Source organism: Lynx rufus, unplaced genomic scaffold, assembly GCF_022079265.1.
Source record: "Lynx rufus isolate CCGP_SWC_20201006 ecotype Redwood Valley unplaced genomic scaffold, mLynRuf1.p SCAF_9, whole genome shotgun sequence".
NCBI lineage: Eukaryota > Metazoa > Chordata > Mammalia > Carnivora > Felidae > Lynx > Lynx rufus.
The window spans coordinates 67,415,707-67,472,618 of record NW_025814897.1 but is presented as its reverse complement, the minus strand read 5'-3'; the positions used below and the strand labels follow the sequence as shown (position 1 = coordinate 67,472,618).

The 56,912-nt window shown below is 41.7% G+C and overlaps 1 protein-coding gene across 1 annotated transcript; it reads right to left on the bottom strand.

Moving 5' to 3' along the window:
* Positions 1 to 17,705: 17,705 nt before the first annotated feature.
* Positions 17,706 to 45,214, bottom strand: CTR9 (CTR9 homolog, Paf1/RNA polymerase II complex component). The gene is made up of 25 exons (XM_047070823.1): positions 45,005 to 45,214; positions 43,681 to 43,779; positions 41,431 to 41,670; positions 40,796 to 40,913; positions 39,872 to 39,961; positions 37,412 to 37,560; positions 35,400 to 35,507; positions 31,803 to 31,910; positions 31,423 to 31,659; positions 31,101 to 31,190; positions 30,859 to 30,987; positions 30,568 to 30,751; positions 29,323 to 29,411; positions 28,644 to 28,829; positions 28,448 to 28,535; positions 27,678 to 27,826; positions 25,809 to 25,925; positions 25,506 to 25,651; positions 24,269 to 24,340; positions 23,665 to 23,800; positions 23,368 to 23,514; positions 22,830 to 22,987; positions 21,661 to 21,757; positions 21,320 to 21,432; positions 17,706 to 18,790 (listed from the first exon to the last, which is right to left on the bottom strand). Exons 1-25 carry the CDS (start codon positions 45,047 to 45,049, stop codon positions 18,364 to 18,366), a joined length of 3,522 nt encoding a protein of 1,173 aa, XP_046926779.1. The 5' UTR covers positions 45,050 to 45,214; the 3' UTR covers positions 17,706 to 18,363.
* Between the last annotated feature and the right edge of the window lie 11,698 nt (positions 45,215 to 56,912).

The window sequence follows — 56,912 nt, the reverse complement described above, 5'->3', positions numbered from 1 at the left end:
TTAGGTCTAACTCCCTCCAGGATGTGAGGAGATGGAGTTTTTTGTTCTGTTTGGCTGTATCTATCCCCAGCACCTAGAACAGAGCCTAGCACACAGAATACTTAACCAAGTCACAAATTAATAAAATTACTCTACCTGACAGGATCTGGACCTAAAAGGAAAAAGTGGAAAGGACGGACTTGAGTAACAAGATAGGGTTCATTCCTACCACTTAGTAGCAGTGTGATCTTAGGCAAGGTACTTTGTTCCTCTGAGCTGATTTGAAAATGGGAATAATGCCACGAGAACTAAAAGTAATGTGAATGTCACTAGCAAGAGAGCCTCCTACGGAAGTAGGCCTTTAATGTATGTGAATTCACATTTTACCTTAGCTGCTTCCATCCCGAGCTTCCAGTCAGCACATCAATCCAATGGGCATTTCTCAGTCTTAGTTGACCTATGAAAAGCATTCAGCAATTTTTATCTCTTTGCCTTCAGCTCTTTTCTAGCCTGGCTTATAAACGTTACTGTTAAGCTTTGCTCAACGCTCAACTTCTATTGCTCCGATTACCATCTACATCCTGAAGGCGTCTGTGTCTTGGAAGAGCATCAAATTGCACATCCAACCAGCTCCTGGACACTTTATCTGAATGTGCCCCAAGCACTTCAAACTCAGTGTGTCCATCACTAAACTCCCTCAAACCAACATTTCCTCCTTTTCTGGCTCTAAATGATACTCCCATCTGAGCCCAAAAGGAGTCACCCTTGACCTCGCTTCCTTCCCAACCACATTCTGACCATCTTCCTTCCATGATAGCTACTGAAGCCCTTGCCTTCTTCCCATCTCCACTGCACTGCCCCGCACCAGGCTCCACTGTCTCACGCCTGAATCACTGCAATTGACTTCCGAACAGTCGCCCTTCCTGTTCATCTTGCTCTTCTTCCAGTCCATTCTCTGCATCACAGAGTGTTAAAACTCTGCCCTTTAGTGGCTCCAAGTTTTCTTCAGAAGAAAATCCAAATTCTTTTAACAATGGAGCAATGGAGTTACCTGCTGATTGCCCCTTTAAGTGTTTTGGGGTTTTGTTTTGTTTTGTTTCATCTATCTCTGGGTCTCTCACAGGCTGCTCCCTGTGCCTGGACCATTGTTCTCCTTACTATTCCTACTTTTTCATCTCCCTTCATCTAGCTTATTCTCACTCATCCTTCAGACATGAGCATAAACGTTCCACATTTGGAAGGCTTGCCTTCCTCTGCCAAGACTAGGTGAGGAGTTTGTACCAATCAAGAGCTCTTGGATGCAAAGAAGAGAAACTTACGCTGGACAAACTGAGTAGAAAGGAACTTTATCAGAACTCCCTTCAAGGGAGCCCTGAGACCAGACTTAGAAATGAAGAGGGACTAAGGGAAGCTGGGTAGCCTGAACCACAGAAACCGCCTGACCAATGTTGCCAGCACCCCCATCACACCCCAGAGCCTCCTGTGCCGGTATCTGAATCCCCCAGTGACATCAGGTCCAGGTTCAGAGCCCCAGGCAGAAGCCCACAACTGACTAGGCTTGGATCACATGTTCTCCCCTTGCGGAGCCTGGATCTTCAGGGCCCCTGCTGTGTCAAGCAGGCCCTGGTGCCTGCAAAGACTTACAGTGCGAAGGGAAAGAAGAACTTTGGAAGGGAACTTGGGTAGACAGCCAAAACATAATTGTCTGCTAGGTGGCCTCTCTGTACTCCAACTCCCCTTCTAGCACTCACCACACTGCGCTCTGACCACCTGCTTGCTGCCGGGCTTTCCACTGTGCTGAGAGCTCCCAGATGGCGGGGAGTGTTGCGTGCATTGCTCTATTCCCAGGGCTTGGCACAGGGCTAGACACATATTAAGGACCAATAATGGAATGCATTCTATGGAATGCAACAATGAATCGAGGTTTTGTGGAACACGAATTTTATATAACTGGGGCATGAGGGAAAAGGTGTGTCTCTTCAAGAACACAAACTTGGGGTCAGGGTCCAGATAGAGTCCTGTGTAAGAGTCTGGCCTTGAAACAAGCTCATTGACTTCCTGGCAATCCGAGCGAGTGACTACACTTGATACCCAACGGCATGATCATTCTTGTCCTGATCTGTACCAGATCTGCTTTGAATCCAATTACAAAACGCTCAGCTCCCCACGTTAATTTATTCATTCGTACATTCAAAGGTGAGCGCCTCATCACTCACTGCCAGCCTTGTGCTAGGGCTGTGACACGGCAGCAGTGAGACACCATGTCTTCCCAGGCAAGAGCCCCCTCCTCTACAGCGGGGGAGGTAGATGGGAGCTGACGGTGCAACCACGGCCGGTGATAGGCCACCCGAGCCAAGAGGAGGAAACACCCTGGAGAAGCTGTGACTTCAAGGAAGAATCACTCTCCTGACAAGCGTTTGATGCGGGGGGGGGGGGGGGGGGCTCTCTAGGCAGTGGTAGGGAAGCCGGCTTCACCTTTCTCCTGGCTCCGCAGAGCCCCCATCTACCCGCCCACCCCCTCCACCCCAGAGGCGCTCCACCAACACTTCTGATTGAGGGGACATCTTTCATCAGCCGGAGGTGGCAGTGCAGGGCAGCTTCAGGGACCAGCTCCTCAGCGGGGCCAGGAGGACAGGGACTTACAAAGCTCCTTCCTCGTACCTCACTAGATTTAGAGTCAGCCTTCCAATGGGGGTCCTCCAAGGAAACCCCGGGCTCTGGTCAAGAAGACGCCTGAGCACACAGCAGAGCGGAGCATACACAGGACCCTGGAGCCACATGCCACCCAGACCCACAGACTGTCCTGTCAGCCCACCTCACCTGGAGTCAGTCCCTAAGGATGGGATAGAGCCAAGGTCAGGCTTACTGTCTCCACCGCGCCCTCTGCTGGGCTCCGAGGAGAAGACACCCACCTCTCTCGGGAGGAGGACACCAGGGAACTCGTCTGGTACAGCCCAAGGGAAAGAGGACCAAACCTATTGGGCATGCTCATCAAGGGGGGAGGGGAGAGGGAGAATTTACTTTGGTTTGGTCTGGTCCCCCTGTCAACCGTGGATGTCAACAGTGTGACTGATTATCAGTGAATCCTGAGGGCCACTCAGGTCTGCGTGAGACCCACAGCGTCACAGACTGGAGCCTGAATCCCAGCTTCCCAAGGAATTAGTTCTAAGAGCCTGAATCCCAGTAATTACTAATTCCCAAGTAATTAGTTCCAAGAGCTTAGGCGAATTGCTTCACCTCTCTGGGCTTCATATGCCTTATCAATGGATCATGACCTGAGCCGAAGTCAGATGCTTAACCAACTTGAGCCACCCAGGCGCCCCATCCTTATCTATGGAAATAATCCTTGGTTTGGCCACTTCCTAGGGTCATTGCAAGGAGCAGGATAGACAGGTAATGAGAAACAGTGTTTGACAGGTGTGGGGATTGCTCTACAAGTCCCTTCATCTTAGAAATACTTACTGAGTACCAGCTACATGCTGGGCCCTGTTCCAGTGCTAGGGATGAAACAGTGAATGAGGCAAAGGCTTCTTTTGGAGCGCACATTCTGGCTGACAGGAGAGAGAGAAGAAACAAGTGGCTGGTGTCTGATGGAAAGTGCTATACATAGCAAAATAAAACAGAAGAGCAGGGAGTGATGCAGATGCTAGCTGAAATAGGGCGTTCAGGGATTGCTTTGTGAGGAAGGGGCCCTGGAGCAAAGATCTAAATAAAGTGAGGGAGTGAATGATGCAAATGTCTGGAGGAAGAACTTTCCAGGCACAGGGGAAGCACAGCCAAAGGCCTTGAGATGGGAACACACATGGGGCGTCTGAGGAACAATGAGGGAGCCAGTGTGGCTGAGCAGAGAGCAGGGTCCTGCGGCTGGAGAGCGGCAAGGGGGCATGTGAAAGAGCAGGACATCATGAGGACTGTGGCTTTTGTTCTAAGTGGAACAGACTGCCTTTGGAGGATTACTATTATTATTTATTAATAATATTAATTATTCATTAATATTATCCACCCTTTGCTATGGCATATTAGCGTGCTTATTCTAGCTAACATTGCTTGAGCATTTCGTACATGTGGGGTTGGATTAGGCACATTAATCATCCCATTTAATCTTCCCAACCTCTTGGAGACCAGTACTTTATTATCTTTATCTTATTGATAAGGAAACTGGCACCTTGCCCAGGGTCTTTCATTTATTCAACAAGAAGTCATGGGCACCTTTTGTGTGCGTTTTTGATGTACTAGGACACAACGTTGTCATGGGGTCATCATTCAAACCCTGTCCTGCATTTCAGGAGCCACAACTCATCTCTGCTAGACCTGTTGGGGGAACAGAAGGAAAGGAAAGAAAGAGACTCACCCAGGGGCAGTGAGCTCCTCCTTCCTGGGAGGGTGCAGTCAGAGCTGGGTGAGCACCTGATGGTGCAGGTGCCTCTCAAGGTCCGGCCAAAGGACCGAGGTGAGGAACAATCAGCCTCCACATCCCCCTGTTATGAATTGAGTTGTGTCTCACCCAAAAGATATGTGGAAGTCCTAACTCCAGGGACCTGTGACTGTAACCTTATTTGGAAATTGTCTCTTTGCAGACGTAATCAAGATGAGGTCGTAAGGATGGGTCCTCATCCAATATGGATGGTGTCCGTATGAGAAAAAAGAGACACACAATCACACACAGGGAGAACACCATATGATGAGAGAGGTGGAGACTGGAGTGAGGTTTCTACAAGCCAAGGGATGCCGAGGATTGCCAGCAACACCAGAGGCTGAGAGAACAGCATGGACCACATGCTTCCCTACGGCCTTCAGGTGTCCTGCCAATGTCTCAATTTCAGACTTCCAGCATCCAGGACTAGAGAGAGTCCATTTCTGTTGTTCTGAGGCACTCAATTTCAGCCCTAGGAAACGGAAACTAGCACACCTGCCCCTGCTCTACTAGCATCCCCATTGCCACCATGACGAAGCCTTCCAGGCCACCCCTGCCTGTCCCCTCCCCAGAACCCACCTCACTGCCCAGCTGGGTGCAGAAGGTGAGGGAAGAGCCTGGATGAATGAATGAATGGATGGTAGAGCTCTATTTTGTTCTGAGAAAAATCAACTCTGAAAAAAATTACCACACTAGTAATCCCCATTAGCGCTAAAAACTTAGAAAATAAAAATAAGTGAAAAGATATAAAATTAATCCTATTAAAGAGTTTCATAATTTGGGGCAAGGTGACTTTTCAGAGCATATCATTGGTGACAGCCCCAGATTTGGTGAGGCCCGAAGATGAAATCATTTGAGGAGCCATTTTAGGAAAAATAATACAAAATTACAAATACAAAATTAGGTACAGGGCCCAAGGAGGTGGGGGACCCTGAAGCATAAGCTTCTTCAACTTCACAGAAAACCCACCTCTGCGTGGAAACAAACAAACAAGATCCAGAAACCACAAAGGAACATATTGATGGATTTGTCTATTAACGTGTTTGGCTCAAAATAAACAAAGGACAAACTAAGAAAAATATTTGCCATATTTACAATTAAGAGTTGGCCACAGGGGCACCTGGGTGGCTCAGTTGGTCAAACGTTCAGCTCAGGTCATGATCTCATGGTTTCGTGAGTTGGAGCCCCACGTTGGGCCCCGTGCTGACAGTATGGAACCTGCTTGGGATTCTCCCTCTCTCCCTCCCCCTCCCCCACTCATGCTGTCTCTGTCTCTCTCTAAATAAATAAATAAACTTAAAAAAAAAAAGCCACAAAAAGCTCTTAGAAATCAGTAAGAAAAAGGCTGGCTTCTGGGAGCCCCAACTATGTGCCTGGCCCATGGCATACATTATTGCATTGGAATCTCAGAACAGTACTGGGGTGCAGACATTGTTATCCCAATTGAACCCATAGGAAATCAGGGCTGAGGGACATGAAGCCACCATTCAAATGAAGCCACTGTCCAAAATCACATAGTTTGTTGTTGGAAGAACTAGGATTTACAGTATGAATAACTCTAAAGCTTATATGTTTTCCGTTAGACACAGTCAACATTGGAGCTGGTTTCCAAAGGTGGGGAAACTAAAATATGGCAACCCACACCATAGATACCTGCAGTTTTCCATCCCCAAATGGCCCAACATTTTAGCATTAACAGTTTGTTTCAAGTGACAGGAGACCCTCTCAATTACTTTTTGTGCACAAGGATGTATTATTTGGGGATGACACACTCATGAGGGACCATAAGGCAAGCTGAGGGCCAAGCGTAAGCTAGCACAACCCCCCGCCCCACCTTCCCACCCCCTCCGGCTGGGTGGGATCAGTGTGGTATTCCTCAGGCACCCTTGGCTGCCCAAGAACAAAGGACAGAAAACAAAAGGTTAAAGTGATAGAGTCTCCATCGGTTTACAAATATCTTTAGTAATATTACAAGAAAAGGGCGATCTTATCAATAGCCTAATCTCCAGCAACTCCCTACTATCTTAATGATACTGCTTTGCTAGAGGGAAAAACAAACTTAGTTTGACAACAGCTAGGCCTCCAGTAATTCGTAAGTCCTCTTTAGCATATGGCAATTCCTTTAAGAAACTTCCTCCTGAGAGGCGCCTGGGTGGCTGAGTCAGTTAAGCATCTGACTTCATGATCTCACGGTTTGTGAGTTTGAGCCCCGCATCAGGCTCTGTGCTGACAGCTCAGAACCTGGAGCCTGCTTTGAATTCTATGTCTCCCTCTCTCTCTCCACTCCTCCCCTGCTCACGCTCTGTCTCTGTCTCTCAAAGATGAATAAACATTAAAAAACAAAAAACTTCTTCTTGACTTTACCTCCCCCAACTCCACAGTATATAAGCAGTCACTCTTCACAACCCCAGGGCAGCGGGTCCAGTCCTGATGCTTTAATAAAATCACACTTTTTTGCACCAAAGACGTTTCTAGAATTCTTTCTTGGCTGTTGGCTCTGAACCCCCACCACCACTCCAAAACCCCATCATCATGAACCTGAAAGGGCCCAATCAATGCTAGTTTTCAATGTGTATGGAGATCTCCCCCCGACAGGCTCGGTGTAAAAGACCAAAACAGACCAAAAAAGCACAGAGAAATTTAACACAGATTTAATCGTTATTCCTGGGGATGTAATCACACAATCTAAAGAGTTAGCAAAAATTACAAATAAGCATTTTAAGGATCAACTTAAAAATCAGTATGCTCCATGGAGGTGCACAAGATGCACTTACTATACAAAAGCAAAGGCCCAAAGTCTTACTGTGATGTGAATGAGCACATGTAGCTCAGAATGCGTCTCCAGCCAAACATACACAGACTGTCAGGCCTGGATCACAAACAATGCCCGGGGAGGGAAGGATACCTCCTCTCAAAAGCCACATAGTTTGGAACGTGGCTGGAGACCAAGGCCCTGGTCAAAGATTTTATGATGAATTTGAGTAAAATTATTTTATGAAATGTGGAGAAAAACACTAGTTCTTAACCAATGTTTTGTTTTATATGTGGTTTTAAGTGTATGTTTGTAAATTAATTAATACCTGTGATTAATAGACATTGAACTATTTCGCCTGCATCCCAAAGTCTATAAACTTCAGTTAAATCAAGCACCTTTTGAGCAGCGAAAGACGCTTTACCGCGGGAAAAGGATCACACTGTAATTCAAGGCCACCTTACATTTGGGCATATATGGTACATGGGACGCAAAACACAATTACTGTTTTATCTTTGGAAATGCTGAGCAGGGAGTCCTGTCACCAGAGCAATGTGGATGCCGCACTGCCTAACCACACTGCTTTAACAAAACCCACGTCAGTAACAACGTGCCACGGAAAGACAAGGTCACAACCACATCCCTCCCTACTCCAGTGCCACAACACAACAGGCCCTGGGGAAGAGGTACCCAGCCTTCGGGGCCAGGAGTGACACCGTTCTGTAGTTCTTATGCCCCTGCCCTCCCCTCCGCCCCCTCCCTCAATAGGGACCCCTGCGTTACTGGAGTCGTAGGAGACTGTACCCCCACTCTAAGCACCTTTTTTCCCATCATGCCTCACTCCCTCCCCACCCCACCAGAAGCCCGAGGGCCCCTGGTCCTCCACCCTAGACCCTCACCCCGAATTTTTCTGTATATATGCTACTCTGTCCCAATTCCCCACCCCTGCTCTCTCAAACCCTTTCTTCATGTCCCCTAGGTCCCCCAGTCTGTCACCAGCAAATGTCCCCATATATGCAATCTTGCTCTGAACATTACGGTCATCTTCTTTCTCTGAAGGAAATCTGGCTGTTTCCTGAGCCCGTGACTTCCCCTGCTCTCTTTCCTCTCGTGCCAGTGGCCTTGGATGGGCCCCTGACCACCTTACTTCCCATCAGCACTTTCGAACCACTTCTGTCCTCTTTTCTTCCAAGGACTCAGACCCTTTGAAGTTTACACCATCTGACTTTACTGCCTCTCAGGTATGCCCACTTTCCTGCTCTTCGAAATAACGGTTTCATATCTTCTCCTGTTTGCCTAAGCCTTCTCTGACCCTTTCCTCCCCCTTCCTTGTCTCTCCACACCAAGCCCCTTCTAGCCCCAATGAAAAAAAACTGTGGGTGTTCCCACAGTTCCCAGTTTGTTTTTTCTTAAATGTTTATTTATTTGAGAGAGAGAGAGAGAGAGACAGAGAGCAGGGGAGGAGCAGAGAGAGAGGGGAGAGAGAGAATACCAAGCAGGCCCTGTATTGTCAGCATAGAGCCCAACATGGGGCTTGATCTCATGAACTGAGAGAGCATGACCTGAGCCAAAATCAAGAGTCAAATGCTTAACAGACTGAGCCACCCAGGTGCCCCAGGGGTACACTTGTCATGAGGTACAACCTCACTACTCAAATTGTAGTCTTTGGATTCGTATCATCTGGGAGTTTGTTAGAATTGTAAAATATTTGGACTCACTCCGGACCTACTGGATCAGAATCTTTAGGTGATTTCTGAGCCCATTAAAGTTTGACAACCCTGATGCACAACATAATACAGGCTCCCCTGCTGACCACCAAGGATTATACTACGTCTCCAGGAGTGGGACTCAGCTTCTACTGCATGGAGAAGCAAGTCTGTGCCCCCAGGTCTTCTTACGATCCAAACAACTGATTTTCCAATTTTCCAACTTTTTCTATGGGTGGAGTCCCAGCTCTTTTCAAAGGGGCCAAAGCCTCTCCCCATTCTCGGACCCTGTTCCCTTGGGCCAAATAACTGTAAAGCACTTGCCATCCTCGTGATAGGGCATAGGGGCCAGTGGCCACAGCACAAATGTCACTGGGAGTCAATGCCATCTCATATGACAACTGAGAGCCTTGAATCTGCCTTGAATAGAGGTTTCTGACGAAGCCAACTGTTTGCAGTGTGAGATTCCAGCAGGAAGAGTCCCTGAGTCTTCTTGGAGGATCAGAGGGGTGGAAACCTGAGTTCTGTGATTTCTGTGAACCATGGACAGGAAGGAGGTGTATGATTCTGAGGCCAGAGTGTTCAGGGTGGGTTGATAAGACAGCTGCAGGTGCTGAAGCAAGGTTTGAACGTTCTTTAAACCAACACCAAGGGCGCCTGGGTTGCTCAGTCAGTTAAGTGTCCAGCTTTGGCTCAGGTCATGATCTCATGGCTCATGGGTTTGAGCCCCACGTTGAGCTCTGTGTTTATAGCTTGCAGCCTGGAGCCTGCTTTGGATTCTGTCTGTCTCTGTCGCTCTCTCTCTCTGCTCATCCCTTGCTTGTGCTCACTCTCTCTCTCTCAAAAATAAACATTAAGAAAATAATAAAAAATAAACCCCAGCATTCATCCCTCACTTAATAGGTCAAGGAATATGGTGATGCTCCCTTCTCACCCCTCCTTGGCCCAAGAGGGCTCCTTCACGTCGCTTCTGCTGCCACTTTGAGTTGGAAGTAGCAGGAGGAGAGAGACGGAAGAACGCGTCTACACACAAGCTGGGGCCAGGACAGTCCAGCAGCGGGCCGAGGCAGGAAATGAAGTCTCCACTTCTTTCCCGGCTAAGGAACTTGGAGCACCAGCTCACAAAAGAGAAATCAAAGCAGCATTGTTCCAAAGAACAAAACAGTCCAGGAGAGAACAAAGGATTTGGCATTGATCCCTCTCAGGGAGAAGATGCTATCATAGACACTCCACCCTGCTTAGATGAACTAGCCCGTCTGGGTCTAGAGATCAACTTCCGGGTTTGTTTATTAGGATCAGGCCCAAGAGTAATGATCTTTCAGTAGTTTGCCCAATATGCAGTACCTTCACAATTATAAAAATGAGAACAAAATCTGCTGAGCAATCAGAATGGTTTCTAACAAACAACCACCTAACCCTTTACAGCCACGTGGAGAGTGTGGCAGTGCACTTGCGGGTGGTCACCTTGTCTGTCTGTGATGGGGCACTTGGACTCTGACCAAATGTTTGCCACTCACAGGTCAAATGTAAACACGACTCCGGCGAAATGAATTTGCTAAAACTCTTGTAGGAGAGAAGAATGGAGTTACAGAGACCTCCGAGTCCGATTCTTTCTGCCGGCATCCATTTTTAGATTAGAGATTCAGTTGTGAGAACAAAATATAAATTAGTACCTATGTCTTGCCAAGTCCTATGCTCGGCTCTTAGCAAATAGATGAAAAGGACAGAATCCCTGTCCTCGAGTTCGCTCACTGGTGGGGACATAGGAATAGATTATTTCAATCAAGAGTCTGAGGTCGTTCAGGTCAGAGGTGGGGAGCCTGACATACCTCACTTTCTGTAGGAGCACACAACAATAACCACTGTTTGAATTACGACCCTGGATCATCAAAAGAGGGTTAAATACTTCACTGAGGAGAATCATATGTGGGAATGGAGAGGGGTGCCATTGAGAACAAGTATACAAGCAGTCTCTGGTAGGGGCCGAGGTATTGAATTATGTTCGTACTTACTATATTACACCTTCTTCTGCGTATGCATGATAAACAGAATGACTGAACTGTCCTTTCCTCCCCCGTCACCCCAGATGTCCAGCACAGGACAAAATAATCTTTATTTTTTCTTTAAGTTTATTTATTTATTTGAGGGGGGTGGGGAGGAATGGAGAGAGAGAATCCCAAGCAGGCTCTGTGCTGTCCGTGTGGAGCCCGATGCCGGGCTCAATCTCATGAACCGTGAGATAATGACCTGAGCCAAAATCAAGAGTCGGACACTTAACCGACTGAGCCACCCAAGTGCCCCAATAATTTTATTTTTAAATCAGTTTGAAACAGCATTTTCTGTGGTTTATCACCAAAAGCATCTTACCTGCAAAGGACTCTAGAATTCAGCGTTTTTCTAGCTTATCTGGTTATGGAATTCTTTTTTAAGGAGTATCTTTTGGGACTAGTGTTTCAGGGAAAACGTGCGGCAAACAGACTGGATTAGAGATTTAGGGGACAGAACGGACAAGAAGGTGAATTCACTAATTTACTGACTTCTGGATAAGACACTTCAAAATCTAGCCCCGATGTCTTGCACCAGGTAAGTGTTCTCTTCACTACTGAGCTGTGGACCGCATGACCAAGTACAGATTTGCCCCTGGAGTGCTGCAACAGTGGCAATCTAGAATAGATCAACATGTCAAGGAAAATGCAGAAAAAAGTTGAGGTATTTAAAACACAGTATTTTCAGAATGACAAATGTTACAAAAACATTTTGGCTCTAGTAAACGGAATAAACAAAAAAATCAAGAGCGAATATACATATTTTGTATGCAAAACATATCATTTATCTGAATCTGTGGAAAAATTAAGCTTGAAATAGCAGACATGATTTCCAATTGCTTGGAACGGAAAGACCTCAGGTTACTCAGGCTGTTGAAGTAGACTAGATGGTCTGTTCAAAATTCTCTGTAATGACCCTGGAATGTTTAACTTGAAAGGCTGTCAAACCACCTTATTTGATAGATAGGGATACGGAGGCTGAAAAGTAAAGTGCTTCGTCACATCAATGTGAGTGTCAGAGTCGGGCTAGAAGCCAGGGCCTGATGCCAAGTGAGGCCCTGATGACAGGCTACAGTCTGTTGATTTGAGCCTCCCAAATCAGTGGGCACACTGAGGTCTAGATGAACTTGATTTGCCTGTAGCATATACCCTTTTCTGTGTTCCTGATGCTACATGATAAGCATTATATGCAGTGCTAACACTCCCCAAATACCAAAGCATCAGGAACTATCTTTAGGAAAAAACTGTACTGGCCCATGCTCCAAATTCTGGTTTTGGGAGCTGATACGAGGTCTATCTTTATTTTAATGCTTATTTATTTTTGAGAGAGCGCAGGCAGGGCAGGGGAAGAGAGAGGGGGACAGAGGATCGAAAGTGGGCTCTGTGCTGATGTCAGAGAGCCCAACGTGGGGCTTGAACAGACGAACCCTGTTCGTCTAGATCACGACCTGAGCTGAAGCTGGATGCTCAACTGACTGAACCACCCAGGTGCCCCTTTAAGAGGTCTATCTTGATTCTATTGGCTACTTAATCTCCCAGGGAAGAAATTGTTTGTTAGTAGAATCAAAACAAGGGATACTTAGAAAGCTCCAGGAAGGCCACATTTCCTGGAGATTAAAAATATTTTTCTCCAGAGGAACTAGGCAGAAGCAAGAGTTTTTTTAAAAGGAAAGAGTAATGCCCTGGTCCCCACTCAGTCTAAACAAGGATTGCTGAGTTTGGTCAATAGTGCCAAACATTCAGAGCCGATTCAGTCACAGGAGGACTTTACTGGGAGTTCATCACAGGCTCACCATCGAACCTGCCTTCATAATCTTCACAACAATCCTATGAATTAAGTATAGTCTTCCACTATAATGGAAGAGTCGCCTGCTTAAGAAAACTCATGCTATGAAATAGTAATTTCAGCAGAGGAAGTGATTGAGTTTCAGTCAGATTAACAACGTGGGTTTTCTTGCCTAAATTTAAGCAAAATTTATTTTAAAGTTTAATAGCTCCAATAGTTGTGATACTTGGACTAGTTTGGAATTAACGTGAAAGCCAACGTAAATCACATTCTCTAATTGTGTCAGACCCATGCGAGTCTCTCAAAACTTACAGTGTAGGAGAAATGGCTCCTAGTTAGGAGAGGGGCTTAACTAGGGAAGTAACTTGCTCAAGGTCACATGGCTTGTCAGCATCACAAAGCAAGATTCGATTCCAGGACACCTAGATTCCAGTATCTCTGCTCATAACCAACTATTTCCTGCTGCCTTCTCCTGCTGACGTTGACCTCACTAAGAAAGGGAAGCTGAGGTTTGTGTTCAAGATGGCGACATGGAGGATCCTGAACTCACCTCCTCCCATGGACGCACTGAATCTACAGTTACCCATGGAAAAATTTGCTCTGAAAAAACCCCCAAAACTAGCAGAATGACCCCTTCACATCCAGCAAATGAGAGGGAAAAAATCACAACAAAGCAGGTAGGAAAGGCTGAAAAACAACCTCACCATTAACCCAACTCCCCACCCTCTTACCCCCTACCCATTCACCTCCCTACCCCTCACCCTCTCAACCCTTTACTCCCTCACTTCCTTGCCCCCTACCGCTGCACCCTTAACCCCCCAACCCCCAGCAGCAACCCACAATTGGGAGGGGACTCAAAACCCAGAGCTTCTCCCCTGAGGAGTTGGTACCCATATTAGTCACCCCAGCTTTTGAGACCTGCTCCTGAAAGACAAGCCCCCAAAACAGCTAGCTTTGAAAAACAAGCAGGCCCAAGCCCAAAAGACCCGTGGGGCTGCGGCAAACTGAGAAACAGCTCTGAAAGAACTCACACGTGTACTTACTCACCGTGTAACTCACGGGCTTCTGGCCCGATGCAGAAGCAGCCTTTGAAAAGTGCTCAGACTTTATGTGACAGAAGGTCATTTGCTAATTTTAAAGCGTTGGACTCGAGGGCAGGGGCCTGCTGGGATACTCTCTGGACAAAAACCGATGGACGCCATCTTTCTGCTCCCTCCTGGCGGGTGCCATCTTTGAGGCCCCTCTCGGCCGTGCTTCTCAGCTCCAGTTTCTCCCGGAGAGGAGCTTCTATATGCAGCTGATGCCCTGGTTTTGCCATGACCCAGTTTTTGTGGCTGTAGCCCAGGGGATGCCCCTTGATCACCTGGCTCTGAGCGCCTGGGGGCTTGTATTCCTGGGTCCCATGGGACAGTAATCATCAGAGATGTTCTGGCCTCTGTATAGAGAGCACACTGAAATACAGCCCCAGTCTTTCTGGGAAGGAGGCCTATTTGCTTGTTGAGGAGCTTCGGCCTGCCCACTAATTGGGGCCTACACAGCTGCAATCAAGGAACGGAGGCCTGTAGAAGCAATCTCTGTGCTCTCTGCCTTGCTCCAGCTGTCCCATATATTAAATAGCCACCACCCACAGGGCACAGCAACAGGAACTCAGTCTTCCTGTGAAAGGGACCTATTGGGCCTGAGGGTCTGGTTTCCAGTCAGCCTGGATCTAGGCATTGTCTGAGGTCCTTTATGACACTGACAGGTCCTGGCATACCCTCAACTACTGGGAGCTATGAAAAATAAAATAGGCTGCTTGGACAATCATAAAGGTTTGAGAGACCACCAAGAACTAGGGCAGAGGGTTGAATGATAGGTTTCACTGTACATAGTTACATTTTTTTTCTTGTGATTATAACTTTTAAGATGTACTCTCTTAGGGGTGCCTGGGTGCCTCAGTCCGTTAAGCGTCTTTTTTTTATTTTAATAGTTTTTTCTTTTTTTAACGTTTATCTTTGAGAGAGAGCACAAGCAGGGGAGGGGCAGAAAGAGGGGGACAGAGGATCCAAAGCGGGCTCTGTGCTGACAATGGCAAGCTCAATATGGGGCTTGAACTGCGAGATCATGACCTGAGCTGAAGTCAGATGCTCAACCACTGAGGCACCCAGGTGCCCCATGCATCTGACTCTTGATCTCAGCTCAGGTCTTGATCTCAGGGTCATGAGTTCAAGTCCCACCCTGGGCTCCATGCCCTGCATGGTGTCTACTTAAAAAAAAAAAAAGATGTACTCTTAGCAGCTTTTATTTTTATTTTTATTTTTTTTAATTTTTTTTTCAACGTTTATTTTATTTTTGGGACAGAGAGAGACAGAGCATGAACGGGGGAGGGGCAGAGAGAGAGGGAGACACAGAATCAGAAACAGGCTCCAGGCTCTGAGCCATCAGCCCAGAGCCCGACGCGGGGCTCGAACTCACGGACCGCGAGATCGTGACCTGGCTGAAGTCGGACGCTTAACCGACTGCGCCACCCAGGCGCCCCTCTTAGCAGCTTTTAAATATGCATCACAGTATGATTAACTATAGTTGCCAAGCTGTACATTGCATTCCCTTGATTTCATGATTTATAACTGCAAGTCTGTACCTTTTGACCCCCCCTTAGCCCATTCCCCACAAACCTCTCACCTCTAGCAACCACCAATCTGTTCTCTTTATTTATGAACCTCATTTCATTTTTTAGATTCCACAGATAGGTGAGATCATGCAATATTTATCTTTTTTTCTCTGGCTTATTTCACTTAGCATAATGCACTCAAGGTCCATCCATGTTGTCACCAATGGCAAGATTCCATTCTTTTTTATGGCCAAATAATATTCCATTGTGTGTATGGAATGGAAGATATCTCACATTTTCTTTATCCATTCATCTATCCAGGGACACTTAGATGATCTGTTTCTACATCTTGGCTAGTATAAATAATGCTGCAGTGAACATGGGGGTGCATATACCTTTTCAAGTTAGTGTTTCCATTTTCTTCTGATAAATAAACAGAACTGGGATTGCTGGATCATAAGGTAGTTCCATTTTTCTTTTTTTTTTTCATTATTTTTACATTTATTTATTTTTGAGAGACAGAGTGAGACAGAGCACAAGTGAGGGAGGGGTAGAGAGAGAAGGAGACAAAGAATCTGAAGCAGGCTCCAGGCTCTGAGCAAGCATTCAGCACAGAGCCCGATGCGGGGCTCGAACCCACGAACTGCGAGATCATGACCTGAGTCAAAGTTGGTCACCCAACCGACTGAGCCACCCAGGCGCTCCCATTTTTCATTTTTTGAGGAACTTCCATACTGTTTTCCATTTTTTTTTTTAAATTTTTTTTCAACGTTTTTTATTTATTTTTGGGACAGAGAGAGACAGAGCATGAACGGGGGAGGGGCAGAGAGAGAGGGAGACACAGCAACGGAAACAGGCTCCAGGCTCCGAGCCATCAGCCCAGAGCCCGACGCGGGGCTCGAACTCCCGGACCTCGAGATCGTGACCTGGCTGAAGTCGGACGCTCAACCGACTGCGCCACCCAGGCGCCCCCTGTTTTCCATTTTTGTCACTATGTGTGGTGATGGATGTTAACTAGATTACATTAATGTAATTATTTTGCAATACATACAAATGCCAGACCATTATGTTGTACATCTGAAAGTCATAAAATGTTGTCAATCTTGCCTGGGGAAAAAAAGAAAAAAAAAAAAAAAAAGGAAAGAAATGGAAGGCTGATCCTGACATGCAGGCCCCAGAACAGGCAGCAGCCACAGAGCAAAGGCTTCCTTTGTCAGGAAGACCTTCCCCTTCCTCAGTGGGGCAGTCCCCACTTCTTGGTCATTTCAGTCACCTCCAGGCTCCGAATTATGGCCAGAGGGGAGTTCTGCCAGAAGAAACCTCACAGTGGCTTCTGGTGTGGGCACCATGGTCAGGGGGGCATGTCACTGCCCTAATCTGAGGGCACACCTGGAAGAAATACCCATATTGAGGTGGAATGCGTTCCAAAATTACAAATCAGGGCATATACTAAAAAGCACCTTTGTAGCCAAAACCTCAAACAGCGAGACAGCATTGTGTTAAATCCCTCCAAAAATTGCTCTCCAAAGGACTTTCTACCAACATACGTTTGTTTAGTTACTCCTTGATGTCGAGTTATCAGTTGGGAAATGCTTTTTAACTTAGATGGATTTTTGTCACTTGGGGATTGGCTAGTTCACTGTTTATATATATGACGTATTGGAAAAAGGAGAAAGTGAAGACCTGGATTCTAGTTCGAATCTCACCTTTACCAGCTGCATGAACTTTTGAATCTCAGGCTCCTCACCTTTCAAAGGCAGAAATTCATTGCCTCTCTTACATTCGAATTCCCGGAGCTGCACACGCGCCCCTCACGGCCTAGAACACACTCCAATACTTCACTTGGCTGGTCACTTGAGTCATCATCACAGGTCTCCTGTCCTTCAGGAAACCTTGTCTTGACTTCATCCTCCATTCTGCACCCACAACCTGTGCAAACATTCCCCTTTTCACACCATAGGGACAATGAACTGATCTCCATTAGACTTTTGGCAGGAAAGACAGTTTATCTCTGCATTCTCAATGCCTAATACTTACTAATTACAGCTTTTCTACAAACTATACAGTGCAACATAAAAAATGTTACTCAAACTGTTAATCACTGAATTATTGAAAATACAAATACATATGAGTACCTTAGTTTGCTTGCATCTTAAAAAAAAAAACTCCACAATCTATAAAGAATTATAAAAGTTTCGGGGCACCTGGCTGGCTCAGTCAGTAGAGCATGAGACTCTTGATCTTGTGAGTTCGAGCCCCAAGTTGGGTAGAGAGATTACTTAAAAATAAAATCTTTTAAAAAAAATTTGTGCAGTTTTGAGTAAACAACCTTCAGCCTAGTTCAGGTTCTTCCAAATATTTGCATAGCTTATTTACTGCTAAATTTTCATACACAAACATACTGAGCAAATAAAAATGACACGATGTCCCATAAAAGTTGGTAAGAGAATTTTATTGTGTGACGTATGTAGGTCTTTGCATTCTACTAACAGAAAAGCACTTGTCCACATCTTAGTCGACCTAACAAATTACGTATCTGTGGTTTTTATCTACACGGCTGCAGTGTTACACTATTGGAGAAAACCTTCCTTTCACTTGTACTTTGGTGCGATTATACAGTAGATACTTCCTCCTCCAGAAAATAAAAATATCCTCAATCTAAACTTAAAATGGAACAAAGACATGAACACCAAGTTGCCTGCACCACTTGGTCAAAGACTGCAATAAAAACCGAAACAGTATGCTGCTTAACGTATGAAGATGAGGAGACGTCTCTGCCAGTTTCAGCCAAACCTCTGTAGGAATGATATAGCATCTGGGTTTATTCTTCCTGTGGTTTTCACACATGACAGGTAGAACTGTACCGCAACGAGGAACAGTCACATTCTTCACTTGCTCAAGAGACTCAGATACTGGACTTTAGCGCAGGAAATATCTCTTGGGGCTTAGTAATATACAAATGGGTAGAAAAAAAAACTGCCTTAGGAAAAATTTCACAATTGTTTGACTAAACATCTGAAGCGTTTCTGTCACAGCTTTCATATATTAAAAAAGTTTCCTCCAGAGATGAAGCTTATTTATGAAATAAAACCTAGTCGCTATCGTCTGATCCATGTTCTGAGCCCCGATCTGAGGCCTCATTGTTGGATCCCTCTGGTTCTGATTCATTTCCAGAGCCTTGGCCAGAGCCCTCGTTATCAGATCCTCTCTCGGAATCGTGGTCTGACTCGGCACTTGGAGAAGCCGGGCGAGAGTCCATCTCAGAACCTCCAGAGCGGCTTCTCCCAGACTGCACAGATTCGTTGTCAGACTGTTCAGAACCCGAGGGCCTTCTCTTTCTGGCTGGCTGGTCACTGTCTGAATCCTCATCTGACTGCTGTCTTCGGGGCCTCCGGGGACTGCCGGCCTCGCTGCCAGACTTGTTCTGGTTCTCATCAGAATCGCTGTCCGAAGAGGCACGTTTCTTCCGCCGTTCACCCTCGTCGGAGTCGCTGTTGCTGTTGCTGTTGCGGTGATGTCTGGCAAAGACAAGCACTGGTTAGACACCAGGATTTGGGCTAATGGGAGCCTTGACAAGTGGAGAATGTTTTCTAAACAAATAAGGGCATTTAATATTCTATCTCTTGACGTGGAGAGTGTTAACTCCGGTGTTCACTTTGTGATATTTGTTTTGTGTTCTGTTTTGTAAATTTGATATATTTCACAATCAAAAAGGATTAAAAAGAAAAAATAAGGCACTTTAGTTATGACACAGCATTTAAACAGTAAAGGAGGACTCTCACTGGGTTCTATCAGGCACCTTTCAGCAGAATGAAGCACTTCTCAATTTCATACATAAAATTATGAAAAGGAAGGGCTACATTTATCTTTATAAGCAAATTCATAGCAGAAGTGAAACCTAGGATTTTGCTTGGCTGTAGGGACTCTGAAGAATTAACCATCTCCCAAGGCTGGATGAGTGGGACTCTTCCCCGTCCTATCAGATACCTGAAGAGCAAAGGCACCATTTCTATCCAGGATTTGCTGCTGCACTCGTGCCCTCCACCAGAGTTGAGTCTTACTCAAGATAAGAAGCCAGGGCTAAAAGGCTTCTGTAGCTCACTTACTTTTGCCCTGAGTTCTCCTCTACTTATCAGTTGATGGGTTAAAGTGAATGGGACTTGTACCTATGCTTGATATGGTGGTGGCACCCAGGAAATCTTGGCTTCCTGGAGGCTCTGGAGGAAAGAACATTCCCATAACTGTGGTGACAGCTGCTCACCCCCCAGAGCTCTGGACAGGAGAACATACTTCCCCTGTGGCATATTCCTCAGTTTTGGATTCCATGGGAAGGAATATTAAATGGCACAGGGTTCAGTATAAAAAGGGCGAAGGAGACATAATACATTCTTCTGTTCAGAAATGAAACCATCTCCACATGACTGAAGGAAGGCTCTTGGTGCTTAAATCTGAGAGAAGAAACCTACACATACAATATGTAACTCCGGTCACCCTGAGTAGGTATGAAGAGTGAGTAAGAGGAAGACACTACATTCATTCCCTATATATACTAAAGGCCAGTGGGCCTCCTGGGTCCACTTCCCCCCATTCCACCTGGCCAAATAAGCAAACACTTCGTGACACTCAGGATCAAGTTTAACTGATGCAAGTGGCTCAAATCAACTTGGCCTTGACCTCATAGTTTGACAGCAGCTCAGCCTCTCACATGGACCTTTCTGCCTACACATTTTAACAATGCTCATTCTAAAACCATACATTTCACTGCTCTGCTCATGCTGGCCTTTTACCACTGACCAGGGTAACACGGTGGGCAAGGGTAAAGCAACCCCAATGTGTGTCAGCCAGTGTCTTCAGAGAAAAAAGGAACTGCAAGTCTTTACAGATGCCTCCCTAGAGATCGTTACCTATGAGGCCAGCAACCCCACTGTCACTCTTAGTTCTCTCAACATGCTAACTGCTCACCTCTAACCAACCAGCACTCTTCTTCAAAGATTCAACTCAAACAGCCTTTCTTTTACAAAACAAGTCTCTTACAACCCTCCCCTCAACTCCAGATTAGGTATGGACCCTGGAGAGCAATATACAAAACCATAAGTGACAATACCTATCCCACTATAATGTGGCTTTTTGTTTATGTTACACTTCACTGCTTCTAAAGCACACATTCTCTGAAGCCAGAGTCTAGGACTTTTTCCTCTGCATCCCCAAGCACTCAGCACACTATCTCATGGAATTCTTAATGGACATTCAAATGACTGTTGAACAAATGAATGAAATGACAGCCATCAGGAGAAATACATGGGATGGGATAGCATTATCCCAAGCTGGGGAACCTCCAGCTTGAGGAACAAGTTTAGGACAAGTAAAATCAATACTGCTTCTCCAGGTGTGCCAAAAGCTAAAGGAGAGCAGTGGCCAAGCAGTCTAGGAGAAGTCCCTCATGGAGCAGGCACAGCTGAGTCAGCACTGCCCTACAAGGGAGGAAATGGTCAAGAAAGTCCCATTTCCACATGACCAGGATCAGGCTACTCATAACAGTTTTAGCCAGTTTGGTAAGTGTAGGAAAGTGAGACAATTCATTTAGAAGGATACCATCCAGGAAATTTCACCTAATATCCATGGAGAAATGAGATTTCAAAATAGGTTTTCTTCTCTGAGGGAAAAAACATGTGACAGGACAAAATGACAGGGTTAGATTAAGAGGTGTGCTAAGGTTTCTTCCACCTCAGAGATTCTAAGAAGCTGGAGGGAAGACATTTTGGCACAGTGACCATTCTTATCTTTCATTAAAAGAACACACTAAGGGAGGGGTGCCTGGGTGGTTCAGTCAGCTAAGCGTCCGACTCTTGGTTTTGGCTTGGGTCATGATCTCACGGTTTGGTTCAGGAGTTCAAGCCCTGCGTCTGGCTCTGTGCTGATAGTGCTGAACCTGCTTGGGATTCTCTCTCTCTCACCCTCTCCCGCTTACATCCTCTCCCTCTCTCTCAAAATAAATAAATAAACATTAAAAAAAAAAAAAAAGAATGCGCTAAGGGAAAAATTCATACCCTTCATCAGCAATTTTAAGTTTATCTTCATCTGAAGAATCATCGCTTGATGATATTATGGCTTTGGATTTTATTTTTCCCTTCATTGAAGGAGGCAGACGCTCTGGCTTGGGCTACAGAAAGATCAGACATAGCAGATTAATCACGATTCCTAGGTTGCATTATGTTAGGACATCTTGTTAAACTTAGTTTGCGGTGTGATGATAACAAATAGCAACCAACACACTTCAAAAAGAAGCATTTGTGTTTGAAGAAATTGCAGGGGAAGAATACATGCTTATGTAGGGCAAGCCTTTGTGCCTACAGCAGGACACAAAAACCACACAGTATTATAAACTTACAGCCTTCTTCTTCTCTGCTTTTGGCGGACGTCGCTTTTTCGGTTTGGGGCCATTTTCTGTTTCCTCATCATCAGATCCTTCTTCTCCCTTTGGAGGTCTTCAAGAGTGAACAACAAGAGAAAGTCTGTCAAGGTTCACTCATGCCTAGAAAGTCTAAGACTACTTTGTCATCAAAATATTATTCATTCTGAATGGTATTCTCTATTGGGCTATCCTCAACCATACTGAACACTCGTCAAGGGCAGAGGCCATAATTTACAACTGCTGCACACAGCTCAGGAGTCTGCAAGAACCATGTATTTATGCAATGTCCACCAAATAATTTAGTCTCTGTTGAGTCCTCTTATTCATCTAAGATAAGCCCGAATCTTGTACTTGGTGGAGGGACAGAGGATGGGAGAAAAGACCCAGGCTCCTGATCTCACATCTTTCCTCTCTTCTTCCTTCCTTGCCAGCTACTCATTCCAGGCCTGCTGATGTCCGATCATAGCTTCCATTTAACAGGTCCATGTCGGAACGAATTCATTAGGTTCTTCCCCAAGTAGAGTCAGCCAGGGGTGGGAAGAACAGGCCTTGCTAAGAGAGCCAACTGGAGGTTCCTGGGCAGGGAAGCACCACAAGTGAGGAACGGGACAGCTCAGGGGCACCTCTGGTGAGAGATGGGCGGGGCACCACTTATCTTAATAGCAAATGGCACCAGGAAGATTAGAAGGTCCTTCTCTCAGGGGCGCCTGGGTGGCTTAGTTGGTTGAGTGTCTGACTTCCAATTTTGGCTCAGATCATGATCCTGTGGTTTGTGAGTTCAAGCCCCAAGTTGGGCTCTGTACAGACAGCACAGAGCCTGCTTGGGATTCTTTCCTCTCTCTCAGCACCTTCCCTGCTTGCACATGCATACTCTCTCTCAAAACAAACAAACAAACAAACAAACAAACAAACAAACTTAAAACAAAAATAAAATAAAAAAATAAAAGGCCCTTCTTTCACATTAATTCACATATTACACATCTAGCAAAACTTGAGGTGGGTATCACTATTACATTTTACACAAAGGAAACTGAGGCTTGGTGACTTTTCTAAGATTGCACGTGGATAGCGTGGGCACCGCAGGTTTTCTCATTCTAAACTGCACACATTTTCCAATAAATACATTCACAACACATTGATAATACCTTCTCCTCTTTTTCTTCTTTCTTTCACCCCCTTCCTCATCTTCCCCTTCTTGTTCACTACCACTGCCCTTTCTTCTCTTCTTCTTCTTGGATATAGGCAGGTCATCGTCGGTATCATCGTTGACAAATTCATCAAACTCTCCTCCCTTTTTAGAACGCTGCAATCCAAACAAGACTATAATCAGTTCTCGCCTGGCTGGTGGAATGAGGTCAGATCCTATCAGCCATTTGACAAACGAAGGATCTTTTATCAAGTTGCATGGGAGGGGTGGTGGGTGAGGTCCATATTTTGAAGACTTCTAATTAGGGTGAATGGCTCAAGTGGCTTAGGTCACCACCAGGTCCAAGTACGGAGCTAACACTGGAATGCATTTCCAAATAATACCATATAAAGCACTGTGTTGGAAGACTGCCTCTTAGCAAAGGAGGAGGTCAAAACTAAGGACTAAGCACTGAGTAAACAGAACCAATTATATTCACTTCTGAAAGTCAAATGACAAGGATGGTGCCATCAGTACCAGCAGGAGTCACATCTTACCCGTCCACCACCACCTCCTCTTTTCTTTTCTTTTGTTGCTTCGGTCTCTCCAGTAAACATAAGAATATTTTTGGTCTTCTCAACATACTGGGCCCGCTGTTCTAAAAGTTTCTTTTGCTCTTCTTTTTCTCTGAGACGTTTCTCTTCCTATGAGGAAAAAAAGAGTAGGAAGAAACTGCATCAAAATGTTGAAAAAATATCACGAATACCAGCAGAAGGACTTCTTTAACATGCAAGGTGTATGTGTGTGTGCACACCATTCTTGAATTCTAGTATAACTGAAAACACAATAAATACCTGTTCTTTAAGAAGTTTCTGCCTTAACAGTTCCTTTTCCTGCTCTTGTTTGGCCCGTAACTCCCTTTCTTCTTCATCTTGTTTACGTGCCCGGGCGACATGGTACTGGGCCTGGCTCAGTAAGTCAGAGCACTGCCTACAATATTCCAGATTTAGAGAAACATGAATGTAGCTAGTATCTTTTTTGCTCAAAAACTCAGAGGATCTGTTTTCCTTACACAAGCTAGAGAGCCAGATCATTAGCAGATATTTATGGGATATTTTAATTAGCAAAATTAACTTAGTTTCTCATAAGTCAATACTGTCAACTTTGGTAACTTTCCAAATTATAAGTGTCCTCTCCAATCACAGATATATTTTCAACATTATCTTCACATGTGAATCAAAGAGTGAAAATAGATAGAAAGTATTTTCCCCACACAATGTAAGTACTTGTACTGAATTGATTTTGTCATATTTCCTGAAAGGACCCTTGGAAAAAAGACTTTGTCCAGGCTGGGGAGTCTCACAGACAAGTGGGAAAGACCGACCCCTGGAAGGCCACCCAGCACACATCGACATCACTGCTTCACCCAAAGTCACCTTCCATAAGTAGTAACATTACCTGGCTTCTGTAGCAGCAAGGGCCAAATCGAATCTCATTTTATCTCCCACTTTACTCAAGTAACTGAAGTATCTAAATGGAATGAGAAAATAAAATACTTCACTGAAAAAAAATTATAATGAAACAGTCCCTTTAGATTTTTATTTTGTTACTTTTTAAATGTTTATTTATTTTGAGAGGGGGGAGAGAGAACGCATGAGCAAGGGAGGGACAGAGAGAGAGAGAGGGAGACAGAAAATGCCAAGCAGGCTCTGCACTCTCAGCACAGAGCCTGACGTGGGACTCAGTCCCACAAACCACAAGGATCATGACCTGAGCCGAGATCACTTTGGATGTTCAACCGACTGAGCCACCCAGGTGCCCTGGCTCTTTAGATTTTTAATCTGGTCTACAAAAATAGTCTGAGAAAAGGTTTATGTATTGATTGACTTACATGAACCTATTTGATACATGAAAGGCTATCTCAATAAGAAAATTATATATGAAACCTACTTAAAAAAAACTCTCATCAAAGTAGCACTCAATATGTTTAATAAAAAACAAGTTCATGAATATAAGTAGTCATATTTAATATCATCAGTAAACTCACAAATAACCCAAAATCAGTTCATGCAGCCAATACGTAACTAAACACTGTATTTACTAAATATATCCGCATGTGGGTTAGGAGGTGTATGCCATAAAGGCACTTAGTCTACCAGGTGAGGCAAGAAATGCTTTTATAAGAATTTAAATAAGGTTAGACAAAACCTGAAGAGATATCAAGTTTTGATTTTACCACGCACAGAATTACAAATAAATCCCGTAAAAGTACATAAATTTTGAGCTCAGTGCAGAAACCCATTCAATATTTAAGAGGACAGGCCTTAATCTTAGCTCAATGAAAATTAATATTCCATGAAAAGACACAGCAGTATAAGCAGTAAAACCAACATAAGTGGGGTCTAAAAATTTCAAGTGTGCAAAATTCTGGGTAATATTACTGTCAGATTAATGAAAATTTAGGGCAAGCTTGCAAAACTAGCCAGCCAGTTCTAGGGGACACTACACCATCCAAATCTGGCAGGGTCCTGGTCACAGTTTGGCGCCACCTGGTGGCAGCCACCTGCTTTGGCTTAAAAACCACTAGAATGCTTCTAGTAGAGATCGCTTCAGGGAAGTGATTTTCAGTACTGTATGAGACAAATGAATTTAAAGAAACAAAGCATTTCAAAAGTTGTTTCTACAAAATCTTTACCTATGTGCAAGCTCCAGTTCTTTCACAGCATTAAGTACTTCCTTCAGATTACTCTTTTCATCTTTCAGAACAGAGGTAGCTAGTCTCTGCAGGACCAAGGCCACATTAAACATAAGTACTGTATCACTGGGCGCCACATGTCTAGCCTGTAGGTAAAAAACAAAGCAAATATTTCATATAATCTAATGACAAGAAAAGAAGTTTACTCAAATATAATGTTAGGTATACAAACATGCATAAAATAGAATAAAAGTATGTAACGCAGCATAGAATTAAGTGAGAATAAGGAGTTCTCCTTTTCACCTTTAGCAAAGTCTGTTTGCATTCCTGTAACTTGCCACACTTGAAGAGTGCCCGAGCCAAATACAGTACAACTTCAGTGTTCTGGTGCTTATAGAACTTTCTGAGGCAGTTTTCATACTATAACAAAACAAAAAGTTAATTAAAATACAACAAGGATTAAATGATATTGTCATTGTGTAACAGATTTCAAGCAATTTTAAAGCTGCGTGAAAAGGTGTTTTACCCTTTGAATGGTTAATTTCAAAGAATAATTTGAGAATGAGTTTTGACATTCACCAGGATAGGTTTTCACAACACAAAAAGCTGATAAAAAAACAAACAAACAACAACTAGGTACTCAAAATCGTTTTTCCATTTGAAACTTAGACCAATACTGAAAAGATAGATTGGATGGCTTTTTTCATATCTCTGGCAATAAAATCTATGGACAAGCTTACTGACAACTTATTAAAAATTACATACCTGGTTCCTTTGGGCTATACTCTCTACCACCTTTCTTTAGGATTGATGGAACCTACTGGCAATGAGCATGAGAAGTCTCACAGTTCTGGTTGTTAAAGTTTTCTTATAAAACCAATATATGGCAATACTGGTGTCAATTTTGTCATGAACACTTCACTTTTTGACCATGGATCATATCTTGTCATAACCAAGCTCTTTTTCATGGAAGATAGTTAAAGAGTTTCCCCCTGAATATCCCTAGTAATTAACTTGCATTTTTAAAAGGCAACTTTATCATTCTGCAGAACAGGAAGGCCCACCTCCAAAAACACAACCTCTGAGACTACCATATGCAGTCTGGTCCTATAAATCCTCGTGGCTAGTACCTTTCAAATATTCTGAATTTGATAATAACCACCCTCCTTAGAAAAAAGGTTAACCACTGCAAGGAGCCTGGCCTGCCCTTGTCATCTACCTCTGATAAGAACTTTTTTTTTTCATCATAGTATTTCCCATAGATCCTAAGGATGTTTTTACTTTTTAATATGCTATAGATGCTAAATATTTGTTTTAAGATTTTATTTTTAAGTAACCTCCACATCCAACATAGGGCTTGAACTCATTACCTCGAGATCAAGGGTCATATGCTTTACCGACTGAGCCAGCCAGGCACCGCTAGATGCTAAATATGACTCTTTAAGTTCAAGCACTCCATAAATATGAAAGGCCTAACAAAATTCTATAGTGATAAAAACTAATCCCCATGGAGTTTTTTCTTTTTAAAATGTCATTTAACTTTTCTGAAACTCAGTTTTCCCATCTGAGAAAGAAGAATGTAAAACAAGCAAACAAATATTAAATCCTATTTTTTGGGTATTTACTGATATACTAGTACGTTAGTGCCAAGTATGGTGTACAGTACTTTTCATACTGGATGTTTACACAATTCTGTGAATTTAAGGTACCTGATCTCCACTTCATAAATGGGAAACTGGCTCAGAGCCCAAGGCATGCAATTAGGGGTGGAACCAGGACTCGTATCTCTGTCTAGACACCAAAGACTGGCCTTAACATTATATGATGATAAGCCTGTGAATAGACACAGTATCACAAGAAATAGCATGCAGCTCCATGAGAGGGCCAGAATGGTTAAGAAAACATCTGCTCAATAATGAACACAATAGGGGCGCCTGGGTGGCTCAGTCAGTTGAATGTCTGACTCCAGATTTTAGCTCAGGTCATGACCTCAGGGTTCATGAGTTCGAGCCCCACATTGGGCTCTGCACTGGCAGTGTAGAGACTGCTTGGGATTCTCTCTCTCTCTCTCTCTCTCTCTCTCTGCCCCTCCCCAGCTTGTTCTAAGTAAATAAACTTAAAAAAAAAAACAATGAACACAATACAAAAATATCTTGAACGATAAGACATTACCATCTGAACGGCACTGATATATTGCTTCTGTTCCACATAGATGTGTGCTAGGTTCAACCACACATCACTGATATCTGCTGTTGCTTCTCTTACTTGGGCAAATACATCACGAGCTTCACGAAAATATCCTTTGTGGGCCAAAACAGCTCCTAAAATTATAAAAAGGTTCACATTTAAGAATTTTTTAACTGTAAGGGCGCTTGCATGGCTCAGTTAATCATCCAACTTCGGCTCAGGTCATGAACTCATGGTTCATGGGTTTAAGCCCCATGTCGGGCTCTGTGCCGACAGCTTAGACCTGGAGCCTGTTTTGAGTTCTGTGTCTCCGTCTATCTCTGTCCCTCCCCAACTCACACTCTGTTTCTCTCTCTCCAAAATAAATAAACATTAAAAAAAAATTAAGGGGCGCCTGGGAGGCTCAGTCAGTTAAGCATCCAACTTTGGCTTGGGTCATGATCTCATGGTTCATGGGTTCCAGCCCTGTGTTGGGCTCTGTGCTGACACCTCAGAGCCTGGAGCCTGCTTTGGATTCTGTGTCTCCCTCTCTCTGTTCCTCTCCCATTCATACTCTCTCTCAAAAATAAATAAAAAACAAATTTTTTTTAAATTAAAAAAAAAAGAATTTTCTAATTGTAGCCAGAAAAGCCACTAAAAGCCCTATTTTAATACAACTTCATTTATTACATTTAGGGAGAAATTATGATCTACAAACATTCCTCTGAAAGCATTCATTTCACAAATCACTACAGATGCCCGTGTCTTATAATCACCTATGCCATTAGCAGCATACAGATTCTTCGCGTCATTTCTGAGCACTTGTTTGTAGATGGCCAGGGCACGATCTTGGTGACGCTTTTCCTATAAAAAGAAACATACATTATAAAACAAAATTCAAACAGGAATCAAGTGTCTGTTTTGTTTTAAAGATACAAAAAGAAAAAAAAATAAGGGACAAAAAGAAATTACCTTTTCTCGATCTCGGGTGGGCTGATGCAAAGTCTGGAGCCAGACGTTGCCAAGGGCCAGCATAGAGTAAGTGTCACTCTGTGTAGATGGTTGTTTTAATATTCTCTCAAATTTCTTCTGTCCCGGACCCCATTCTTGTTTTGCTAAATGAAGATTGCCAATCAAAGACCAAGCATCTGGATGGTCCTGAAACACACATATAAAAAGAAACAAAATCTGTAATTTGGATTCAGAGATATTAATCACCTTTCTACAATAGCTGATTACCAAAGAGGTTTACAAGCCACATTTACAATTTGAGAGTGGGGATGGATTAATGAATTGTAAAATCACTTTAGCGTGTAGTTATCAGCATAAGAAATGCAACAGAATGGAATATAGATGGAATGGAATATAGAATAATGCCAGTGTACTGCACATGGCAACGGTACATAAAGATTTGCAAAACCTTCATTTTAGTTGTTGCATACACACGTGTGTATACTCAACTATGATGTAAAATCTATTTCTGTGGCTAACAATCAAAAAGTTTACATAACTTCTACACTACAGTAACTTCAACAAGTAAATAAAATAGGGTGATGTCAAGATATTAGAGAAATGATAGCCATTAAAATGAAAATCTAGGGAGAAAAGGTGAAATAATTGTTTTTCAAACCTAAGAGTTAATACGACTAACCTGATTAATCTGAAGAGCTTCCTTAAACCAATCTGAAGCCTCATAAAAATTTCCTTTATCTCTAGCCATGGCTCCAAGGCGCAGATAGCCTAAAAATATACATTTAAAAGTTTTTACGTTTAAAATATTATCTATAAAAGACCATAATTTTAAAGCCGTACTTTTGAAATGATTGATTTCTGTTAATACATTCACACAATGAACAGAAAAATCCCATAGGTAAAAAAAATTGAGCACCAATAAAACTAATTAATAATCTCACAAGTTAAAGAGCAATTCTGTTCCTATCAAGTCACTGTTTGAAATCTCAGATTTATTTCTTCCACTCTATTCCAGTGTTCACATCCTGGTCCAAGCCCTTATCTCCAGCAAAGTTATTTCAAAACTCAGAGCTGTTCTGTTTCCAGTTTCTCTCTGATGCACAGTACTGTCACTTTGTCTTAAAAAGCTGCTTGTCATAGGCAAAATAGTGAAAGCATGGACTACTAGGGATTACTAGTTAGAAAACCTGGGCTCTAATTGTGGGCTTCCACTTAAAGAACAGTAAAAAGGTGCCGCACAAATGTAAGTTGTTATTTTCTCCAGAAACTAATAATGGTTTACTACTACCCATCAAACCAAATTCAGCCTGGCATTGAACTAAATCTGATTTTTTTAAATCACTTTTGTATCCATAGCAGCATGACAGGGGCCAAGTTAATAGCTCCTGATTTAACCAGAGTCAAAATATCATAGCTTTAAGTACTTTTAAGGGAAATACAGTATTGCAAATCATTTTTAATTAAAAACTGTCTGAATTTTACATCTAGGATGTAAAAACTCAAAGTAGGACATTTTAGTAATAATTATTTTGAGGTAAAACAGTGCTTTTTCTCACTATTGTAAACATTGCAAAAATGCGAATATGAAATTAGAGCAGGAGCATCAGAAAAGTATATCTAGCACCAAACATGCCAAGGAATTGTTCAAAGTCTAATAAAGGTAGCTGGCACACTGAAGATCGCCTACTTTATGAAATATGGTTCAACTCATTTTTAGTTGTTTCTTTTAGTTTCTAGCATAAATTTAAGTGAAGCTGCATCTTTTTTATTTTTTTAAGGCCACAAATTTGCCTTGAAGAAAAGGCGACATGATAACCTTCATATTTTTTTACTATTGGTTCTAAGAAAGATTTTTTTTTTCAGGCTAAATTTTTGCTGCTGTTGTGGGAATTTTAATTCATAAAAAAAAGTTTACAATTCTTACAGTCAACATAATTAGGATGTTCCCGTAAGATGTTTTTATATAGTTTTTCAGCTTCGTGGAATTCACACATTGCCTCATACAGCCTGGCTAAATTGTATGATGTTGTAACAGAAATGGCATTATAATAATGTTCATCATGCTCAGCTTCTGCCTTTGCACGATCCAATGATGCCAAAAAATATTTCTATGAAAAAAAAAGAAAATTACATTGTTAAGACTTAGTTGGTACATCTAAAAAGGTGTGTGTTCCACCTGACAGTATGTAAGAACTGAATATTTCTATTTTCCTACCTTTGCCTCCCCTAGATTTCCAAGTCTAAAATGGAGGGCACCCACATTATTCAGAATCTCTGGTGGGACATCGGCCTGCACTTTCTCCTGAAGGATCCGTGTAGCTGTTCCATAGGCTGAAAGGGCACCCTGTATTTTCATGGTGGAGAGAATTCGGTGTAAGTGAAAATGAAAGGGAGAAACACTATACCACGCTTTCAAAAAACACATTATGTAGGAGACAAAAAGCACTGCTAAAATACCTGTATATCAGTCTGTTCTAAGATTTGTGCCAATTCAATCCAAGCTTCAACGTCATCAGGATACTGTTCTGTGACCTTCTTCAAATGGCCCTGGGATAAAAGAGATCATTAAGCTAAAGCAGGCTTAATTAAGCAACTACAGGCCGTCAAAGTAAAAAGTGGTAGCTACTCTACCTTGTTTAATACGTCAACTGTTCGTTATTTCAACTGGAACAAGCTCGGCTAACAAAACTGCTTCCATCATATCTCTACTAGCAATAACAAGAATGAGGAATGACAGTCTAGTGATAATGGAGAATAGCTAAGATTTTTTAAAATGTACCTTAGCGATATCTCGTTTTTCTTGATCTTCTGAGGCAGCATATAGAGAGCCAAGAATTTTCATAGTTTCATAATTATTAGGATAAGCTTTCAAAACTTTCTCAAAGCACTGAGATGCATTTTCTTTGTCACCTCGATATATATACATTTGTCCCAAGCCAAAAAATGGCAGCACAAAAGAGGATGAGGCAAATTGTGTGGCTTGATAGTAGTACTGGAAAGCTTGGTCATAATCTTCCTAAAAAATGAAAATAAAACAAGACCAACAGTATGTACGAAAGATTCTCTGCCTTCTTTTTAATGTACAAAAGTTTTGAAAAGACTTGAAAAACTATAAAACAAAAGAATTAGCTATTTGGAGAAGGTTGGAAATGACCTTACCTGAACGTGGAATGATCTAGCCAGCTGATAGCAACTTTCTGCTTGCATAGCCTCCACTTCTGTATTATGGAATGCATGGAGAGCCAAGTGCTGGACTTTACTATAATCCTGAACAAGGAGATCCAGAAACCAAATGAGTAAATTCAAACAACTCAAACAGTCTCAATCATAAGGCTTCCTCAAATTTCATTTTTAAAATGTGTTCACTGAATGAACAATAACAGCACAATACCTAGAATTACAAATCATTTTTCTCATTCCCCTTGCTGATAACTTCAGGGAAGATGGGAACTAACATTATTTACCCAGAACTTAATATCTACCCATTATATCTCTTACTTCATTTAATCCTGCAACAATCCTTTGAGGTATCCGCCGTATTTTTGTGATGAGAAACCCTGAGAGGTCAAGTCCCTTATTACTAGTAAAGGGAACAATTACAATTTATTGAGAACTATTATATACCAAGCACTGTGGTAGGTATGATATTTACATTAGTTCTAGGCTCAGTCAAAAATCTTGCAAAGATTGTCATTATTATCATTTTATTGATGGGGAAATGGAGGCTTAAAGAAATAAAGTGTATTGTGGAAAAGCTAGAATCTGAATACAATTTTTTTTTCCTGACACCAAAGAAATGTTCTAACACATGAGGGTAGCAAGCTTAAGTGACCAGATTTGAATTCAGCTCTATTTGAATACATGGGTCATGACTTTCCCATGGGTCATGACTTAATTTGGATTACCAAGCTAATCTCCTGAGAATCTCAAAGTCAGAGTTTATACATCAGGGATAGGAAACAACTTTCTGGTTTTAATAAGGATATGTTTTACCCATTTGGCTATAAGTCTGGTTTTCATAAGGATATGTTTTACCCATTTGGCTATAAGTCTGGTCTGGAGAGCCTCTGTTTGGTCAATGGACAGTTTCAACTTTTTTTTTTTTTTAATATTAGGAATAATAATGTAATTGTAGTTTTAACAGTAACTCTTTCCCATTAGATAAGTATTTAATATGCACATTACATTTAATTCTAAATGCCACTCCTCAAATCCTATAAAGTAGGTATTTATTACTGTTTTACAAGTAAGGAAATTTAAGTTTAGGGAAATTATCTGCCCAAAGCAACATAACTATATAGTGGTGATACCTGAATTTGAACTAAATAATTCAAACTCTACACTCTGAATTATTTTGCACAGCCTTTTAGCTAAATTTATATATTGGTCCCTGGGATGAGGGTAAAGGTCAAATGTTGGGTTTGGAATATACTTTTTCTATTTTTGTTACTCCTGACTCATGACATATCTCTTAGGGAATAAAATGATTCTACTTTGAAATTCAACATAAAAAGTATTGAAGATTACATTCCAATTTAAAGTCCTCATTCACATCTCTTTGATTTCCCCTCACGCCCCAATTTTTGTCCTTAATCCACTCTGCATTCTAGCTGCTTCTCTTTCCAATCAAACAACCAAGCTCAGTTCTCAGTTCTTTCTGGAGGTCTGTGGTAATTGCTCCAGGAGTCACCATGGCTCCTCCCATTTCTAAACCTACTTTACTAGTTAATTACTGAGTGTCTGGGATATTAATTAATAATACCTTTCCCCCCATCTGGTTAAATGATTCCTCTACAGGGGAGGCAATGCAGTGTAGTGGGCAGAGAATTGAAATACTACATCTCAACTGTACTATTTGCTAGATGAGTGAATTTTGGCAAGTGGTCTTACTTAACTTTCTTTTTAAAAAAATTTTTTTAACGTTTATTCATTTTTGAGAGACAGAGAGAGACAGAGTGCGAGTGGGGGAGGGCAGAGAGAGAGAGGGAGACACAGAATCCAAAGCAGGCTCCAGGCTCTGAGCTGTCAGCACAGAGCCCGACAGAGGGAGCTCGAACTCACGAACTGCTAGATCATGACTTGAGCTGAAGTCAGACACTTAACCGAATGAATCACCCAGGTGTCCCCCAAATTTAAAATGGAATCCTTTTCATTTGGTTCAAGAATGCTGTCCTAACAGCTGTGAGCAATGACTATTAAATATATATTCAAATATTTAGGATTATCAGTCCTTTGTTTTTTTCAGTAAAAACCAAACTTACTGTAACTGTTTTATCTGAAACAGTAACACTTTAAGTACTTATAAGATACATTTCCATCTTCTCCCTAAATAATTGCCTTTTCATACTATAAAAGTTACAGCATAAAGCTTAAATAATTAATTCATTATGAACAGCAAGTATGCTTTCTATAGCCAGAGGAAGTACAGCATTATGGTTAATAGCTGTATGACCTTAGGCTATAACCTCTGCCTCAATTATTCATCCACAAAATGGGGATAATATTAACTATCTCATAGGAATGTTGTGACTATTATACAAATTCATGGAATGCATTTTTTGAAAAATCTTATTTAAGTAATCTATACACCCCATGTGGGGCTCACACTCACAACCCTGAGATCAAGAGTCACACGTTCTTCTGACTGAGCCAGCCAGGTACTCCCACAGAATGCATATTTAATAGTACTTGGGGAGTACCTGCATGGCTCAGTTGGCTAAGTGTCTAATTCTTGATTTTGGCTCAGGTCATGATCTCACAGTTCATAACATTGAGCCCCATATTGGGCTCTGTGCTGACAGGGTAGACACTACTTGGGATTCAATCTCTCTCTCAAAATAAATAAACATTTTAAAAGATAACAGTACTTGCATATTAGTGGCAATAATCATGGTGATATAGTATCTATTATTAATAAGGATTAATACAGTTTAGTGAACTTTTACCTAACTTGCTATTTAGTTTAAAGTTCTTAGTACAGTTTAGTACCTGGTTTCCATATGGCAGATAAAACTTTCATACTTACTGTATAATAACTTTGCCAATGAAATACCGAATTTTAACATTCAAAAAAATCTAAAATACCATTGCTTCTACAGAATTAGTGGCAACTTTCAAAAATACATCTTGATCAATATGCAAAAACAAACAAAAACTTCAATGACTCATTGGCTGCCTAGAGAAGTATGTCCAAACACCTTATATCACACCAGTGTCCCACCATCTGGATCCAATGCATTGTCTATCATGAGCCCACCATATGCCATGCTTTTACTAAACTACTAAGAATATTTCATAGATCTGTACCTTTCCCTTTTCAACTACCTAAAGATCTCCTCCTAAAAACCCAGTTCAAGGGCTGTTCCTTCTTGGTGAAAACCTCCTTAACCACTTGATCACTTCCTCTTTCGTTTTTCTACCACAGCAGGGTAGAGACCTTTATTTCTATATTTACATTTGTTTACATGTCTGCATTTTCTATGAAACTGAACTCCTGAGTACAGAAACTCTATCTTATTGGTCTCCACATCCCTATCACAGTGTTAGGTATAGTATAAAGGGTCAATAAATATAAAATGAGTGAATGAATGAACAAACATACCCACCCCCAATTAACTAATACAAACTCTAATTTGAAAAAACCTCCTGAGATTTTTAATTTTTTTTTCCAAGTTAAAAAGTAGAGTATCAACTGCAGAACAGAAAAACAAATCAGGATTTAAAAGCAAACAACTTTAATAAATTGAGTTCTCTTACCTTTTTGAAGAAAAAGTGATTTGCCAAATGGTTCAATACCATGGGGTTGCTAGGATCAATAGTATAGGCTCTGGAAAGAAGCTGGACACCATTTTTGATGGAATCAGCCTAAAAGAAAAATGATGACAACAGGGCCATTATTTAATCAGCATTTTTTTTTTGAAATTTAAATTTTTTTAATGTTTATTTATTTTTGACAGAGAGAGAGATAGAGCATGAGTTGGGGAGAGGCAGATAGAGAGGGAGACACAGAATCTGAAGCAGGCTCCAGGCTCTGAGCTGTCAGCACAGAGCCCAACGCAGTGCTCGAACTCAAGGACCTCGAGATCATGACCTGAGCCAAAGTCAGACGCTCAACTGACTGAGCCACCCAGGCACTCCTAGCATCTCTGAAATTTAAGAGAGCAAGCTGAGGACGAGGCGTTTTGGAGGTGGATTCCTTCATTTAAACCAGAGGGATCAGGGCGCCTGGCTGGCTCAGTTGTTAAGTATCTGACTCTGCCTCAGGTCAGGACCTCATGGTTCGTTTAATCAGCATTTTTTGAAAATTTTCTTTATAGTCTGAAAAATAGGTTATATAAATCTAAGTTCAGACACCAAACATAGCTCTTATTTAGTTAACATTCAGCAGGGATAAAAAAAATTTCAAATACTGAGTTAAATTGTTAGAACCTCCCTCACAAAAAGCCCCCTCCTAGTTTTATAGATTTTAGCTGTCTTCTTGGTGTGGCAGATGTTTGTGGATTACCCAACAGCTTGTACACCCTTCTTACCCTGTTAACAGAGGCCAGACTTTACAGCCTGTGGAGGTTTTTTAATTTCAGGAAGGAAAGTTCCCTTTTCCTCTTTACAAACCTCAGGGGATGAATGATGACTGATCTAAAACAGTTAAGATAATCTATTTCCCTTCTCTGGGGATTGGCCCAGGCACTTCTAAACTGGGGGTAATGTCATTTTTTTCATTATCACAACAGGGCGGATGTGCTGGCATGTAGTGGGCAGAAGTCAGGGATTCTGCTGATCAGCCTACCAACGGGTAGGATAATTTCCCATGACAAAAAACTATCTAGCCCCATATGTCAATAGTGCTGAGAAACCCTGATAACCCTGTCTAGACAATTATACACAAGGGGAAGCATGATGGAGACAGAACTGCTCTAACAGAAAGCCGTTTATCCTTTCCCTTTCCTCCCTCCATATCAGGCTCATGAAATGATGAGATGCCTGGAGATGCAGCAGCTATCTTGCAACTATGAGGTGACAGACATGAGAAGAAAAATCCACATACTAAGGACAGAAAGATGTAAAACTTTGGGTTTAATGATACTGAGGTGCCAAATCCAAGACCTTAGATAGCTGGTTTAGTGGATGATATAACCCCTCATGTTTAAGTCACTGTAGTATGCTTTTTGTTACTTGCAATTGAAAGCATGCCAAACTGATATACAACCTACCAACTCCTCACCTGAAATTCTGAAATCCAAAAACTTCTTAAAACACAAGCTGTTTTGTAATCTTGCAGTAAGCTCACTTGGTGGCAAAACTTTACCTGAATTGTGAGGTTACCCTATTAGTGTGAACAGTCACTCACTCTGACACAGAAATACATGTTTGCATTTGGGGTGGTGTCCTAATATCTGGGTATTATATATTATGCAGTCCAGGCATCATATTATAGTTCTATTACATGAAATCTTCTTATTAAATGTTTATTTACTTAATTTGAGAGAGAAAGGGGGGATGGAAGAACAGAAAGAGGAGACAGAGAATCCCAAGCAGGCTCCACACTGTCAGCACAAAGCCTAATAATGCAGAGCTTGAACTCACAAAATGTGAGATCATGACTTGAGCCAAAACCAAGCATCAGATGCTTAACCAACTGAACCACCCAGGCATCCCAATAACCTATTACCTGCAGTCTTGACCTCTAAAACACTTTGGCCTCAAGAATTTTAGATAAGGAACAGTAAGTCTGACAAATCAGTCAGGAAATTTTTTTTTCACTCACATACCTCTTTATTGTTGAGTTCTAGTACAGCCAGTCCAACCAATGCTCCCACACATTTGGAGTTGAGTTCCAGGGCTCTGCTGAATGCCAGACGAGCTTTTTCCAGTTTGTTAAGTTTCACAAAGCAATGGCCCATTCCTAAACGAACTTCCGCTAAAAAAACAGTCATTCAGTCTGTCAAACTAGGACATTTTTAGGGTTCAAATTAAACAAAATACTTAAACATTGAGCCTCAAAATCCTGAAATTAACCTCAGTATATTTACACTACAAAATCTTCTGGTAGACCACAAACTTGCTTTCAGTGGATAGTATACCATACTGCTCTCCTCCTTTCTCATCATAAACAGAACACCTGCAATACTGGTACTTCTCGTCTTCCAGCACTCCTGGTTACACTCTACCTTCAGTGTCTTAATTTTTGAAGAGAAATTTTTAAACAGAGAGCAAAAAGCTTCAGTAAGGTCTTCAATATCGTGCCTGACTACATGCACATACTGTCATTCTCTTCAGAGCTATGATTACACATGCTCCCCAATTTTAAGGCCATGCCAAAACTCTACCAGGTTCCCATGAAGGGTCAACCTCTCCACTGGTTGGTCATGAGATCTCACCCCTTCTCATTTATTTAAGGACACTGCTTCAGCAACCCTCTCCTCTTTTTCCTGCATTATCAAATTTTCTATATCAGATCATTCTCATCCATATACATTCTCCCATCTTAAAAAGATCTCTTGATTCCATTTTCCTTTCCAATTGTCAACCCACTCCTGTTCTTCCCCTGAGAACAAAACTCCTTGACATATCTATCTACAGGTGTGTGCTGCCTCTAATAACTTTCCTTTTCCATTATCTTCTTAAATGCATTCCAACAAGGATCTCACCCCCACCATTCCAGTAAAACTGCTTTTATCAAGGTCACTAATGCTTAGTATGCTGCTGAATTCAATGATTGATTCTCAGTCCCTACTTTACTTGACCTAACAATAGAATGTGATACTGTCTGATGTCTTGTCCTGGAAACATTTTACACTGGATTTCAAGGACATTGCACTTACTCTCCTTTCCTCCTACATCTGGCTGCTCCTTCTCAGGCTCCTTTGCTGCGTCTTCCTCATTTCCCTAACCTCTACAATGCCAGAATGCCCTAGAACTCCATCTTTGGGCCTCTTTTCTACCTACACTCACTCCCCTAGCAACCTCATAGTTTCATGGCTTTATACACCACCTATATGTTGATGACTTCCAAATTAATTACTTCAGCTCAGACCTCTTTCCTGAACTACAGCCCTCCTGACCTCTCCAGTTGTACATCTAAAAGGTATTTTAAAATTTTCATGTTGAAAAATAATTCTTCTTCAACTATTTTCCAGATATACTAAAATGTAACTCTACTCTTACAGTCGCTTATGCAAAGGAGTTACCTTTGATCCCTCCTTTGGCCCATACATCACACCTACTCTGTCAGTTGCTCATATATCACATCTACTCTGTCAGTTCGTCCTTCAAAGTATACATAGAATCTGATCACTTATACCTCCACTACTGCCACCCTAGTGCAAGCCACAATCATCTCTGACCCACATGACCGCAACAGCTTTCTGCCTGGTCTCCCTACTTCTATCTTTGCCCCCCTGCCCCACTCTAGTCTCAGCCCAGAAGCTCAAAATGATCCTTTCAATATGAGTCAGATCATGTTACTTACTCTTTTGCCCAAAGCCCTCCAATGCCTTCCTATGTCTGTCAGAGTAAAAGCTAAAGTTCTTATACTAATCTATTATGCCTTACATGACTGGTCCTTGGTTATATCTTTGACTCAGTTCTTACTACTTTTCCTCCTCATTTTCCCTCTTGATTCCAGACACACTAGCTTCCTCACTGTTCTTGAAACCTGCTAGGCCCACTCTTTCCTCAGAGCCTTTGTATCTCCTATTCCCCCTCTCTGGGAATAATCTTCTCCCATTTAATCTACATGCTTATTATTTTAAGGTTTTTACTCAAATGTTACTGTTTCACTGACATATTTTCCTGATTTTTTCTAAGCAAACCCCCAGTTCTTCTCATATACCTTTTCTGCTTTACTTTCCTTTTACCACTATCTTGCATAGTTTATATTTTACTCATTTTATCTTCTCCACTGGAAAATGAATTCCATGGGGGCAAGGATTTTTGTCTCTTTGGTTCATTGCTGCATTCCTTGGGTCTAGAACAATGCCTGGCACATAGTTGATTCTCAATAAGATTTGCTAAATCACTGATTTTCAATAGAAAAATACTGTAAGAACAAAAAGATTATAAGATGATCTGCTATTCAGCTTTTGGATCAAACATAAAATTTTTAAAAAATTTCAATTGTTTCAACAACCCTATAGCATCTTTTCACAACTAACTTCATAGGCAACTGTCAAATCCTCAATATTTTCACTTGGATCATACACAGCTTAGACTTACAGTTTTTCTCCTACCTGGACATCCTGGGTTAGTACGCAATGCTTTCTTATAGTAAGCAAGAGCTCCTCTGTAATCCTTCTTGTTGAATGAAATGCAAGCTTTCCCTAAATGATTTTTAAAGATAAACATGAGTTGTTTAAAAAACACAAGTCTCATACGCTCTACATGAACTCACCTAAATCAAATACATCTCTGAATAAGAAATACTTGAATACGGTAAAAATGATTTCATATCAAAACCTGTTTTCCATAAGAATATATTAATGTATGCTTATAAATAAAAGTCATATTAAATATTATAAAACAATAAGTAAAAGAGCTGACCGTTGTCCAAATAGAAATTGCTTATTGACTCTTTAGAAGTGGATTACAGATTATTCTTAACTGGTATAGCTTCTATTTATGTAGCTTAAAAAGAAACAATGATCATAGATCACTGTAGATCTTATTTATTTACGTATTTATTTATTTACGTGACAAGGAGGGCACAAATGAACAAGGTATAGAGGGGGAGAAGGAGAGAGGGAGAGAGGGCAGGAGGGAGGAGGGAGGGAGGGAGAGAGGGAGGGAGGAGAGAGGGAAAGAGGGAGAGAGGGAGACAGGGAGACAGAGAGAGAGAGAGAGAGAGAGAGAGAGAGAAAGTGGGGCTTGCCCAAAGTGGGGACTACTGTTTTTTTTTTTTAACCCGAAGCAGGGCTCGTGTTCACCGGAAGTGGGGCTTGAGCTTACTGGATGCGGGACTCAAACTCAGTAACCCACTAACTGTGAGGTCATGACCTGAGCCGCAGTCAGATGCTTAACCGACTGAGCCACCTAGGTGCCCTGCAGATCGTTTTTATAAGGTAAAGCTCTTCTATGCTGCTGTCTAGGCCAAAGAAATATATTCCAGGCATATGATGAAAAACAGTTTCCTAAAATGGCTGCCAAAAATGACTTACCAAGAAGGGCTGGAATATTATTTGGAGACTGGTTGAGTACAAAATGAAACTGTGCATCAGCCTGATCCATTTTGTCACCTTCCAGTAGGCAGAAGCAGGCTCTTCCTAACAAGTGGTTCTGAAAAAGTAATATATCATCTTAGACTTGACTTTACCAAAGACTAACCATAATTTACCATGAATAGACAACAATAAAATGAAAACTATATAGGAAGGAGGTGGAGTATCACACAAATTCTTCTATTGACTATAATGTGTTTGAACTACCAATAGGTAATTCTTAATTACAAATCAAGAAATTATCCAGAAATGCAGGTCGTCTGTGCCAGGAACAATGACGAAAAGAAAAGTTAGACTCCTTAAAATATGCCTGAAATTCACCTGGAGATGAAAGAATTATTGACTCAACATGTGGGTAAGTTTTATGTATGCTAAATTTGCCCACATTACTTCAACAGTACAACAACCAAAGAAATTTCCATTTTAACAAGGAATTCCTTCTTTTGACTATTTATTATCAACCACGTTATTTTAAGAAAAATTCTTTCAAAAAAAAATCTGTTGCCTATCACACACATTTTATTTCATGTGGTATTTTTTTTCCCTTTCATAAATTCAAAGAAATCTTATTTTACCTGATCATACATAATAATTTTATCGGCCATGGTATACAACAGGGTTGCCTGTGTAATAAGATCTTTCTTATTATCCTTATTCTTTTCCTTCCGAGCCTGTTGTACATAATAGGCTGCCAATGTATCCAAGCAGGTCATCTGGTCTTTCTCATGGTCTCTATAGTCCAAATTGCCATCTATACGTGCTGCTTCCAACAACTTTACAAACTCTTCTGTTTTTCCTTGCTTGTAATATTCCAGCTAAAAGGTAAAGAATCAGATTAGGATTATTAAAGCATATGTCCATACAAAAAGATGCATACAAACATTTACAGCAGCTCTGTCTGTAATAGCCACAAACTGGAAACAACTCGATTGTTGATCAACAGGTGAATGGATAAACAAGCAGTGGTAATCTGCTTGTGGTATAATGGCTGCTGCTCAGTAGAAAAAAGTAAAGAACTACTCATACATACTACAATGTGGATAAATCTCAAGATGATTATGCTGAGAGAAGACAGACCAAAGAGTACATATTGAAATGATTCCACTTGTATAAAACTCTAGAATATGCAATCTTTAGCAACAAAAGCAGATCAGGTGTAGGCTAAGCACCATGGGGGGTGGGAAAGAGTCTGGAAGAAGGTTTTAGGGAGTGATGGATATATTATTCTTGATTGTGGTGGTGATTTCACAGGGGTGAAATATGGTAAAACATCTCAAATGGTACATGTCAAATATGTGCAGTTTATTATAGGTGAATTATGCCTTAATAAAGCTGTTAAAAAAGTGATAATCACTATCAATGTTTTCAAATTACTACTTAGCTAGCAATAGTCGATTTCAAACTAAATCAGAGCCCAAGAGAAAAAGCAATAAGGAGAGGGATAGGGATACAGAATTCTAAACAGAAAAGTTAGGCTCTGGTTCTAGATCTATCGAAATTATCCATGACTTTGGGCCTGCTGAATAACTTCCTTGGGCATTTGTTTCATTTATTAATACTAAAAAGAATATTCATCATTCATTAACTACTATGAGCCACAGACTGCACCAGGAGCTTTACATACTTATCTTTAATCTACACAATCTACTACAATCTAATCTACTACAATCACTCTTAAAGTGAATACTAACATCACATTATAGATGAGAAAACAGGCTCAGAAGGTAGATCATTTGTCTAAGGTCACACAGCTAGTTAGCAGCCAAGTAGAAATTTGAACAAAGGTCTCTCTGATCCCAAAGCCTACACTCTTTTCTTTGTACCATACTACAGCCCACAATGTTTCATCAATTTTACCACAGGTACCATGCTAATACTTCAATCTTCCATTTTTTCTGTAAGTGCTGTTAAAGAAGGCATTACACTACAGAAAATCTAAATTCCCTCTGGCTTTAAAAACTATGTGACAAGCATTAATGGCTTGTTCTCCACAGACTAGGAAAACGACACTTCAGAAAGGCACTATTGTCACTAAACGCATTTCTCTGTAAATCTATATCTAAGAAATTCTTTACAGTTAAGTTTGAGCACTGGATATAAGTTCAATTCTAGATCTACTTCTACCTTTCAAGATAATATAAGGTACCTCCTATGTATCTTTACATGAAAGTGACCTGTGGCACACTTGCTTTGCAAAAATGAATGCAGTATATGTTGTATTATATTACCAGAATAATCTACTAGGATGTTCTCACAAAAAGGAAACATTAGGCAGTCAGTTCTGGGGAGAGTGAAGGATGTTAGAATTTTAGGCTCTCTGAAGTGATTCTCCTGACAATCTCCAGGAGGGTTTATGTTGTGGAAGGGATCAAAGAGGACAAAAAACAAGACTGAGATAAACTTCACCCCAAAGAGCTTTTGTGAGCGAGCCTGGAATGTAATCACTTTCTAAAGTATTTTATGGGAAATGTTTTATTGTTATGGACAACACCACTAAGTAATGTTTACATGGTGGTATCTTGTTTTTTCTCAGATTATCTACAAACCATAAGCCAGTCTTCACTGAGTAATAAATAATCAGCACAGAATACTGTTTAATGTAAATGAATTTTGCCTTTACCAACCCATACTAATTTACCAGTGGACTAGCACATCACTTGGGAAACTGGTCTTCTTGTTCTATAAATGGTAATACAATTAACTTCCACACACATGGTACAATTTACTTATCATGCTCCCAAGCTGGCTATTACTGTATCTGGAAATAGAAATCATAGGTTTTTCCCAGTCAACATATAAAAAATATTTGTTACATGAACACTGACCGCCAAAGCAATCCATATGTGCAGTTGTGTGTGTTCCTGTTTCAGAATACTGATAACTTCGTCTCCCTCCGGTAACTGATCGAAGTCAAGTTCAATGACCTAAAACACAAAATGTAGGTTTTAACTTTTATTTCTTCCTTAAATTCACATTTCTTCTTTGCTGCTTTTCAGAATATACATCAATATGGATACACAGAGGGTTTGTGTTCACTTTCAATAGGGATGAGCAAATATATGTTAAGAAATGTTTAAGGCACACATGTCAAATAGGTCATATGGTAATATTAAGATAAAAGCATAGAGAAGCCAACAAATACCGCTAGTTGTCTTCAAATCACCAAAACTATAAAATGTTCCAAAAGCTTTGCTTGCTCAAAAATAACAAAACCAAACCCTGCTTAACACATAATGCAGGTAGAGTGCAGAAAAGCACCCCGGACACTCTAATGCTATAGGTCTGACAACTTGAGAGGCATAATCCAGAGGCAATGCAAAGTTGAATGCCCCTGTACACATTAATCAGGGAGACAGCATTTGCGTGTCACCGACACTCCTGAAAGTGGGCACAAAAATTAACAGTAGGTGAACGTTCTGGAATTAGATAGTGGTTATGGTTACACAACTTTGCAAATACTACTGAAAACCAGTGGATTTGACGCTAAGTGAATTATATCTCAGTATCTTATCTCAACCCAACAAAAGTACAAGTATGAGATATATATATTGGATATAAACATCACTGCTGAGAGCTTTACTCAGACAAGCCCCAGACTACCCATGATGAGGCGTGGGAAGGGAGAGAGGGTTAAATTCTATCTGTGCACAGTGGAGGCTATATCTCTGAGTCTCTATTTCGCTGATGGAGCCGTGTGTGGAGGACACAGTGCACCATGACAGACGCGAGTTTCTAAGGGATAAAGGGCGACTCCTATGTACTCTCTGGGAAAGATAGTTTGAGCAGCAGAGAGACCACGGTGACATCAGCGCCCACCTCTTTTATCTGAGGTGCCTTACAATTTATCGGCACTCTCACATCCTGCGCCCGTGAATTAGGAAGAGAGCAGAGTACTGTAACAGACGAACAGGTAGGAAAGGAACTTTCAAGTACTCCTCGGGGTGGCTCCGAGGCTGCGGGGACGTGATGTTCCCAGCCTGGGAAGGTGCAGGAGCTGGGGAAGGAGGTGACTGGGATTTCGGCGGGGGATTTCGACCTGGGCTCCTGGGGGAGAAGGTGCTCTCGCTTAGGAGACGAAGTCAAGAGAAGGGGAGAGGAAGAGATCGTCCAAGTTCACGGCCCCCACCCTCCCCCATACGCGACACTTACCTCGTCAGTGTCCCGGAGGGGAATCTCGATGGAGCCCCGCGACATGATGAGATCAGAAGGCGAGCGGGCGTCTCGCCCCTCCGCTCCGCAGCCGGTACTCCTGGCTTCTGGCTCGTCCAGAGGCTAGCGGCCGCCCGGGATCAGGTCGTGACTGCCGCCCCGCGGCGCCGCCGGGGCTTCGGCTTCTCCTTCCCGTCAGCCGCTTAAACAACGAACAGCAGACGGCGTCCGGCCACTTCCGGCAGCCCCGCCCCCTGCCCCGGAAGCATTCCCCGCGGGAGGGCCTGTCGGACGGCAGGCTCTGCCTGTGTCTCTGATGTTTCCTTGACGATGTTTCCCTGACTCTGAAATGACGGCGCCGAGGTTTTCGTTAGCGTGCCAGCTCCTCGGTGGGTCTGCGGCTTCCGAATCAGACCCGCACTGGCGCGGCGTGAATAAAAGCGCCGAAGGCGTAGCCGTCCCGCCCCGTGGTGGGCGGACGACGAATGAGGCTCGAGTTCGGGGCCTGGCCACTGACTGACGTGGGACCTCCGGCCAATTCTGGCAATAGTGTCCGAGCCGGACTCCGCCTCTGTGCCCCGGAGTTGGCCCATCTTTTCTTCTGTAGATTGCCGTGAATAATTCAATCATGCATTCCTCAGCCCTGTCAGGGGCTCCTCCTTTAGCAGATATTAGGTGCAAGTCATACCTGTGCTACCTTTGTGATCAGTTTAAATGTAAATGTTCCAGTGAATTCTGTAATCATTATGACAGTTCTGTATTTTATGTGTGCGCGTGTGTTGTGTGTGTGTGTGTGTGTGTGTGTGCGCGCGCGCGTGTTTTCGGTTCTTGGAAGCATATGAGAATCTGCTGGATTTGTGATTTTAATAAAGTTGTTGAAGAATGTGATTAAACCTGTAATCTGTTTTGATTACATTATAGAATTCGATTAAATACGTTTTAATTACTGTTTTCAGTGTAGAATATGATTAATAGTCTGTAATCAATGTTTTCATTCAATCAGATAAGAATCTAAGTTTTTAAACCACGTCAATTTTACCTCCTAAATGCCTCTCAGGTGTATCTTCTCTTCATCTCACCACCTTCATTCTAGCCCGGAACCAATATCATCATTTTGATGCCTGGATTACTGCAGTGGTCTCCCGTTTTACCTAATACTCCATCCACTCCCCCTAAAAGCCCTAAATTCCAATCCAGCATCAGCATGTTATACACTTACCTTTTAAAAGCACCAACTCGACATTTGTATTTCCTCCTAACTCCCTCAAAAACTTTAAGTGGAAACTTTGTAAGCCTTTTTATGTGGAAACTTTGTTAAATTTGTTTTGGTTAGTTGAGTAAACTATTTCAACATTAAGGGCTGTGCTGTCCTAACATAATGCTAACTCTGTAATTAGTCATGTAATTTTAAATAAGCTAGGTGATTTACAGTTTTCTATTAGCCACACTTAAAAAGCAAAAGCAGGTAGATGAAATTGATTTTAGTGACATATTTTATTTAACCCAATATATCCAAAATATAGTTTCAACAGGTAATCAATATAAAAACTGAGATAATTTACATTTTTATACAAATCTTAGAAATCCATTATGTACTTTACACTTACATGCTTTATTCTTAATTGCTTAATTTCAATTGGAAATTGATTTCATAAAATTTAGATTTCTTAAAATTTGCAGTTGCAAAAATAGATTCACATATTTGAGTTTTTCCAAGCATGCTTAAGTTTTCCAAAAACTGAAGCAATTATCAGTTTTAAATGTTCATTAAAAATAAATGAAATTAAAAATTCAATTCCTCAGTTGCATTAGCCATATTTCCAGCGCTCAATAGCCACATATGCTTAGTAAATACTGTTTGGGACAAAACAAGACAACATTTCCAGGAAATACTGCTTACTATATATTAATGTTTATAAAGTGAGCTTTGTACAAAAGTACACATATTGGTGAATGTTCTTCTCCATGCTCAAAACCTCCCTGGCCTTGAAGACCCTAGCAATATGTTTGAATTTGTCATTGAGTTACTGACAACCAAAGGCATCCTAACTGATAATGCAGACATTATGACTGATTGAATAATAGGAGAATAGATTTAGATTGGGATTTGGAGGAAGTGATACTTAAGTTGTAACTGGGAAGATGAGTAAGATTTGGCTCCATAAAGGCTACAAGAGAGTGTGTACCAGACAGGGAACAGTGTGCTGGGGGAAGAGTTGGTGAACCTGAAAGAAGGCCATGTGGCTGGAACATAGATATGGGGAGCATAACATAAGTTGAGGGCAAAGACATAAGAAGTAGCCACATCATGCCCAGATTTATCCACATAAAGCAAAATTAGCACCTTCCCCTGCTTCCAATATGAGAAAGTATGTATGTCACATACCACAGTTAAGAAAATCAAAACACTTTGTGCTCTGAGGTAAGCCAAAAAAGGACAGTGTCATACTATCTATAGTCTCCAAAGTGAATAAAACCTTTAGCCTTTCTCGCATGTTACTGATTCCCTAACAAAAATAATTTAATTGCTGACTTTTGTAATGCTGACTTTTCTAAGTCTGATGATATGCAATAATTTGGGGGAGTATGGCAAACATATGAGAAAGTTGCTTTTTCCATTATGAACCATATAACCTTGGGGACCGTGTTTTGTGAACCAGTCCTTCTAAAGTTGAACTCACTTGTAAACTTTTGCAAGTGTTTTTCTAAGAAATCTTTTTTTTTTTTTCTAAATGCTTTTGTCTCTGAGACTTCTTTTGGCAAAGGATATGTTATGGAGTTGGGATTTTATCTTAGGTGCAATGTAACTGAAAGTTTTAAGTTATGTGTATATGTTTCAATCAGCATGTGCCTGTGATAAAGAATTGGTTTTGTCATTTTAAAAGATTGTTCTGGTTACATTGTGTAGAATAGATTAGAGTGTTTGAGAGGATGTGGGCAGGCCACTTAGGAAACTAGTCCTGGTGACTGGCCAGGTAACACATGATAAACAGCTAGGAATAGGTTTAAGATTGTGGACATAGTATATCTCCATTTCTCTCTACCTCCACTGTAGTCAATCAATCAATCAATCAATCTTAATCACTAGGTCTTGGTAATGCATTATATATACAGGTCATTGAAAAAGTAGTGTCAGGAAGAACTTCCAGAGTTCTGGCATCAATTACTGGGTGATTGAAGAGTCATTTTCCAAGATAGAAATGATTATAGAGGAGTACGTTAGGGCAAGACTACATCACTACTTGGGTATCAGAGATATGTCTGAGACAGATATGAGACAGGTTGGATATACAGATTTGGAACTCAAAAGACAGTTTCTGGGCTAGAGAAAGAAGTCTGTGAGCTGCTGACATATAAATGAAATTTAAAACTATGGAATTGTGTAAGATAATCTAGGGAGAGGATGTAGAATGACAAAAGAAGGCCCCGACCAAGCTCGAGGCATTCTAGCATATAGTGGGCACGGAGGGGTAGAGGGTCTGCAGGGATCAGAATACTGGATAGAGAGAAAAATCACCTGACAACAATTGGGACCGAAATTGCGACTCTTTACTCTGGTACTTACAGGCAGCTTCTTATTTTTCCCTAAGCTTAGCAGATATGGACGATATAGGCATTTTAAACTATATAGATCTAGTTTTGGAATGAGTACAGAGATTTTATTTCAACTGGCGTGATTGTGCGGTGTTGCTTCACGAAATGCCATTCACCACGTTGGGCCTGAGTGCACCAGATGAAGGTAAAGCAATTAGTGTATTTGGTCAGTGTGGACTTTGTTGAGTACATACTCAAGAGAGACAGCTAAGAGTCTTTAGTTTTCTGTTGTTAGTTCTGTGGTTGGTTGCAGTGTTGGTAAATACATATGTTTACGCAATCCAAAGAGTGAGCTATTTTATAGGCTGATACAATATGCTAATTATTAAAAAGAGATAAAGAATAGTTGACCTTAAAGAATGTTTGACATCTTAAATCAGGTCTCTTGTATTTATTTATTTATAAAGTGCTTAAGCTTTTTTTTTTAATGTTTATTTATTTTTGAGAGAGACACAGAGTGCAAGCATGGGAGGGGCAGAGTGGGAGACACAGAATCTGAAGCAGACTCCAGGCTCTGAGATATCAGCACAGAGCCTGACGGGGGGCTCAAACTCACGAACTGTGAGATCATGACCTGAGCCAAAGTCGGACACAACCTACTGAGCCACCCAGGTGCCCCTGGGCAGTTGTTTTATAATCTACACCATAATTTCCTCTGGGTTTTCAATAAACATTCATCTCTAAAACATGAGCTTATTTTTAGGAATTTAAAACTACATGAAATGCTCCCTTAGGTAAGAGCTGAGAACATAAAGGTAAACAGCCCTAATTTGATTGTCAGTGAAAAACTGTGATGGGAATCTTAGTTCTGGAAAATTAGAATAACCAGAAAATCCTCCAGTCGTAAAACACCTAGATATGCTGGATTAAAAACCCAACAAGAACAACATAGTAAATGTCCTTGTAAATGCATAGCTGAGAGATCTAATGATCTGAATAACAGGAATTTAAGCCTATAAGGGTGCCTGGGTGGCTCAGTCGGTTAAGTGTTGGACTCTTGATTTGGGCTCAGGTCATGATCTCATGGTTTGTGAGATGAAGCCCCCAGTTCATCTCTGTGCTGACAGAGCAGAGCCTGCTTAGGATTCTCTCTCTCCCTCCCTCTCTCAAAATAAATAAACATTAAAAAAATATTTTGAAAAGTAAAGGAATTTGAGCCTATACTAAGACTGCCCAGATAGCGGTGGATGCAAGAAGGATGTTGTTTTCCATTACTTCCAGGACTTGAGTTTTAATGCTCACAGAGACAGAATTAGAGGCTTTGGGCCCGTGCTGCAAGCCCTTAAAAACTACACCCTCAGCACAAGGGGCAGTGGGTAGGGTGGAACTAAAGAAAAAAATCCTACCAAGACAGATGACAGTCTGGTGTCTGGATTTACAAGTTGCAAATGGTGGTGGTAGTGTGACAGAGGTGGTTGGGAGAGGGGTGTGAGAGTTTCACGTGAGAATTTGCAACCATGGGTCTGTATGTCAGGTAGGTTTGATGTTTGATATTACGTACTTGATCTGGGAATTCCCAAGGCAAGAAATTAATATAGGAAATATCCCTAAGTGTGTGGTATCTCTGGGATGCCTGAGCAACTTAATTAATCTTTTTGATTGATATGAATTAAGTCATAGTAATAAACAGGCATTGAATGTTTACTGTGTCAGCACTCTGCATGCTGAAACTCATTTAATCCTCGGAACAACCCTATGACATGCATACAGTAATCTGTCAACAGTGCGGAGCAATGAGGAGTGGCATCTGTCTCCTAGGATTCATGTGGAAATAAGATGAGGTATAATGGGATAGGTCAATGCTGATGTGACTCTTTGGAAACTGTGACCATATGCTTTATCCCTTGGGTTTTCTCACTTCAAGTAGGACACAGACTCTCAAACTCTTCTCTTCCCCTCTTTCTGGTCGTCCCTAAAGATAAGGAGCACAAGACCCCTTCTTGTTGTAAGGATTTTATTATTGATTCTTGTTGAAGGAAGGAAAGAATTTGAGGTGGCCTTAAAAATGGGAAGAATTTGAATAGGCTGAATGTGGAAAGAATGTTTCAAGCAGAAAGGATATTGAGCAAAATCTTAACAGCAGGAATAATACTTCTTAGAAAAAAATTTAATGTTTTTTTAAAAATTCATTTTTGAGAGAGAGAGAGCATGAGCAGCGAGGGGTAGAGAGAGAGGGGGACAGAGGCTCTTAAGCAGGCTCTGTGGTGACAGCAGAGAGCCCAATGCAGGGCTCGAACTCACAAATCACGAGATCATGACCTGAGCTGCAGTTGGATGCGCAGCCAACTGAGCCACCCCAGCATCCCAGGATTAATACACTTTAAAGGCCAGTGACAAGTAAACACATCACAGCATTAAAAGTTGATAATTCCTAAAAATAAAAAACAAAAACAAAACAAAAGAAACCAAAAGCCAAAAACCAAAAACCAAACCCAAACCAAACCAAACCAAAAAACAACCCACAAAAAACAAAACCGTTGATAATTCCTTGATATCCGTCATGTATCCCATCTCCTCCAGGAAGCCTTCCTCGTTAACATCCTTCAAGATACTGTCCTTCCTCTGCTTCCTATTGTCTCCAGAAACAGCTTGGTATTGAACTACATTCAGTCTGGAAGAAAGGTATATGCCATGTGTCTATCACAGTTCATTTAAATACAGTTTTTGAATGTAGTCTTTTTTCCCCTCTGACTTTGCCCTTCCTGAAGGTTGGAAGACTTTTGGAATGCTCCCTTTTCCTAGTGTAAGGAACCTAGAAGGTGCTCAGAACATAAATAGATTTGGAACTGCTTTATAAAATCTCAGAAGCACAGCCAGGGATATTGTTTCCCAAAGCAAACGTACTCATGGAATTTGCATGTTACTGCTTTGTGTAGACAAAGCTTTCTGCTTAAGTGTTTAAATAAATATTTTGAAGATATTTTCAGAACCTTGAAAAGCGAAGATTGCTCTTCACATTCATTCCTAAAAGTTGCGAGAAGCATTACAAATTCGAGAAAAGATGGATTACTTTGACTGAATTATCTTAGGTTTTGTATATTAAACGGTCTTTATTTATAAAATGAGTTTAGAACTGTTTAAAAATACTTTTACCTGATTCTTTGTCTATCTTTATGTATGTTATAAACACATCACTGTGCTCTGGGACTTGTTAGGGCAAAGAAAAAATTAATGTGCTCCGGAGTGCAAATTCTTTTTACTTAACCCTGTGGTGACTTTCTGCCTCAACAAGTATGTTACAACTTAAGAAATTCTTTCCCAACTATCCTACCCACTTAACTCATTCTATGAGTGTGGAAAATCAACTTGACTGTGTAGTTTATGATGATCAAGTAGTGGCTTAAACAGTATAACCAAACTTAGACAATCTATCAGTGCTTTTGGCTGATGACATGAAGGGCAGGTCATACTGACATATTTACCCACAGTAGATAACTCCCGCTTGTGAGGCCTGTTTACAAAGACAATTGTAAAAAAAAAAAAAAAGCACATTAGGATCAACATTTCAGTACTATTTTCATTTTAAAATAACTTCATTTTGCGGGGGAATAAAGGGAGAGTGTTTCAAGTTTGGGAGAGATTTTCCATTTTCATATTTTGGAGACAGGACTGTCCCTGGGATCGGTGCTTTTTAAACTTCTGAGTGTTAACGAGCATCACCTAGAGAGTTAGTTGAAACTTAGATTTCTGGACTCCATCCGTTTCTGATTTAGTGGGGGTGGGGTGGAGCATTTGCTTCTCCAATGAGTTCTCAGGTGGTACTGATGCCCTCGGTCCAGGGGCCACACTTTGAGAACCACAGTTCGGGGAGCCGTGGATTAGAGAATCCTAGATTCAGAACTCCACAAGCAAAGTTTGGCTTTCTTGAATGCTCACATTGTGGGAGGCACTGTGCAAGTCACTTTGCATATGGTCTGTCTGACTCACACAGCAGCCTTACAAGCTGGGAATGATTGTCCCTATTTTACAGATCAAGGAGTTGAAGCTCAGGACATTAATTAAATAATCCACAATCACACAGCTAGTAAGTGGCAGAGCCATAGTTTGAACCTGGGCTCCTGCTAAAGTCTGCTTTTTCGTCTGGACCAAAGTGCTTCTATTTCCAGTTCCTTCCTCATGCAGGAATGACTTCTCTAACATCCCTGAACCATGGTTCTTTGGCTTCTGCTCAAAACCGTCACAGAGACGCACTCACTACTTCGGGAAGCAGGCCTTGTTGGGGGATAGAGACCAATTGTCTGGTTTGCCTGGGACATAGCCGTTTCCCTGGGTGGGACTTCCAGTTTTGAAACCCAGACAGCGTGGGAATAATGGGTCTCTCCGGGATGGCTCAAACCATTTCAAACACATGATAATGAGCCCACCCTTCTTTCCTATAATTTTGCATTTCTGTTGTGGTTTTGTCTAACAGGTCTTATCCATCACAGTCCTTCAGATATTTGAAGACGATGATCTTTCTACCAGTCTTCAGACTGTCTTTATTCCCCCTGATCTTTCCTCACATAACATAGTTTACATGGCATATACTGTGTGTCTGGAATCATTCCTAGGGCTTTATGCATATTAACTAATTAAATCCTCACAAAAGTCCTATGAGCTAGGAATGATTATTACCCCATTTTATAGATGGGGAAACTGAGGCACAGGCAAGTACCCTGGCCAAGGTCACATAGTTATCAAGAGGCTAAGTCGGGATTTCAGCCTACAGAGTATGGCTCCAGAATCTGAATTCTTAGTCACTATACTTTACTGCTTTCCACTCAGTCAATAAGGCTTTACTGAGCAACTATTATGCTCAGTGAAAAGATGCAGAAGAGAGATGTGGTCCTACAGTTTTTCAGGAAACACATTGGCAAAAAGTAAACAAAAGAATAAAGTAATTACAAATGAGAATACGTGTTATGAAAGAAAAAGGTGTGGCACCTGGGTGGCTCAGTTGGTTGAGCACCCGATTCCTGATTTTGGCTCAGGTTGTGATCTCCTGGTTGATGAGTTCAAGGCCCAAGTTGGGCTCTGCGCTGACAGTATGGAGCCTGCTTGGAATTCTCTCTCTTCCCCTTTCTCTCTGCTCCTCCCTCGCTTGCATTCTCTCTCTCAAAATAAAGAAACTTAAAAACAAAACAAAACAAAAAAGGAAAAAAGGTTAATGATAGAAAATACTGGGGAAGGAGTTTGAGTCCAGTCAGGAGATAGAAACTACACAGCAACTTTAATGGGGGCAGTTTAATATAAAGAATTATTAACTGTGATAAAAGAGTAACTATAAGCTGTAAGAAAACTATCTGGTACCTTAGAGCTGAAGGAGTGTACTTAAAAAAGGGCAAACTTGGATGGGATTCAGCTTCATTAGAGAAGGTGATGGTATTAGCTCAGGCCGCCATAACAGAATACCATAGACTTGATGGCTTGAACAAAAGGCATTTATTTCTCACAATTCTGGAGGCTGGAAGTCCAAGATCCAAGTGCCAGTCGATTAGGTTCCCTAGTGAGGGCTTCCTTCCTGGTTTGCAGATAATGACTTTTGGCTGCATCCTCACAGAGAGGGAAAAGAGGGAGAAAGGGAGAGAGACAGTGTTCTCTAGAGTTTCTTCTTCTAAGGCAATAATTCCATCATGAGAGCCCCACCCTCATGATCTCATCTAAATGTAATTATCTTCCAAATGCCCCACCTCCAGATATCATCCCATGGGGGTTAGGGTTTAATTTATAAATCTTGGGGGACACAATTCAGTCCATAGCAATGTGGGTCAGCCATCTGATAGCAGAGAAGTTGGGTGATTTGGCCAAGCTGGAGCTGGTCTGGAGTCACTGGATAAGCAGTAGGCCACCTTCTGGATTGCAGGAGGGGATGCAGGCTATCAACCTAGGTGGTGTGGGTGGTGTGGGTAGTGTGGGTGGTCTGCAGCCCTGGCACGTGCAGGAGGCCTTTAGGACATGTGGAACATATGGGGGCTTGAGTGCTTGTGGAGAGGGCTGTGGAAAGGTTGTCTGTCCGCTGAGACTGCAGAGTTACAGACGGATGGTGCTCTGGGCCCATGGCTGGGGTAAGCTTCAGCAGGCATCCTCATATCCACCCCTCTGCCCTGGAAAAGGGAAGGCCAGCCTCTTCCTCCAGAAATGTCCCTCCATTGCCTTCAACTGAGAAAGTTTGCATCTTATTCACTTTAAAGGAGAAATGCTTAAGGGGCGCCTGGGTGGCGCAGTCGGTTGAGCGTCCGACTTCAGCCAGGTCACGATCTCGCGGTCCGTGAGTTCGAGCCCCGCGTCAGGCTCTGGGCTGATGGCTCAGAGCCTGGAGCCTGTTTCCGATTCTGTGTCTCCCTCTCTCTCTGCCCCTCCCCCGTTCATGCTCTGCCTCTCTCTGTCCCAAAAATAAACGTTGAAAAAAGAAAAAAAATTAAAAAAAAAAAAGGAGAAATGCTTGAAAAATCCTATTGTTAAGGGGCGACTGGGTGGCTGAGTCGGTTAAGCATCTGACTTCACTGCAAGCCATGATCTCAGGGTTCATGAGTTCGAGCCCCACATCGAGCTCTGCACTGACAGTGCAGAGTCTGCTTGAGATTCTCTCTTCCTTCCTAACTCTCTGCTCCTCCCCTGCACTCTCTCTCTCAAAATAAATACATAAAATTAAAAAAAATCCTGTTGTTTAGCACAGAACATATTTTGAAAGGTGCAATCAGAGCTGAGAGGCCATAATTTGATAACAGTTTAGTGCCAAATTTTTAAAAACTGTTAATAATATAGATCCAAAGTAAAAATGTCCAAGGTCTTCAACTTTACTCCAGAAGATACAAAATGAAAAGAGAATCTCACTCCTTCCCTGTATGTATGTATGTATGTATGTATGTATTTGTGAGAGAGAGCGAGAGAGAGCAAGCTCAAGCAGGGGAGGGGCAAAGAGAAAGGGAGAAAGAGAATCCTAATTAGGCTCCACTCTGTCAGCACAGAGCCTGACGTGGCACTCGATCCCATGAACCATTAGATCATGACCTGAGCTGAAATCAAGAGTCAGATGCTCAACGTACTGAGCTACCCATGTGCCCCTCACTCTTTCCCTTTATGTCCCATTTTATCTCCTTAAAAGTAAAAAGCATAGTTTACTAGGTTTCTTCTAGAAAAAAAAACAATGCATTTACTCACATATGTGTCAATGTTATAATTTATACAAAAGGGATCATTTTCCTCTACACTATGCTTTTTTCTTTTAGTATGTCTTAAAAATCTCCCCCCATTAGCGAACCTGGCTTTGTTCTTATCTCCGTAGATATTGACTATCATGACATCATCATTTGTTTACTCATCTTTCTTTTCCCCAGTGATTTGAAATCTCACCTTTACACCTTTATAGTATACTAAATTCCCTTGTGCATTATGGTCTCATTTTGATTTTTCTTTGGTTACATTAATTTCTTAGTACATTAACATATCCATATCTCCTTTTTCTTTTTAATCAAGCAAAGTATTGTGTCATATGGATGACATATAATTTATTTACTTTTAATAGATGCTTTGGGCTTTACTTTTTTAAAAAAATATTTGTTTATTTTTAGAGAGGGAGAGGGAGAGAGAGAATCCCAAGCAGGCTCCTCACTGTCAGTGCAGAGCCTGACACAGGGCTTGATCTTACCGTGAGACCATGACGTGAGCCAAAATCAAGAGTTGGATGCTCAACTGATTGAGGCACCCAGGTGCCCCTGGGTTTTACTTTTCTAAAAAGTCCACCAAAAAGATTCCTGTACCTATATATGGTTGCATTTTTGTACATACAATCATATGTAAATTCTTTGCTATGTGAAGGGACATGCACCTGTAAAATTTTGGAATTTATCACATTAACCTGCAGTAAGACCTCATCGGTTTATAACCTCCTCCCATCACAGGTGGATGAGGGTACTGATTCCCACAGTCCTGGCAGCAGCAGAGAAGCCTTGCACCAGCCTGACGAGTGAAGAAAAAATGTTTTCTTACTCTTTAGATTTGCGTTTTTAAATTTATACGTGAAGTAGAGCACCCTTCCACATGTTTATCGTCTTTTGAACTTTTTTTTCTACAAACTATTTCTATCCTTTGCATAATTTTCTATTGAGCTGTTCTTTTTTTTTTTAAATTTTTTAATGTTTATTTCTTTTTAAGAGAGAGAGAGAGCACAAGTGAGGGAGGGGCAGAGAGAGAGGGAGACACAGAATCAGAAACAGGCTCCAGGCTCCGACTGTCAGCACAGAGCCTGATGTGGGGCTCGAACTCACAAACTGCAGGATCATGACCTGAGCTGAAGTTGGACGCTCAACCGATTGAGCCGCCCGGGCGCCCCGTT

Coding starts and splice junctions, on each gene's coding strand:
- CTR9 (XM_047070823.1), bottom strand. CDS start 45,049: ATGTCGCGGGGCTCCATCGAGATTCCCCTCCGGGACACTGACGAG. Junction 31,911..35,399: donor ATCACTTTTTCTTCAAAAAG/GTAAGAGAACTC, acceptor CTCCTTGTTCAG/GATTATAGTAAAGTCCAGCA. Junction 31,660..31,802: donor CTAGATCATTCCACGTTCAG/GTAAGGTCATTT, acceptor TTCATTTTTTAG/GAAGATTATGACCAAGCTTT.